The 72089-nt window shown below is 41.5% G+C and overlaps 4 protein-coding genes across 9 annotated transcripts in view; 2 read left to right on the top strand and 2 right to left on the bottom strand.

The window, feature by feature from the left end:
- LOC111221553 (ataxin-7-like protein 2) overlaps positions 1-23359 on the bottom strand; it is a 23386-nt gene extending 27 nt beyond the window's left edge. Inside the window, exons 1-10 of one of the 2 annotated variants that reach the window (XR_002665096.1) lie at positions 23230-23359; positions 22113-22181; positions 20576-20915; positions 18564-18823; positions 17024-17106; positions 12373-12584; positions 11497-11677; positions 9816-9937; positions 2204-3482; positions 1-385 (exon numbers count right to left, since the gene is read on the bottom strand). The exon at positions 1-385 is cut by the window's left edge and continues 27 nt beyond it. Coding sequence is in view for 1 of the 2 variants with exons in the window: in XM_022744998.1 (XP_022600719.1) it covers positions 368-385; positions 2528-3482; positions 9816-9937; positions 11497-11677; positions 12373-12584; positions 17024-17106; positions 18564-18823; positions 20576-20915; positions 22113-22181; positions 23230-23359 (2370 nt within the window). In the remaining variant the exon portion in view is untranslated. The remainder of the gene's footprint in view (positions 386-2203; positions 3483-9815; positions 9938-11496; positions 11678-12372; positions 12585-17023; positions 17107-18563; positions 18824-20575; positions 20916-22112; positions 22182-23229) is intronic. The other variant, XM_022744998.1, reaches the window with a different exon arrangement.
- Positions 23360-34472: 11113 nt separating this feature from the next.
- Positions 34473-49879, bottom strand: LOC111221556 (synaptophysin-like protein 2). The gene is made up of 6 exons (XM_022745000.1): positions 49675-49879; positions 49384-49458; positions 42218-42339; positions 38887-39085; positions 37686-37859; positions 34473-36380 (listed from the first exon to the last, which is right to left on the bottom strand). Exons 1-6 carry the CDS (start codon positions 49687-49689, stop codon positions 36255-36257), a joined length of 711 nt encoding a protein of 236 aa, XP_022600721.1. The 5' UTR covers positions 49690-49879; the 3' UTR covers positions 34473-36254.
- Positions 49880-50683: 804 nt separating this feature from the next.
- LOC111221551 (zinc finger CCCH domain-containing protein 11A-like) lies at positions 50684-60871 on the top strand. 5 transcript variants are annotated; one of them, XM_022744995.1, is made up of 17 exons: positions 50684-50763; positions 52369-52440; positions 53185-53332; positions 53442-53561; positions 54217-54340; positions 54440-54622; positions 54723-54788; positions 54918-55091; positions 56251-56328; positions 56440-56532; positions 56671-56733; positions 56818-57357; positions 57513-57559; positions 57643-58189; positions 58522-58694; positions 58982-59184; positions 59629-60871. In XM_022744995.1, the coding sequence occupies exons 3-17, from the start codon at positions 53279-53281 to the stop codon at positions 59846-59848; spliced, it is 2685 nt and encodes an 894-aa protein (XP_022600716.1). In that variant the 5' UTR covers positions 50684-50763; positions 52369-52440; positions 53185-53278; the 3' UTR covers positions 59849-60871. The 5 variants fall into 5 exon arrangements, with proteins under 5 accessions (XP_022600716.1, XP_022600715.1, XP_022600714.1 ...); XM_022744994.1 differs by having other exon boundaries at positions 50691-51173; XM_022744993.1 differs by having other exon boundaries at positions 50691-51173; positions 52358-52440.
- Positions 60872-68356: 7485 nt separating this feature from the next.
- On the top strand, positions 68357-71611 carry LOC111221555 (zinc finger protein 45-like). The gene is made up of 2 exons (XM_022744999.1): positions 68357-68556; positions 70691-71611. Exons 1-2 carry the CDS (start codon positions 68370-68372, stop codon positions 71482-71484), a joined length of 981 nt encoding a protein of 326 aa, XP_022600720.1. The 5' UTR covers positions 68357-68369; the 3' UTR covers positions 71485-71611.
- The last annotated feature ends 478 nt before the right edge of the window (positions 71612-72089 follow it).

Genomic DNA, 72089 nt, shown 5'->3' with positions numbered 1-72089 from the left:
GTCTTGAGGTATTTCTAAATCCATACTCTGAATTTCATCCCACCCTCCTACTCCAAGTTCTCCCTCAGACATTCATCCAGACAACAGCAAACACACAGACCCACACACCCAGCAGCGATTCACACCAACAGATCCATACTGCACTAAATCTGCACATACAAACAACCTGACACACTCACACTTCAGCATATGCTCAATAGACAAAAGACAGGCGCGCTATCGCTCTCTCACACACACACACACACACACACACACACACACACACACACACACACACACACACACACACACACACACACACTTGAGTCCTGTTGCCTCAGAGGCTGCAGAGCTGGCTCCCTCATAGTGGCTTGTAAGGCAGGCACACTTAATGGTGCAGTTTTGGCTGTGGGACAAAAGAAACATTTGAAATTAGTACTGTGATTTTGTTGACTGATTTGTATATTCACTTCAAAACTGTGCAAACAAACAGAAAAAAATGGACATTCGAAAAAGCCAGAATCAGAAGACAACATTAAAGAAGAATCAAATGGCTAGAAAAGACACTTCCTTAATGTTGATCTTATTTCTAAACTCAGTAGAGTCCAGTTTTTGGGATTTGGGGGCATTGCTGGGAACGGTACAAAAACACGAGTGTACCTTTAAATATGACTGTCATTCTATATTCTGGGTAGTTTATTTAAAATACGTAGCTGATTATCTTCAACTTCAAGCTGCTAAACTCTGTTCACTCCAACAATCTTTTTACATCATCTCTAGCTATCATGTCTGTCAGATTTTGCAGGTTGTTGCCATAGATACGGAGCTCTTAGCTGAGATAGCTTGGGGATAGAGCAACTTCTTAGACCCAAATTTAAATTAGTTTTTGATGTTTTACAACACTTTCTCAATAGTGACTGACATACTGTTTATATGATTCAGACACTTTGTAAACATGATGTAGATTACAGATAATATAGGTGTCTTTATCACATAAATATAACAGTCCACAGAAAATCTGTGTCTTCAGCCACCTTATTATGTCACTTGAAGTGATGGTAAGAAAACAAGACTAGGTCAGAACATAGTATGGCTAGACCGCATCGTGTTTACATTCAGTCTAGTGTCAGCTGGTTTCAGTCTAGTGTCAGCTGGTTTCAGTCTAGTGTCAGCTGGTTTCAGTTTAGTGTCAGCTGGTCTCAGTCTAGTATCAGCTGGTTTCAGTTCAGTGTCGGTTGCTTTCAGTCTCATATCAGCTGGTCTCAATCTCGTTAACAGCTGGTCTCATTCTAATGTCAGCTGCTTTCAGTCCAGTGTCAGCTGGTTTATCAGCTACAATCAGCAGTGATGTAAACCCAGGTGAACACTAATTTTCGCCTCTTTTCTGACCTGTGATGTCTTTAAGAGCACACACACTGTAAATACACCTGTCCAGCATGGTGCTGTTAAACCAGAAACACCACTGTTACACCTTCCTCTCAGAGTAAACACAGCCCCAAAATAAGTTTAACACTCAATGACCAATCAAAGCGTCTCAAATGAGGAACACTTACAGGAGCACCAACCCAGGGATGAGACGTGACAGATCTGTTTTACTAGTCTGCATTGCAGCTAACAGCTCACAGTTCCACCTTTACATGTGTATATGTGATGACGTTGCTCTCTGCAGTTTTGTGTGTCCTCTCAGGCAAACTCCGCTGGCAGTGTAAAAGGAGTCAATCGCCTTTTAGTGGGTTTACATAAAAAAAAAATGCTTATACACACTGATTTTATTGTAATAAGGAGTATAAAATCTTGCTAGATCTGTTGCTATGTTTTTGTTTATTTTGAAAAAAAGACGCTAAAGGGTTAGGGTTGGTTTGAAAAACACACAATCACCAATCGAAGTGGCTACAGCTCACTCTTTCTCTCCTGTGTCTGTGTGACATCGCTCCGAACAGAAAGGCATACTCATATGTCAGTGAAAATGGAGTCAATCTTCTTTTTAGCGGGTTTGTTCGCTTTAAAAAAAAAAAACGAAAAAAAAAACACTAACTTTGGTGTAAAAGGGTTTTAGTGGGCTGAAAAATCTCTGGATTTGTGTGTCATACTTTTGACTCACACATTAACAAACCCACGTTGTTTGCTGTTCAGAACCTAACGTGAGTCAAATGAACCACAGTAATTAACCACGGTAAACAACCACGGTTATAGTGATAATTCAAATTTAAACGGTAATACTAACCGTCTGGCATTTTTACCGTGAACCGGTAACCGTTTCATCTCTAGTCCAGCCAAAAAACAGTCAGATTAGTCAGGTTAGCAGTGTTCACTGTCTGCTTCTTCAGGGCGTGATGACACCTCGCACTGCCTGTTACATCAGCTCTACGACTGATCACAAATCTTCAAGATGAGTGTTGGACCAGGAACATCTTACCACTGATGCACAAAGGCACGGTGCCTCAGCCTCCAGGAGAAAAGCTGCATATTGTAACTTTAACTTCCAAATCATTTTCCCTGTCATCGTATGTGCTGCTCAGTTCGCTGCTTCTCTCTCGTCCAAACTCACCTTCTGTGTGCCAAGTTTCTTCTCCACGCCCCCGGCCAGCCCCCCGCCTTTACTGTCCTTCCAAGGGTAGAAATTAGAGCGCGGAGAGGAGGTGGTGGCAGAGCTGGAAGAGGAGGAGGAGGGCAGGCGGTGTGCTGAGGGTTTGGAGGAGGGCGAGTGCTCCTCCATGCTCCCCCCCTTCCGTTTCTTCACCAGTCCCTGGTGCTCAAGGCCCCTCCCACTGCCCTGCCCATGCAGTCCTGAGTCCCCCACTCCAGCCCGGCTGTGGGAATTGTTGGTGGCAGAGGAGAGGTCTGGGGGTGATGAATGGCCCAGAGGGGCGTTTGTCCGTCGGTAGGTCCAGACTGCCTTGGCGGCTGGCGAGTGTGACTCTGAGGGGGAGGGCTGGGGGCGGGGTTTGCTGCTTGGGGAAAGCGTGCCATTGGTCTGTCCGTGTGGGAGAGGCGAGGGAATGGGGGCTTTGGAAGAGGAGGATGAGGCGGCAGAGGGTGGGCGGCCCCGGTCCTGGAGGATGATGCAGTTCCTGTCAGGGCCTGAGTGCTCCCCTTCCTGCGACGGGGCTTTGCGTTTCCGGAGGGCGGCAGCGGCAGCAGCCTCCTCGCGCAGCTTCAGCATCTGCTTGCTTGGACGCCCCACCGGGTTCTTGGGTCGGCCGGGACCCCCCTGACGCACCGCCACAGGCTTACCTGGAGAAACCAGATGACCGCCACCCAGGCTGCTGCCACCACCCCCGGAGTTCTCTGATTGTATGGCTGTCGGGGGTCTCCCTGGAACACGACTGGAAGAAGAGGAACAAGAGGATGCAGTTTTGAGGGAGGAGCTGATGTGACTTCCTGTGCGGACCTTAGAATGTAATGAAGAGGAGGACATGGCGGCTATAGAGGAGGGAGACGAGGAAGTGATGGTCTTGGCCGAGGGAGTTGGAGCTTGAAGGTCTGTGGCTTGAGGTATTTTCCTGGATTGAGAGAAAAGAAATCCATAAATTAATATATCTGACAGATAACAGATACCTTGATCAGAAAAAATAGATGTCCGTTTGATGCCAAAAATGTTCTATAGGATTCTATTAGCTCAAATTTAGTTCAGCATTAGAACATCTGCTTCATGCGACCAGATAACTGTCACTGGTTTAACTGACTGAACCATTTGTTTAACTGACTGAAACGTTTAAAAATAGTTGATGATTTGAACACAGCTTCTATTTTTGCACTCGGACAATAACGGACCATGGACACGCGGGGTACACTGATACAGTATTGGTCTCATTTATCTACATAAAATAAGTAATAATATGAACTTCAAAATACAACATGGTTTATTATACTTTAGTGTTTCATTGATTCGGTTGTGTAGCTGCCTCTCCTGTGGCTAGTTTGAGATCATGGGTATACCATCTATGCTTCTTCTTCCTCTTGTCATGTTTTTGTTAAGTACACAATATTACTCTTTTATTTGTTTTAAAAAGTTCAAAATGAGTTAAAAGCATTGCAACTTCTACACTATTTACCAGACATGTCTGATAATCTTAGTACAATTCAGATATGACAATATGTCAGTCTTGGTTCAAAGATGTAAAAGCAGATAGGGGAAAAATCTATTTAGTAACCAGGTTATTGCAAGACTCATGATAGGGCTGAACCGAAATCTTCCTTTGAGCTTTTTTTCTTATGTGCATGTAAACATAGTCAATATCAGCCAATATTCAGTCACCGTCTTACTGCCAACATCACAGACTCTTCACCGCTGCTATTCTGGGCAGCAAAAGACGCCATCTGCTTCATCTATTAGAGACTAAACAGTGCGTTAGTCTCAAGTTTATCTGCTAGTGTAACCAACACACAGGATCTGAGGTAACTGTCCCTCATCCTTTTACTGAGGGGGAGAATCTACAGAGAAACATATGTTTGATCTGGTTTGACCCTAGATGGTTTCACATCCCAGATTCCAAAATCATAATCAAAGGAGATTTGAACATAGTTCTTAACCCAGAAATAGATTTACTGACAACAACTAACATGAAATGGAAATCTACAATTTACACTGTATTGTTCAGTGCTACATCGCTCACTTTACTGCATTGACTACTTCACAATTATACATAGATACCCCCAGGAGATCCCGAGAGGGGAGGAGAATGAGATCTCCAATCGGACGGACACAAGGCTAACGACCCATGCAGACGGATTGACGATGAGAACATGCATTTGCGGAAAGCTGTGCAAGAACCAACATGGCCTAAGAATCCATCAGGCCAGAATGAAATGTCTCGGGCAGGGAAGTGAGGTACAACGCACAGGTCCTGCACCTGGTGAGACGCAGGAGGAGCCCGGCCAGGAGGCAACCCACAGAGCCCAGTCCCTCCACAGACCAGAGCCTCCCAATCCAGGCAGAGTAGTTCAACAGCAGCGGATTAAGTGGCCCCCAGCCAGCAGTAGGAGCGAGTGGCAGCAGTTCGATCAGGACGTGTCTAACATCATCCAGCAAACAGCCAAAGGAGAGGTCGACAGTCGACTCAGGACACTGACCACCATGATCATCAGCTATGCCTCGGAGAGATTCGGCCAGACTGAGAAGGGAAACACCACAACTACCCCATACTCCAGGAACCGCAGGGCCAAAAAAATATACCAACTGCGCCAGGAACTTCGTACCCTAAAAAACGGTACAAGAAGGCAACTGAGGAGGAGAAGCAGTCATTGGCAGAACTGCAGAGCATCCTGAGGAAGAAGCTTATGATCCTCCGCAGAGCAGAGGGGCATAGAAGGCGGGGAAGAGAGAGAGCCAGGAAGCGAGTAGCCTTCATTGCCAACCCCTTCGGCTTTACAAAACAACTACTTGGGGACAGGCACAGTGGACGTTTGGCGAGCTCGACAGAGAAGGTGAACTGCTTCCTCCAGGAGACCCTGAGCGATCCTTTTAGAGAGCAAGACCTTGGCACCAACACGGCCCTGATCAACCTCCCACCCCCAGCAACAGAGTTTGGGCTGAAGGAACTAAGCCTGAAGGAAGTGGAGGAGGTCATCAAAGCGGCCCGATCAGCATTGACTCCAGGCCCAAGTGGTGTACCCTACCTTGTTTATAAGCACTGCCCAGAGCTTCCCCGCCACCTGAGGAAGATTTTGAAGGTAATCTGGCGAAGAGGGAGAGTTGCTGACCAGTGGAGGCGGGCTGAGGGAGTTTGGATCCCCAAGGAGGAGAACTCAAGTAACATCAACCAGTTCTGGACTATTTCATTATTGAGTGTGGAAGGGAAGGTGTTTTTCAGCATCATCTCCCGGAGGCTGACAGAGTTTCTCCTCAAGAACAGTTACATCGACCCCTCGGTTCAGAAGGGTGGGATTCCTGGAGTTCCAGGGTGCCTGGAGCACACAGGCGCAGTTATGCAGCTAATAAGAGAAGTTCACGAGAACAGAGGTGACCTGGCTGTAGTGTGGTTGGACTTGGCCAATGCTTATGGCTCAATACCACACAAGCTGGTCGAGCTAGCACTGCACCGCCACCACGTTCCCAGAAAGATCAAGGATCTGATCCTGAACTATTATAACGATTTCAGGCTGAGGGTCACTTCTGGGTCAGAAACATCTGACTGGCACCGGCTTGGCAAAGGAATAATAACAGGCTGCACCATCTCTGTTATCCTTTTCGCCCTTGCCATGAACATGGTAGTCAATTCAGCTGAGGTGGAATGTAGAGGGCCCTTGAGCAAGTCAGGAGTATGACAGCCACCGATAAGAGCCTTCATGGATGACCTCACCATCACTACAACATCAGTCCCAGGCTGCAGGTGGATCTTACAAGGCCTTGAAAAGCTCATCAGTTGGGCAAGGATGAGCTTCAAGCCCGCCAAGTCAAGGTCCATGGTCTTGAAGAGGGGGAGGATGACTGACAAATTCCGTTTTGCCATCTCAGGAACAGTCATCCCATCCATCACAGATCAGCCAGTCAAGAGCTTAGGGAAGACCTTTGATGCAAGCCTGAAAGACACCTCCGCCATCCAGAAGTTCGTGGAAGAGCTTGGCACATGGCTCACCAAAGTTGACAGGTCAGGTCTTCCTGGTCGATTCAAAGCCTGGATTTACCAGCATTCCATCCTGCCCAGAGTCTTGTGGCCCCTGCTGGTCTACGCAGTCCCAATGACGACAGTTGAGTCCCTGGAGAGGAAAATAAGCGGCTTTCTGCGAAGTGGCTGGGCTTTCCACGCAGCCTAACAAGTGCAGCCCTGTATGGAACGAGCAACGCCTTGCCGCTACCATTCAGTGGCCTTAAGGAGGAGTTCATTGTGGCTCGCACGCGGGAAGCTCTCCAGTATAGGGACTCCAGGGATGCTAAAGTGTCAGCGGCCGGCATTGAGGTGAGGACAGGAAGGAAATGGAGAGCAGAGAAGGAAGTGGAGGTGGCGGAGTCACGCCTGAGACAGAAGGCGCTGGTGGGCAACATTGCGACCGGCAGAGCAGGCTTGGGCTACTTCCAAAGGACCCGGTTCAGCAATGCCTAGGGAAAGGAGAGACACCATCTTCTCCAGGAAGAGGTCCGAGCAGGGGTGGAAGAAGAGCGCGTAAGCAAGGCAGTAGGGCTCCGGCAGCAGGGAGCATGGACCAGGTGGGAGAGCACCCTGCAGTGTAGGATCACTTGGTCTAACATCTTGCAGGCGGATTTCGGTCGCGTCCGGTTCCTGGTGCAGGCAGTTTATGATGCCCTGCCAAGCCCAGCAAACCTCCATGTCTGGGGAAAGAGTGATACACCCTCATGCCCGCTTTGCTCTGGAAGTGGCTCACTGGAACATCTCCTCAGCGGCTGCCCAAAGGCCCTGGCAGATGGCCGCTATCGTTGGCGACACGACCAGGTGCTCAGGGCAGTTGCAGAGAGTGTAGCTTCAGCCATTAACACCAGCAAACATCACCGCCCACCAAAAAACGCAGTCACCTTAATCAAAGCTGGGGAGAAACCACAGGCTCGGTCAAGACAAACAACAGGCCTTCTCCATACAGCCCGTGATTGGCAGTTGCAGGCTGACTTGGGAAAGCAGCTGATATTCCCACAAAATATTGCAACAACCTTGCTCCGTCCGGACATAATCATCACCTCTGAGGCTACGAAACACCTGATCATGCTGGAATTAACAGTGCCCTGGGAAGAGCGCATAGATGAAGCCAACGAGAGAAAACGTGCTAAGTACCAGGAACTAGTGGAGCAGTCAAGGGGGAGAGGCTGGAAAACTTTCTATGAGCCCATAGAGGTCGGCTGCAGAGGATTCGCAGGGCACTCATTCTGCAAGGTCCTCACTCGGCTAGGCATCACAGGAGCAGAAAAGAAGAGGGCTATAAATTCCGCCAGCGAAGCCGCAGAGGAAGCCACTAGGTGGCTTTGGTTGAAAAGGGCTGATCCGTGGGTAGCTGCTGGGACGCAAGTCGGGGTCTGATCAGCCCCGGCTGGGTCGCCTGGGCGAGGGCGTATGTTGTAAGACCCGAAACGCCTGATGACCCCGGGTTCACAACACTGATGATGTGTCCCAGAGTGATATAACAGGATATAACAGATACATTCATTCATTCCATCGTAATAAGCGATCATGCCCCGATCTTAATTTTTCGCTTCTTCAGGATTTCATTGGCATCCTTCAGACTCTCTGAACACCTCACTAATATTACTGTGGGAAACCACAAAAGCAGAGCTTTGGAGAAAAATAAACCTCATGAAAATAACCTCAAACTGAAAATCAAACATTTTAAAAATTGATGTGCAAAAGCTCACACAGAGAAAAACCTCAACAAATGGGGAAATATACATTAGATTCAATTAACATATAAATATATATATTTTACTTCAGCAATTATAAAACAATAACTCTGAATATAGTAATTAATTGGGTAAATGTCTTGCGTTATTATAGCAGCTATTACAAACTTAGCGGGAGACCCTCACCTCACCAAGAGATAACACCTTTCAAAGTCTCTACTATAAACTACACACCCATAACACAGTGAACCAGATCTTAATGATAGCAACTATAGCAATAGACCAAGTTCAATCACTAGATAAACCATTTATACTTGACAAAGTCCACAGAGCCCAAATACCCTCTTATAAAGCACCATGACCAGTTTTTCTGAATGACACTGAGGGATCAGCAGAACTCCACCTCATACAAACACAGCAAATACTATAGTGATACTGAAACGCCATAATGACACCGCCCTTCCTCCCAGCTACCGCCATTTATCTTTAGCCAGTACAGACATTAACAATTATCAGTAAAGCACCATCAACTAGAATGGCAAGTTACCCTATCAATAGTACATATAGATCAAACAGGATTAAAAGGTCTGCTTGCATCCAATAACAAGTATTACTTAACATAATCCACCAGGTTGCTGTAAGGTGGTACTTTCCTTTTTGGAGCTTACAAAAATTAGGATTTAGAGAGTAAAGGGGTCAAAGCAGAATCAGTCAATATGCAGACAACATCTTACTTTACATACAGAACTTAAAAGCTCCTTTACAAGAAATCTTTTTCTAAAATCTCAAACTATAAGGTCAGTTGTCCAAATCAACAGTATTATCACCTTCCACAACGAGGTAGCAGTCCTATCATCTCCTGTACCTCTTTCTCTATGCACACTAAGATACCCCAGTGTCAAGAGCTAGGTTTAAACCTCTACCCAGATATCAAAACAACAGAGGACAACACCAACAGATGCACAAAACTGTATCATTAAATGGAACAGCTGTAGTTGACACAAAGTTGACAATTCTACCTAAAGTCAGGCTGTCACAAAAATAGAGCTGAACAAGACACAAAAAAATCATATTGTGATTATTTTGGCAGATATTATGATATGAAATACGATTTCAGTAGGAGTGGTCATTAATTAATTAACTTTTCACTGAAAAAATATGAAAATGATGATGATGATGTGATTTTTACTGAGGTCTGTACTAAACAATCATGTTCCTTTATGTCTGGAGAATATGATTTATAGGCTGGGGTGTCTCTGTAGCATTGCAATGCTTCCTTCATGGTCTGTTGTGACACAACAAAGAAATTGCAGCTTCTGCGATTTGGATATTGCATTTGTCCATATTGTGATTTCAATAAGATTTGATTAATTGTTGAGCCCTAATTCATATTTAGCAGAGGAAGGCAGGAAAAAATACCCAGTTAAGGCATCAGTAATAACCCTCAAGTGAAACCAAGTTGTATGTGTCCTTACAAAAATAATCTGAAGGATTAGTACTACAAAAGCACAGTCAAGCCAAAAATGCAGGTATGTGAGCTCAGGTTTCTTACTTCCAAAGATGGGCACTGATGTGCTGTTCCAGCATACTGCTGAGCGCCGACCGCAGGTGGTGAAGTCTCCTGTCAAACGTGTAGATGCCGTGACCCAGCGTATGGCTGCCGAATGAGCACACCTAAAGAAAGAAGATGTTCTTGTAAATCTGTTACAAATTAGTGTTTCCTTTGCTTATCTGTGTCAGCAGTGGTTCTAGAAACAACTCTCACATGTGGTTTGTAAAATCTATACTCCTTTGTAGTTTAATATAAACCCACAACTGAAAATGAAGATACATGGAAACAGACTACTGTAAAAAATAAATAAATAGTTGATTGATTTGTTTCTATTGTCCACACCTTCACTGCAATTATGGAGTAATGAAGAAATATTAAAGAGGAAGATAAATTTGTGATATATCCATCAGTGATAATCAGGTATGAAGAGTTAACTGGAACAGCAGTGCGTCAGTCCACTGAGCAGCGCTGCATGCACTAACATGATTTGCCACGATCAGTCCTCACAAGGAAAAGTTCTCTGATCTCATCACAAGAGTGTCTTCAGTGTGTAAACATAACACTTATAAACCAGAGGTGTTTTGGAACAAAGGTGCTGTAGACTGATGACGTAATTCGGGTTTGCAGTGGAGAATGTGGAACATCACATAAACCATGTTTCGACCAAAAAGTACCTGGAACTTTAAGTTCTTTAAGTTCTTCAGGAACTAAAAGGTTCCTGAGGCCCATTATTGTCTGCATTTCCACTGCGGCCTAAAGTCCCAGGAAGATTATGCAAAATTATTACTTGACATTACATCATTCACAGCACTTTGAGGACATAACATGAATGTAAATACGGGACAAATATAAGCAGTAGTATAGTAAATATTCAATACAGGACGCAGCATTTTATTTTCAAATACGGGACGATCCCGTATTATATGTTACGGGTGACAACCTCAGCCACTCCGGTTGTTGTGGTCCTTTATTTTTTGGAAGTCCTGTTTCAGTTTTTTTTACCTTCTCCTGGACCTGTTTTGCAGTGTAGAAAATGTGTTTGCTCGCTTGGTGCTCGCTCACTGCGGACTTTTAAACATGGCGGATGAAATGAAATGCAGCAAGTACTAGACCAGTCAGAAATGTTCCGCACTGCAGACCACACCCCCCAAGTTCCTAAACCTTTGGAAAGTACTACCCCCTGACCAGGGACTTTTTGGGCATCGATCAGTTACCCCGGAACTAATTTCCTGGTTCCTGGGGAAAGTTCCTGCGGTGGAAACACAGCTAAAAACACAGGGTGGATCTAGTATGATTTGAATTTGTCTTGTATTAATGGATGTTAATAACTGATTTAAAAATGTTTCTTTTGGACATGAAAAGTGATAAAATCTGCTGACCATAGCTCAGACTGTGAAGTGTGTTCTTGTGTATCAAAAACAAGTTTAGTGGGAAGTGCTCATTACTGGCATCTTCTGTTTGGGGAAAGCAATTGTTTTCCTACTTGATAAGGTCATAGGATGTCCGGGCCATATTTATGAGTCTGATTTCAAGACTTTCTGCCCCTTTTGAAAAGACTTAATGCCGTTTTACACAGTCCAAAGAAGCTTTCCAACTTACTGTCTGTACATGTGAATAAATAGTTTTGGTAGGAATTCCCTGGCGCTATTTTCTTCATTAAACCCAAGAACAAATGGCTCACCGCTAATGGTCTAGGATGTGCAGAAGAAGATGACAACTCTAGTGGCTCCTCTGGTCCCTCTGTCTCACTTTCATCACTTGAGATTCGCCCATGGACGAGAGGTGAAGGAGCTCTGACACTTCCCTCATCCTGCCGCTGCTTCTCCTCTTCCGCAGTGCAATCTGACACACCGGTGGATCGACTGAAACAAAACAAATTCAAATGTTGATATACAATAATATACTGACGCTGACTGTTTCACAACATGAACAGCTGTCCACAGTGTCTGGCTGTGTCAGACCACCAACACTAACTTGCTCCAACACTGAATCCCTGTTTCTATCTGAATTTTCTAGGTCCTTCTGTTGTCTTTACTTTGTTGTGTAGCTGCAGGGTTTTGGAATGAACCATCTGTAATTATGAGATTAGTCTTGAAGTATAAACCAGTGCAATTACTCAGATTCAATCTGGTAATATTATACCCAATTTAGGCAAAGCAGGCTAATCCTGGTTTGCTATTTTATCTAAATGGGTCAAACTGTGGTCAGCCACTGCCATGACATGGGCTGATGAACTTTTGGTTAACAGACGTCTCTACTATGAGTGGGATTTATCTTTTGCTGTGTGGCAGGTGTAGACTAGTTGGTGTTTTAACAATGATATTTCACCCTCTGCACAATACAAGGCAGAGAGAAAGAAGAGGAGCAGGACAGAAGCAAATCTCAGGATCATATGAGTTAGTGTGTGAGAACAGGAGAACTGAAACTGATAGCAGCTATATTTGGTGATTATGTAATGTTATTCCTTGTAAATATGTGGTTTAAAAGTGAAGTGATTGGAACTGCAGACTAGATAAGCACACTTGTAAATGCCTAAGCTTCAGTAAAACTCACTGACCTGAACGCAGGGAGGCTGGCCAGAGGTCTTCTGCAGTGCGGAGTCCCCGCCTGTTCCCTGGGGGGCTCTGGGCTGGGGGATCGTCCACTGGAGGAGCCTCCCTCCAGCGACTGGGTTCCTTTCTCCCGAACCTTGGTCTTGAGCTCTACCACCAGCTGGTCAAAGTTCTTGCTTCGGCCCACCACCTTCCTCCTCTGGTGGATGGAGTGGATCTGAGGACCGGGCCACAGCATACAGGCAGTCAGAGAGGATTTATAGACAATGTAAGGGCTTAATGAGACTCCTGCTGTAGATAGCTGCTGCAAAGGTTTTGAGTTAGATGATCATGTTTTCATTCTTTCATTTACTTTGTGAAACAGAGCAGCGTAGATAGAACTGGAGAGACATCTAGATAACTTATGACCTTATGACTCCCTACTGAACAAAGAGACTAATTTGATCACTGTTTATGTTCATTCATAAAGAACGGTGAGCAGAAGGTTTGCAGTGTGATGGTTTTGTTAGGTGTCTGTTATTGAAAAGGAAAAGACTGAGAGTCTTTAACTTCCTTCCTGTTGTCTTCCCTCTCAACAAACTCGACTGGCATCAGACATCCGTAGGAGAAAACACGTGGTGTCTCTGTTGATGTAGTTTGGTTGGTACATTTTTGATGAGGCGCACGTCAGATAGCTGTCAGCAGCCACCCACTAATGACCTGCATCATCACATGGCCAAGTTTAGCAGGTTGTAGCAACCTTAGCTTAGCAATGTGACAATTAAATTTGCATGTTTTGCTATTTAGCCTCATAAACACACTCTATTGGTCCAGACTGAATGTTAAATCTCTGAGGTTGATGTTGCTCTAAATCTGCTTCTCTTTATTCATCTCTTTGCTCTATGCTGGTGAATAGGTGTGTAATAATTCAGGGAACTCAGACACCAGTAAAATCTGCTGGTATCTGAGTTCTGACTTGCGGTTGCCATGCTCCCAACAATGAGGTGCAACAACAAGATTAAAGATCTTGGGAGCTATTGAAAAGTGTTAATCTTTTATCCTCAACAAACGTTATTTCTAAACTAGTCTAAGCGTGGGAGACCTACGTTTTTGTTTAAATTAAAGACCATTCATCTCAACGGTTAGGGCTCAAACCACATGGGTGCAGAGGCTCTAAGCAGCGAGTCCCTGGTTCAGTTCCTGTCTGGTTATACTAAATGTCATTACCCTACTCCCTTTCTCCACATGCAAAACACAGACAAAAAAAAAAGTTCCTGTTCCACTTTGATGGGGAAAGTTGTCCCACCAGTTGTGATTAGAGTTCTATATTGGAGCTTTGTTCCATGTTACAGCTTGGCAGTGCAAACCAAGCCCCTCATGGTGGTGACACTTTCACGTTATTGGAGTAAATCCATTCATTTTTAAGGTCCTATATTTTTAAAGTATATTTTTTTGGGCTTTTTATGCCTTTATGATAGCACAGTAGAGAGAGACAGGAAATGGGAAGGCAGAGAGAGGGGGAATGACATGCAGTAAAGGGCCGTCCGATGCAGGATTCAAACCGGGGCTGACTGCAGCGAGGACTGTAGAATCTACATATGGGGCGCCTGCTCAACCCACTGCACCACTCGACGCCCCGAGGTCCTATATTTTTGTCATGAAGTTTTTTTTTAATTTGAGTTTAACGGTAATCTCTCCAACTAGACCACTGCTCTTCCCAAGGAATGGAAATTGTGCTGAGTTCATCATAATCATTTGTACAATTTCTATTTGATTTTTGTAAGATGTTTTCCTTTAGTCAATTGGCTGCTTTATTCAGTCACAGGTCACATCTGTGTTACCAGATGTCCCAATGTTTTCACAGAGCAAGCAAAGGGTCAGAAATAAATCATAATGTATTATACTGATCCTGTGCCATCAAAAAAAACCTAAATCATTAATGAACGTATAATTTTTTTTTTCAAATAACTGAGAAGATTTATTCTATTATATGAGAATAGGAATGAAGTATGTCCATCACACTTCACCAGTTCAGTGAACATGTCCTCATGTTCCCTATTTTCCAAAACCATTTCATTTGCAGTGAAATCAAAAAGAAGAGAAATGAGAATGTGGAACCAGCATGTGTTTCTTATTGTCAGATAACAAATATTTAATTTTCTGTCTGAAAACAAATTGAATTGTTGTAATTAATTGTTTTGGCTTTTACGGCATAATTATTTCATTAAACAGGAGCGCATTCAAGAGGCTTCAAGTAAAAGTACTGCTGTTGTCAGTTCAATTATGCACCAGTGTTTTTTTATTTACAAATTTAATCATTTCTAAATTTAATTTAAAATGACTAAATTTCATTTTTCCTTCCCTCGCAGCAGGTGGAAGAGAGAACACATCCTTCTACCAGGAATCTGTTTACCTACTACAGGTATGAGATGCAGCCTGCCTTCCTGCGTGTTTCTCCCATCACTCCTGTCATTTCCTGTTAATCAGGTCATCCTGTCTACTGCCGCTAGATGTGGTCTCACACACACCACACACACACACTTCCTCTTTCATAGACACCAGCCACCATATAAGGACTCTTCCTGTGCTAGGAGTCATTTTGCCTGCTCAGTATCAGTCAGTGGTGATCAGTACCAAGGAACTGTGACTGCAGTTTTATTCATCTATTCTGATCTCAAATTGAGATCAACCTTTTGCCTACTTCGTGCTTTAAATAATGATTAGATGATTCTTTCCAATGTACAACTGTAATCTTATCCCATCTTATGATTTTAAACATTTTAGTGAGATAGTCTGAAGAATCTAAAGACATTGCAATAGCATCAAACTGCGTTATGTGCAGACTGGTGCACAAGGTAACCAACCATCAGGTCATCACTGCAACGTTTCAATACACTGATGACATGTGGAAGGTGTCATAAATCCAACTCCACACAATACAAAGCATATGTAATGAAATACAACTTTACACATAACAAGGAACAAACAACTTCTACCTCATAGAAACATACTTAGTGCTTTAACTTCTGCCTGACAGCAAATCTGTCTCACCAGATTTTGAAATTTAAAAGCCTGTGAATTTCTAGCACTGACTTTTTTTTGCATGAAATTATGGATCTGAATTTTTTTTTTTACTCTGAATTCAACTCTTGAAATTTGAAACTCATTTCACTGTTGGTTCCACAAATTCAGAATGAAAAATTCTGATGTCAAAATTCGAGTTAAAAGTTCAGATTCAACATCCATCCATCTGTCTGTCTCAAATTGAACCAACATCCAGCCAATCAAGTTACTCTCCATTGGTCATGTGACATATATTGAAATTCCAAGAGTTTGATTTTAAATTTTTTACATTTCAAAGTCTTATGAAACAGATTTGCCACATGAAATCATCACATTAATGCAACGTTCCTTTTTGAAAGTAAAAAAATTGAGCAAAAGCCACTTTAGCCTCAGATTTTTCTGTGAATAAGTGAAATTGTGGAAATATTTGTGTTGGGATGTTCTACTGTCATACTACAGGTATCTGCCAATCACACATTTAAAAACAGTAATAAAAAAAGTCAGCGTTAGTTGAAATGACATTTTGGTGATCATTTCTATCTGTAAATACAGGCAGGTGAAAAAATTCATGAATGGAAACACATAACGCATGTTTGATGAGTCTGAAAATGATGTTAAATCGTACAGACAACTATGGGAGGGAAGCCAAGGAGCTGTGAAGCTGTTCTAGTGGAACGACACCTTACTTAACACAATTTATATTGTTTTTCTTATAATTTCTTCTCATTTGTCACACATTTGTAAACACCCTGATATAACCATGCAATTACTAACAGACTAAAGATGTGTTTTTGAGTTAGGGCTGGGCGATCTTGCCAAAAGATTTTGTCACAATCTTTTTGGGTAGCATCATGATCCATAATCTGAATTGTGAGTCTCACCACAGATGTAGTTGAACTTGTGATCACATGACTAGTTATGCATATAGCTACCTGTCACTTCAAAACAAGGCAAAAGGCTGAGGCTGCAGAGCAGAACAAGGATTGCTGTCTCCAGCTGCAGTGAGCAGGCTAGCTGTTTAACAGCTAACATGGGCTGGTTAACAGAGACTGAACTTTTGAAATTAAATATCTAAATATAGAAACTTTTATGGGTAGATAATATGTGATGAAAATGAGACCTGGGAGGAATCAAATATAAATGCCAGATCATAGGACTGGCGTCATCAATAAATTCTGACACTGCTATCCGTCTACTTTGTCATTGGAGTATTCCACTGTTAGCCATGTAGCATGTGTTTTAAAAAAGCAAAGGTGTCACTTCGTTGTTCGGTGCCTCCATCACATGTTAACATTTCTCTACCAAAGCTATTTCCTGTCAATTATCTGATAAAGGCACAATGCCAAAATTATTACCCAACTTGTTGGCTGTTGTCACAGAGATGAAGAAACCACAAACTCACAACCTACTTTCCTGGCCTGATGTGCACTAATTGGGTCAAAAGCAAAAAATGACAGGACTAGATTCTGAAATTAACCTCTCAATGCTTCACTGAACTCCGCAGAGAAAAACCACAAACTGAAAAACAAGATAAAGACATGAGAAGCATGAGAATCTGAAAAAAAAAACAAGCAGGGTGTTAGTGTGGTGAGACTCAGTGTGCGTGGAGCTTACATTACACGTCAGGAGGCGAGTGCAGACTTTCTTCCTGTCAGGGTCGAGGACTCCGCAGTGCTTGTCCAGGTCACACTCCCTCTCTATGGACACAATAATAACGTCAACATCACACAATCAACAGACAATTAAAAACACGTCAGCATCTCTATACCCACACACAGTGTTGTCAATGATGCTGACAAACACCTATCTTGTTAAATAATAAACTAGAATTCCCTCCTCGTGGTTGTTGCCTCCATCAACAGGAGTTAAAGGAAATATGGTCAACCTCGTGTCCTGAGTTGAATAATGGCCAGAAGTGTTAAAAAACTTAATGATGTCAGCATCAACCAAAAGTTGACCTTTGGGATATAAAAATGTCATCACTTCATCATTTTATCCTGTTAGACATTTGTGTTAAACTGTCATAAGAAGCAAATGAATTTATAGCCAAAAACATTTTTTGTGAGGTCAGAGTGAGATTTGCCTTTGACCACCAAATTCTTGTCAGAATGGGGTGGTCAGACTGATAGACAACCTGAAAACATAAAGCCTCTAGCCAAAACAATTTTCATATAATTTCACCAAAATGTGTTTAACAAAAAAAAAAAAAAAAAAAAAAAAAAAAAAAAGAATTCCTGCCGTCTGGGTGTTTTTGACCAGTTGACTGTCATTTAAGACACATTTAGTCATCCGTTTCATACACACTGACAGGACAGATGCTTGTTTTAACTGATACAGCTGGCTGCATTTCAGTCACGCTTCACTTATACAACCACAACCCAAAGCATTTTAGGTTCAAGTCTATTTTCTTCAGTTTCAAGCTCATAACTACAATTATTGTGTTTTGGGTTCTGAGACCTGCCAAAGGTCAAAGGTCTGCCACGACTACACAGCAGTGCTGTCCCTAAACACATCCAGAAGACTGAGGCTGCTGCAGCCTGAGTAACCTGTCAGTTGAACCCAATTCTACTTTTGTCCTCGTTAAATATGTGCACATGCCAATTCCTGGAAGATTAACTTTTAAACGTGAACAGCTTAATCCCACCTGGTGATTGCAGAGACAGCAGAAAATAAGACTGTCACCATGATAACTTTTCAGAATTGTTCAATCCTGTCTCAAAATATTATAAAACCTCATGTGCAGGGTTCTGGTATAATTCTTCAGACTCATGGATATAAAACTCTTGGCTAGGTGGCACTCAGGCTCACATGTGATCAAAGTAAACAAAACCTTGTCATGTGCTGTGGATCTTGGTCTCATACTGAACCACCTGACTCAGTATGAAGTGTAAACATCTCAGTAAACAGAGGAAACCAGTTAAGTACCGTCTCTGTTAACAGAATTTCAACTGCTGCACATATTATCCCATATTCTTATAATATTATGAAGTTTTACATAATTTCAGCTTCCTCTTCAAGACTTTAACTGTGGATCTAAAAATTATGACCATGTTTATTAAACAGGTAAGCATGATTAGCATAACAGAGTATGTGTTATCTATCCATCCTTCAACCTCTTACTCCATATTACCCTCATCTCTCCATCTGTACTCACTGGAGGCCACTTTGTTGTAGGGTCTGGGAATTCGGTGGCCTGGCACCGCAGAGGCCAGAGAGGAGTCCTTCCTCTGGCTCTGGGTGGGGGACCTGTCACTGGGTGAAGGTCTACCAGGTGGGGTGCTTCCATGTGGCCACGGGGGATCTCTGAGTGACGGAGGTGGAGAGCTCATTGGAGGCTCCAAAGGCGGCGGCTGCTTGAATACCGATGACTCTGTGTGGCTGCTGTAGGTGGACGACTTCTCCAGTGGAGAATGTCTGAATGAGAGAGAAAAGGTACATCATCAAGGATCATCATCCCAGACCAAACTTGGTCTGTTTGGATCTAAGCTTTCTCTCTAGTACACTTTTCACTCCGTTTACAGTTTACTCTACATCTGTTGTCCTCATTTCCTGTCATCATTCTCATTCTTCTATTCCATAGTAACACATCTTGACAGTTGTAATTGTACACCATGCTGAAATGCAGACACATGGCAGTAAATTTTGCCATGCCAGTTAGGCTGCCTGATATCAGCATTTTGATACTGTGATTTGGAAATTAAAAATTCATGACACACACTGTAATGGTCCTTATGTGTCTACAGGTATTAAAGACAACAAGTTGCAATTTTAGGCCTCATCCACACAAATACAATTTCATTTTCAAATAACGTTTTAAAATGAAAACGAACTCCATTCAGATAACTGTTTTAGCTCTGTATCATAAATAATCGTCATCAATCATCACGACCATTAATGTACATTGGAAATGTGTGTGCTGGTGAAAACAGGAAGCAGATTGTCAGCAACGCTTGTAATTTGTTATGCATGTTGTTTTCACCACAGGTAGTCATGACTGATAAGATCCAATCAGAAGGCAAGTATGGTGTCAGCATCAACGTTTCCAACAGTTTGTTTCTTTCCCTCCAGACTATAACACAACCCCAGAGTTTTTATACTATAACAGAGTCAGCAGCATCTCAGTTATAGGGCCTTGGAAACTCCAGAGCAGTGTGGAAGCCATGAGTTAACGTAGAAAGGGATGTATTTTAAAAACTAAAATGTGTTAGTGTGGATTTGGCCTTACAGAGGGCTGTGTGTTTAACTATTTCTTGTATGGTGCAGTTCTCTAACAACCTCACAGTGATGAGATAACTTCAGGAAGTTACTGTTCCCAGGCAAGAAACAGTAAAGCACATAAACTCACTGTAAAACCACCAAAAAGTGGTATTGATCTTCTCATCTAACTCTGCTCAACCCAGCAGACAGTTGTAACCAGTAGTCTACCATGCACTGGTAACAACTGTCTACATCCTGGTGGTAGGGATGGGTATCGTTAAGATTATAACGGTACTACAACTCTTACCGATACTGATTACCGATTCGGTGCTTTAACGGTACTCTTATCGATAATTTTTGAGGAAGAAAAAAAAAAAAAAAAAAAAAAAAAAACGTAAATAAAACATTTGTCACACTTGTGACAACGGGCTGTGTTTGCATCAACTCTAGTAAAGTAGGGCCACACTTTGGACCATTTGGTTCTCCCTGCCATCGTTATCTATCTAAAGGTAGGCTACGAGCTTGAGTTGGTATGTGCACTGCACTGTCTGGTGTGTGTGTGCGTGTCACTGGAACAACAGCCCCGCCCCCCTGCCCTCCACTCACACAAACAGCAGGCAGGCAGAGAAAGAGAGAGACAGATCTCTCATCTTCTGTGATAGTAGCGAAAATATATCATACATAGACGGACATTTGACGGAGTTGGTGAAATAAATGTGCAAGATAACGTTTATCTTGCGGAGAAAAAAAAACAAAAACTGTACAGCTCCAGTACCGATAGCAGAACTGTTAAGGTCGGAGCTTATTGATACTGCGGTCTTGAATAATGTAGCCCCAGGGCCCGTTCAGTACCGGGGCTCGGTACCCATCGCTACCTGGTGGTAGCAGACAGTTATACCCTGAACTCAGTCTCTGACCTGTGGGCTCTGGTCAGAGCTTTCGCTCCAGGTTGCCCCACTCTATTCTTACCGTACTCCATCCTTGGAGTTCTTGGAGTGTCTGTACTGGGGTGGGGTGGAAGGCGAAGGTGGGGCTACCCGTAGCTGCCCAACCCCCTGGCCTCTACCCTCCCAGGTTGAAGTAGAAGCAGAATTGGTCCCATGGGAAGGAGAGAGGCCGTGGTGGGGCCTCTGCTGGGGCTGGGGTGCAGGGGTGGGAGAGCGCAGTCTGGCGTACAACTTAGCCACGGGCCCATGTCTCCGCTCACAGTGCTTTTCAAAAGCCTGTGGCTTCACCACTTGGCCACAATGGCTGCACACCACCAGGTAGAAGTCATCGTGGCCGGGGTAGAGGCCAAAGATGGACATGTCTAGGGGGAGAGGGGAGGTGTGATGAGGAGAGGAAATACAATGGATACACAGATATCAGCCTGCAGAAAAAGAAACATGGCAATGTCACTTTGTGAGGCATCCGTGGATAACGCTGCATTATGGAAAGATGATACATCTTCTAACTTAAAAAGTCCCATCGGAGCTGGGCACCATTGGTAGAAAATACAGCTGAAATCAGTTTTCAACTGGCAAATGCCAATTGTTAACTGGCAGTGTCATTCTGATTACATTAAGAAATACATTTTGTTATGCACCGACAGCTTGGTGTGTCTTGGAGTTCAGATGTTGTCGTGCTGTTTAAGTGGGTATCCTTTGGGTGCTTTGGTTTCCTCCCACAGGTGAAAGAGCTGCAGGCTAGGTGAACTGTGCCGAACTGTGAAAGATTTCATGTCTATAGGCATTATATATAGATCAGCCTGTGACAGACTGGCAGCCTATTATGGTTTGTACCTGACTTCTTACCAAGCTTGAGCTCAGACAGACTTCAGCCCCTGAACAGAATAAACGGGTGTAAATAGATTAATCTGAGACATGAACTGAAACAAATCCCCTAAGTCGATGCAAACTAAGTGAGAAAAGGCAGAATTTTTTAATTAAAACAAATGCACAGACCTCAGCTCGTTTTTCTTAATCATTACCTTGTTGTGGCTGTTTTCCCATGTGATGGAGATGCAGCTTGAGTGTGAGACAGTGGACATACTTACAAACAAATACTACGCAGGTATTCGTTTTGATATATCAAGTCATAACATGTACACACAAAGGGGGAGCGTCTGTAGGACAGCTGCAGTTACAGAAGCTAGGTGTCAGGAGCTGCGTAAGCTCAACACCACCTGGCTTTAATACTGGCCCTGGTCTCTAGTAGTAGGTCTCGAGTAGCTCCATTTACTCACTGTCTCTGGGCAAGGCTGGAGACCACAGAGAAGCTAAGACACTACTCACTTTACATGTCAGTGTACATGCACAGTAATACACGCACACCTTATGCTTTCTCGTTCACAGATGTCAAGTCAAATTTTATTTATACATAGCCTATTATCACAGTTCACAAATTTGCCTCAAGGTGGTTATTAATCTTTACGGTGTATGACACCCTCTGTCCCGAGATCTGGGAATCAGATAAGGAAAAAGGATGGCCTTGACTATGTGTTGTAGATGATGGTGTGAAGACTTACCCTCTTTACTGAGAGACATAGCCTCTGCAGCCTTTTTGCCATTCTTGCTGCAGTCGTCCACATCAGGCCCTGAAACATCACATTTTACATACATGTTTGATAAGCCATGCATGGGAAGGAAGGGGGAGTCAGATGTTTTCCAAAAGTTGTATGTCAGGTTCATTAGTAAGACAAAGAACAACCTTAAATAGCAGAATGATCATTTTCTTCAGCTGTTATATAAAGGACTGATTTACAGGTCAACTGCCTCTCAACAGAGTGCTGCTCATGTTTTTCACTTGTCTTTCTGTCATAGTTTGCTAACAGTAAGCAGCTAATGGTGTTGAGAGGTGGACATGGACTTTATATGATAGTTATGGTCAGAGTAGCACTTGGAGTGATGCCAGACAATGAGTGAGCGCACACACTTAAAGCTGGGAAGGGCAAGACCACTTTTAGGGCAGAAGTCACACACATGTGAGATTTCCTGTCGAAATCAAAAACGTTAACGGTTAAATGGAGGTGCCGACGATGGCAGTCAGAGGGACACATGAAGATGAAGCGAAAATAACAGAGTAACGTTTGCTAACATCAAAGGCTGGGCCAGCATTTACATGGTGGCAACAGCATCAGACTCCTCCTCCGTCACCGGTGTCTACTCTGAATCCTCCTGCTGTTGCTAGCATTAGCATGCTAACGCTAACCGCCTCGTCGTCAGCGACTAGTCTGGCTTTCTTGCTAGCTAGCTAGCAAGCTAGTCTAGCTTTCCACGGCGAGAAGTTGCTCGCCCAACCATCCACACTAGCCTCCTTCCGCTCTGATGCCACCGCTGCCCGGCTGGTTTCACCAAATTGAAACGCATCCTTTAAACGCTGCCAGCTTGTTTCATGAATATAGCCGTAAAACACACGCCGTAATGGCTATATCTTAATAACTATCACTTATTTTTTCTTGAAGAGAGCATATGCAGTGGGACTTGGGAGAGAGCAACATGTTACCCACCCAGCACTAGGACCCGGCAGGGTCTTTGTTTGGGTAACATGGTTAGCTCTGTCCTCCGTTTCCACGAATATAAACCCCGGTGCTTTGGTTAAACGGCTTCCTAGCTGCCGGCGTTTGCGTCAAGGTGTTTTCTTACCATCCGCCGCTGTCACACCAGCCCACTCGGCCCAGGCAGTCCAGCTTTGACCCACGAAATCATCGAGGCTAGGCACCCGCCGATCCAGAGCAGCCATTACTTTTACTGCGCGTTCACGCGACGCCATCATCACTGCGCGGCAAGCAACTTACGTCATATCTCGCGCTCTCGACAGGATAGGAACTTCCTGCGAGCGCGTTCTTGGGACACCCACACACAGAGAGAGGCAGGAGACTGGAACAGAAAGTCCCCAAGTGATGTCATTGTTTGCCTTTATAACCACTTCAAAACATTAATACAGTGAGGGTGCTGAGTCTACAGTCGCAAAGACGCGAAGAAGAAAAGACAGGAAGTCAGGAAAAGCCAATGTTGTTATTTGAATATTTAAAAAAACAGACTTGAGTTAATTAATAGTCACATGACCACTTAATTTTTAAGATACACAAATATATGTAATATTTATGAGGCCAAGGCTCGTTCAGCTGTACAGCACATGTTTTGCATTAGGTGGAGAAATAAATCAGGACAACAATTAAAAACACATCAACAGCAGATGCAAACAACGTGCAAACCAAAAACAGAGAGGATCATGGGCCACAGAAGGCAGCATCCATTGCAACAAGGATTTTAGATCCTGTATAACCAATGCAAATAATCCAAGGAAATTAACCCATTGGCTCCTATTGACCCTGGACCCCATACCTCCTGCCTACTGTGCATATGTATTTTTGCATTGGTTCCAAGTTCCCCTAAGCACAGTGCACTCCACAGACCAGACAGTGTATAGCCTATGCCCAGGGACCTAGAAACCAAGCAGTACTTCTGGCTCCAGGTTTGCTGTGTTTCAGTTTTAATAATTGCATTAAACCCAACTTTATTTATGATTATACACCACGTGAGCGCAATATGAAATAAAATAGTTAAGGTCTTAAAACAAAATTGTGACTCAGGGCCTTATCATCAAATTAAAAATGAACTGAAAAACACTAAAACCTTGTGGTCTCTGGGAGGTTGCCTCATATGGAGCCTCCAGAAGTCTTCAGAGCTGCTGGCTCTTTTTTCCAGTTGTAGTGCTCTGCTGGCTTGCATTAAAATGAAAGATGTTACTAATACATGTCTATTAATGGGGCTAAAAAAACACTATACCTCTTTAATGCAACCAAATACAACGCTCATACATTGTACATACTGTGAGCACGAGAGAGGTCCTGGCTCTGAGACCACACTTAACCACAGTGTAAGTAGATCATTCATATCTAAATATTCCTGTGTGACACTTCCTTGCTGTCCAGTCCTGCACACAGCAGGTGTGAGTCAATGCACTGACATTTACCTTTGTTTGACTCATGTCATTCATCATCAGTGACACAACTCAGAAGTGGGACATTCAGTGTGCTTCAGCCTGTATTTGTAAATTTGTATAGATAAACACTGCACTGTTCACAGGGGGAATGTGTTGTCATGTAAGAACGTGTGTGCACCTGTGACTTATGATCACCACTATCTTAAGTGGTGATCAGAAGTCACAGGTGCACACGCGTGAGCACACCTTTTCCCTCTCCTAATCCCTGTAATTGGTTAAGCCTCAGAGTCAGAGCTGTGCGGAACCAGACATGAGACCAGATAAAATGAAAACTTCACATTTTCCTCCACCTATTTAGCATTTATTAACTGTATATAAAGATTTAATGACCCACTATAATGTAGTTCAAAGCAGATGTGTTTATAAATGTACAGTATGTATTCCTATAAAGACGTTATATTGTTACAGCTGTGTTTTACTATATATTTTGTTCATTATCTGTATATATAGCAGCATCCATAAGTGGTATGAGAGCAGAGGTGAGTCCACAGCTCCATCACTGGACTTAAAGTACTGGAGTACTTCATTTTAAAAATACAGAGGTATTCAAAAGTACATTTTTTATGTCAACACATTGTTGTATTGTTCCACATTTACAGAACCTAATGACTCTGAAACAACTTACGGACTGACTGACTGTAGAACCTGTAGAATAACCAGACTGTAGAATAGATAGATAGATAGATAGATAGATAGATAGATAGATAGATAGATAGATAGATAGATAGATAGATAGATAGATAGATACTTTATTTATCCCCAAGGGGAAATTAATGTGTCCATTAGCTCATTGTTGATAATAATAATAATAATAATAATAATAATAATAATAATAATAATAACAATAATAATAATAAAAACAGTTAATAATAAATAAACAATAATAATTATATTAGTACACTTCCTTTGGCTGAGGTGTTGTATCGCCTGATGGCAGTGGGAGCAAAGGATCTCCTGAACCTCTCTGTTCTGCAGCGCAGTGAGATGAGATGTTTGCTGCAGCTGTAGCTGCTTCTCTGTCCTGCCAGAATGTTGTGGAGAAGATAGTTGGTATTGTCCTAGATTGGCCTCCATCTTACATTTTATGTGTCTCTCCACAACAGTCCTGAGTGAGTCCAGACCCCAGCCAAGCACAGACCCAACCTTTTTTACCAGCTTATCTAGTCTCTGTCAGACATGTTGCTGCCCCAGCAGACTGCATTATAAAAGGGTATGCTGGCCACCACTGACTGATAAAACGTGCAGCACTCACTGCAGATGTCAAAGGACCTGAGCTTCCTGAATATGATACAAAGCCATAAAAACACAGATGAATCAATCAAAGGAGTTACTGTTGTTTTCATATTTCTTTTTTTAGCCAGTGATGAAGTCTGGCTGTGGTAAACACAGCAAACATTTCAAACTAAATGAATCTTTCTTTATTTCTAAACCTTCAAACACAGACCTCAGATCAGACCATGGTCTCTGGTGAAGAATCTTCTGCCTCATCTTTATCTAATGTCGCCATCAGTAGGACACTGACAGGTGATGACTGACAGTAGAGGAGTTGATTGTGATTGGTTTTTCTCCTGTGATGAACACAGTGTATGGTCTATCACATTTTCAAAATAAAAAAAATTCATTCCACTGACTAAAAGCTCTGCTTCAGAGTACTTCATAGAAAAATGAAGTGGAGTCAAAAGGACAATATTTGTCTTTTAAGTGTAGTGGAGTGAATATCAGAAATTTCTCAAAAACAAAAAAAACAATACTCAAGTAAAGTACAGATACTGAAAATATACTGAACCACAGTACTGAAGTAAATGTACTTCATTACTCTCCACCACTGTGTGAGAGTATAACTATATGACATATGAAAGCTAAGAAAGGGCACTTAAAATAAAAAGTTACAGATTTTAAAAGATTTAAATGTTAGGATTTACAGCCTTTTCTTTTTCATTTCTGCTGGCGACCATTTCAATATGTTTGCTTTTGGTTTATTGTAGCATCTGAATGAGTCTTCATGGGATCATAAATCATGATCCTATCTAATAATCATTTTAACATAGGAATAAACTCCAATTCATCAAATTGGTAATAAGCTCTTACATGTGTGCTCTTTACCAATCGTCAGGCCTCCAAACAAAAGCAGTCAGGAACAAAGATGAACCTTTTTAAACATGCACTATAAACTCCTAAAACAGTGTGAGTGACACCTCTTATTGCTCTCTGTAGAGCTTCATCATCATCACTCTTGAGTTGTGTCTGAGCAACCCTTATGCTGTGTTCCAGTCAAATTTGACCGATTTAAAAGTTTTATCTCTGAAAATTGTAGTTAATTTGTTCAGATTGACCTAAGATTCCATGACTTTGTCCACAAAGAGGATTTGAACACACAAAATAAATTGTATTGATTTGCATACAATTTTTTGAGTTTTATTCAACTTTTGTACACTCTTAATGTTCCAGGTCAAAAATGACCAGTCATTAGAAATGAATGGGGGAGACAACAATTAGTGTAAAAACTGAGCTCAGGTACATCCTCATTTGTCAGATGGACACAGACACGCACGCACGCACGCACGCACGCACGCACGCACGCACGCAAGCAAGCACACATGCACACACGCGTGCGCACACACACACACACACACACACACACACACACACACACACACACACACCCTGGGTCCCCCGGCAACCACTGGCGGGAACCTTTGCCCAGTAGAGTCTCTCTGCCACGGGAACAACACCTGTGTTGACAGTTCTCACAGAAAATTGCAAGATTGTTTCAATAACACTGAACTTTTCCCGTATCTTAGGTATATAATACTTTTTGAGGCTTTGCTCACAGTTCATTGTGTGGCAGCACCATGGCAGGTCGATGTACCGTAAGTGGGGTTCTTGATTACATATTTGATGGTCACCACACTGATGAGGAGGGGAGAGGCCAGGAAAATGACAGTGAGGATGGATTTGAGGAGGAAGTGTCAGAAACTGAAGATGACACGGAATATAATCCAGACCAAGAAATAACTGATGAGGAGGAATCCAGTGATGAAGAGGACGGCCATGCTGAGGTTGCTGTCACATTCAAGTCAAAGAATGGGAGCTTATCCTGGTCTTCATCCCCACCTGAGAATCATGGTAGGCTTTCAGCTGAAAATGTAATCAGGATGACCCCAGGACCTACAAAATATGCCGTATCCCGGACTGATGACATCAAATCCTGCTTTGAACTGTTCCTGACTGAGTCCATTGTAACCACTGTGGTAAACATGACCAACTTGGAGGGGAAACGAATTTACAAAGACAATTGGAAGTTGCTAACCCAGACAGACATCAACGCATACATGGGTCTTTTGATTTTGGCTGGTGTGTACAGATCCAGAAACGAATCCACCAGCAGTTTATGGGATGCAGAGTCTGGTTGGACAATTTTTTGGGCCACCATGTCACTCCAAAAATTCCACATGTTGTCATGGGTGATTCGCTTTGACAACCGGAATGCAAGACCAGGCCGTCGTCAACAAGACAAACTGGCAGCGATCAGAGAAGTTTGGGACAAGTGGGTGGAGCGTCTGCCACTCACCGCCAACACCTTCCCCGAACGCCGGCCTCGGCCGCATCGGTAACAGAGATCCAGGAGCAAGAAGCAAGATCACTTGCTACAAGAAGGAGAGGTGATAAGAGGAAGAGGTGCAGTCTGTGTGCACCAAGAGATGTCAAAACAAGCATAACATGCCATAAATGCAATGCATATATTTGCAAGAGACAACAACCTGAGCATATTGTCCAACATGTGCATGAGAAAAAAACACCACTGAAGTTTGAGTCAACACACTCCACCACATTTAGAAGCCTGATTTTGTTATCGGTTGACTGTTTTTTTCTGTTATCAGGCAAAAACACATCTGATAGACTGGTTAACATGTTATTGTTCTTGTTATGTTATTGTTCTTGTTAGTTGTTCGTTAATGTACGAAGACATTGATCTTGGAATATTGTGAAAATGTCAAGTGCAGTTTTGGGATAATTTCCTTTGTACACAATTAAAATATTCATGGTCACTTTTGACCGGGAACACAACAGGTGTTACTTTTTGCGACTGTATAAAAAATTCAAATAGTTTCAAAGTAAATGTCCTTGATAGGGGCGTCGTGTGGCGTAGTGGTCTAAGCAGGCGCCCCATGTGTAGAGGCTACAGTCCTCGCTGCAGTCGGCCCCAGTTCGAGTTCCGCATCGGACGGCCTTTGCTGCATGTCATTCCCCCTCTCTGCCTCCCCATTTCCTGTCTCTCTCTACTGCACTATCAATAAAGGCATAAAAAGCCCCAAAAAATATACTTTAAATGTCCTTGATAACTTTGACCCAAAGTACTCTGTAACAAACAGTATACCATGTGTCATCTGATTATTTCTTATACTCAAAATAATCCAGAAATTATGTTTTTTAGAACTTGCTTTCAAGTGTATAAGATCAGATCAATGAGGCACACAGGCCACTAAAAACATAGAAGTTCAAAACTTGTAATATTCACTAGAACTTAAGTTTATTAAAAAATCTAACACAACAAGTGGTGAAAATGTGTATCAATACAGTTTTTTATGGTGAGTATTGGTGGAATGTTCATTTCTGACCAGGAACACAAAATTGTTTAACACAAAATGAACACAACATGAGGGTTAAACTGAAGGGTCAGAGCGCCCTCTAGTGATCACAGTGTGGAAAATCCATGTAACTGGGATTATATACAGAAACTGATTTTCATAGCAAAGCGGGACAGAAGTCTGTCAGTATGAAATGAGGAAGTCTTTTTTTTTTTTAAACTAAAATTGAACATAAATCCAGTGACTGTTTGGAACCCAAAGATACAACAACAGGAAGCCAAATAAATATAAAGTTTGGAATCATTATGAGCTAACCTAAGAAAACTGAAATTACCACACATAAAAATACATTCATATGACAAAAAAATTTGACTGTAGTATTCAAAGTAAAAAGTAAAGTAAAGCCCTTCCTCAGGTTCTGGTCTAGAACATAGACCACTAGACCACCGACATGTTGGCTGCTATGATTCAGAGTGTGTTGTTTCCTCCTGATGTGCAGTGTGAATGTGTGTTGTGTTAGTTTTAGTTTAATTTATTTTTGCACAATTTAAAATACACAGAAAATGACAAAGAAAAATAGCAAATTGAAATATCACAAAATTATAAAAATACAAAATGAGAAAAATTTACCTTACAACAACAACCACCACCTATCTGTTATTAGTTCTCAGCCTCCTCAGTTTCACCTCAATGCATGAAACTGTGTTGAAGGTGGATTAATCACATCTGGTCTCACCTGATCCTCCCATCCTGATCTATGTCAAGGTCAGTCACTACACAGGTAAGGCTGGACCCAAAATGCAGCCAACACAGGGGGATGAGGTGCAAACAGGTTTATTAACTTAACAAAGAGCTTACACAACACTGGTGTAGCACAGGGAGACACAAGAACTTAAACAACTGGCAACATGAACAGGTCAAGGACAAACCAGACATGAACAGGCAACGCGACCAGATGATGACAAACCCAGAGATAAACAGACAAACCAACACAGACAAAGGGGAGCACAGAGACTAAATAGACACAAGGGAGGCAAGGGTGATTGAACACAGGTGAGACACATTAGGGCGGGGCAGACAATCAACACACAGAAACAGGACCAAGACAGGAAGCAAAACACTGACACACACAAGGAAACAAATTACAAAATAAAACAGGAAGTGACAAAAGTCCAAACAAACTAACAAAAGGTGTCTGCCATAGCAAACCATGTCAATCTATACTGGATACATTTCTCTCATGAAAACATGTTAAAAATAAGAGTGATTATGTGTTTATGCCCTGTGTCCAAAACATGATTCAAACATTCACAGTGCAGCTGAAACAGTGTCAGGAATCAGGAGTCATCAGACCTGGAGTCAGTGGTGTTATCAGACCTGGAGTCAGGAGTTATCAGATCTAGAGTCAGTGTTGGAGGTTATGGGTTAGAGACACTTTGACTTATAAACAACACTCAGACATTCAGAGAAATTAGCTGATGTGAACCAGGCCTCACAACAAAGATCTCAGAGACTGAGGATGAAGAAGAGTTGATGAAGCTGAAAGGGTCACAGAGTTCAGATCTTCATCAGTCCACAGTCAGACAAACTGTCTACAGATGTAGATGATTCAGTGATGTGATGTCCAGCTGAGACTCCAACAGCCAGCTCAACAGAGATGATCAGTAACAAAAGGAGCTCAGAGTCACAGCTGAAGGCGTAAAGGAATCATTGAAGCTGGTTCACATCTCTGTTCATGAGTCCACCACACACACATCATGGAACAGGTACTGTGTCCATGGTAGTTTGTTGAAGAGCAGTTTAACTCTCCACAACACTACTGGAACATGATTGATGGACTGATGAGACTGAAGTTGAACTGTGTGAAGAACATCAGCCGGTGTGAACAACAGGAAAACATCATCCCACAGGTGGAGCAGGGTGGAGGCAGCATCAGGATCTGGAACTTAACAGCTCCACATCATGGTTTATCAAGATCTCTTCCAGGATCATGTCACGGTGGCTGTCCACCTGCTGAAGCTCAGGAGGAGCTGCTGATGCAGCAGCTCTATAAGAAGAATGGTCCAAACTTCCTCAACCCACTGAGTAGCTCTGATCAGCAGCTACTGAAGAGCTGGTTTCAGACCAGTTCAACCAGTTATTAAACCCACATTTCACTTCCTGTTTCCACCAGCACTGTAAGAGTTTAATGACTGTGTTCAATAAAGACACAACAGATTCTAACTGTGTGATAATTGCTTGTTTGTCTACACTCGTGACTTAGATATAGTTCAGATCACAACGTCTCATCGTATATTCCTTTGAGTAATGATGGCACATGATCATGACCACTCAGTTGTCAAGTGCAGTTGGTGGATCCAGTCAGGGATCCACACACACACACACACACACACACACACACACACACACACACACACACACACACACACACACACACACACACACACACACACACACACACATTTATACCAAAAATGCTGATTAGTTTCGAACTGACTTTTTAACAACCAGCACCACAAGTTAGTCTGAGATTTTTCAGAAGCCAGCAATTATTCCAGTGCAATTTCCACTAGTTATTATGGCAGTAACTTCCATAACGTCTCCATGCTTGCAGCTTGTGGGAGAGATGAGAGGTGATGGGCAGGGGAGGAAAAGCGGAGGATGAATCTGCCATAGAAGAATGACAGTGACTCGTTGTTTAATGCTGATCAGTAGACAGGTGACAGATGATGCCATTTACCTCTGCACACATCTGGTTGAGTAAAACTTCAATCAGGAAATTTATATCATGGAGTACAGAAGTGGAGAATGTCTGAATCTTGGTACTGTCCAGTGTCAGTATAAAAAGAGATGATGTGACCCTGATTGGATGGTCTGAACACACACTATATGTAGAGACAGTGTAGCTGTATGAAGATAAATCTACTCTCCGTTCCACACACCTGTTTAAAGATTTGTAGTGATCTCTACCTGTACCTGGTTTGCTGATTCTGTGAAGTCATTTAAAACGCAGCTAAAGACAAACTTGGAGAGTAACTCACCAAATCACATGGGGCAGGCCCTTCCTTCGCTAAAAATCAACATTTTAATATAACAAACGATTTAAGGTGGGCAAAAAAACTTTGTATTGGAAAACATGGGAAGAGGCAGGAATTATCATTATGTTTTCATCCTCATTACATGCTTGAGTATGAAAACTTTATGTCATCTGGACAGATAATGGCTAAATATAAAATCCCTAAAAATATTTTTGGAAATATCTTCAATTGAGAAACTGTATAATGTCTGCACAAAGAAAACTCGATTAAGGGCGGCACATCTAAATTTTATATTCTCACCCACCAAAACTCAGTGGTCTCAAGGGAGCTAGGGAGGAAGATCTAAACGGGGAGATAACTAATGAGGTGTGGGAGGAAATTGTTAGGTCCTGGTGTAAGACAGCAAGGGAAGTACAGACTTGGTTATACTTACAGGATCATAAGAGACACTGGACTCTCTGTTAAATGGTGAGACTAAAATGATAAGATTCAGATATATTGCTGGAGATATGAAAGGAGCAGAGGCACTCTGTACACATGCTGTATGAATGTCAAATGACTGGGAACTTATTGGAAAATGTTGACTAAGAAAGAAAGAGAGTCCACATTACATCAACTTTTAAAGTCTCTGGCTCATTGTCTGCTTCAGAATTGATTTTAAGATCCTTATATTGGTTTTTAAAACTCCTAATGGTCTTAGTGCTACTTATTTATCAGATATGTTTTTATCATATGAACCTTCTAAGACCCTCAGGTCTTCTGGTAGTGGCCTTTTAATTAATCCCGAAGTCAGAACGAAAACCCACGGCGAGGTGTCTTTTTAATACTACTGTGGTTTTTCTTTTCATGCCCTACTTTTATTTCTGGTCATTTATGTCATTTCTATTTTTATATCTGGTTATTTATTTAATTTCTACTTTTATTCATGGTTTCACTCACTTCGAAACATCTCCGCTGTTTCAGTATTTTATTATTTGATGTTTATAACTCTATCGTTATCTTTGCTCTCCAGTCTTCAGCGATTCCTCAGTTCCTATCATTATTGTCTTAACTCTATTGTTTTTATTTATGACTTGGTCATTTATTGTTCTTTGCTTGTGTGTGTGTGAGTGAGGGGGTGGGGGTTGTTTTTTTTATAGATAGATAGATAGATAGATAGATAGATAGATAGATAGATAGATAGATAGATAGATAGATAGATAGATAGATAGATAGATACTTTATTTATCCCAGAGGGGAAATTCATGTGTCCATTAGCTCATTGTTGATGATAATAATAATAATAATGAAAACAGCTGATAATAAATAAACAATAATAATTAGATTAGTCCATTTCCTCTGGTTTGCTGCAGCTGTAGCTGCTGCTCTGTCCTGCCAGAATGTTGTGGAGAGTGAGTCCAGACTCCTGCCAAGCACAGACCCCTTTATTCTGTAACACACTGTGTGTCAGATTGTCTGTGATGTGCAAACAAAGTCTGATTGATTGATTGAACACATGCCTCACCAAAGTTCTTGGTACAGTGATGCCACAGAGCCCTGCCCTCTGCATATTAGGCAGCATACCTGAGGGGATTTGACTGACGGTACAGCAGACTCTATGGTGTGACTGGCTCTGACCACAGGTTGTAGGATTGTGCTCAGACTCTGGAGAACAAAAAAATTCATCCCTTTCAACAAGTGGTCAGGAGAAATGACCAAAATAGCCAACTATGAACAATTAATTTTTTAAATGGACAACAGGCAGGAAGTATTTTTGGAAAATATAGGACCCCTACGTGAATACAATATTCTATGACTAACCAGGTGATACCAATGCTTACCATGTTTTCTTTCTTTGTCTTCAGTGTTCTTATTATTAGTTTATTATTATCATTATTATTACTATTGTTACTGTTTTGTTTTTTTTTTGTTTGGAAAAGAAATAAAAAGTGAATAACAAAAAAAGCAGCTAGAGACTTTCAGGTAGACTGCGTACCAGGCCTGTTCTTTATGTGTTTTACTGGATACTGTGTTGTATTCTTCTGTTATGTGTCTTCTATGCTTTGACTCATGTCTGTAAAAAGTGTCATATAAATAAACTTAATAGACTTCATGAATTTCAAACAGGATTATAATGTGCTATTAGACTAATGTGAAAGACGCTATAATCATAGTGGCTTTAAATGTCTGTCAACATTGTGTGTGGATGCTCAACTACAGATGCTCTAACTAATGAACTCACTCTGCAGTGTAATGAAGAAAGGAGCCAAGATCAGCAGTTGCAGCTCTCGTGTTTTTACACATCAGTACAGATAAACCACTGTTTTCCTTTAGCACAAAGAAGGCATAAAATACATGAAGTCAATAAACCATAAACATCCACATATCACTGTGCTTTACTTCAACTAAGATTTATCTTTTAAAACTGATAAAGTAACTTACTATATAATAAACTTTATGTCTAATCTCAATATGATGTGGAAAATATATTACTTTACTTACAGATACTCAAACAGTCCCTCATACATTCGCTGGGCTGTGAAATAAACAGCTGCACTATTGTTAAGATTTGAGTCATTGGGCAAATATATAGGTTCGTATTAGAGATAATTCAATCCCTCTGAGTGCAAAGTAACTGTTCAACATGTCGACAACAAGTTATCAACAGTGACTCAGAACAACTACAGGGCTTCAGTAAAGCCTTCTAATGTCCGGTTACATGAAGAGCAGAAGTATGGGCAGGATCATAAAGAAATACAGCAGGATTACATCACTTATGTTGAGAATAGAACCATTTATGATCAATGGACCTAATGCTATTCAGTGGATGACCAAATAAATCAAAGAGAAGCTGCACACTGACACTTTTCCATTAGGAAATACAAACAGAAACCCAACATTGGTTTAAAAATATCCAACAGACCAATTAATGTAGATAAAAATACATAAATAATGTCACTGCAAGGCACCTTTTCAAAAGAGAGTTCAAACAAGGATGAGTCTTAGTGTTATCGAACAGGCTAAATGTAACATCTGGATCAAACAGGAGCTGAATGAGGTTTGGCCTGACATCAGTCACTGTGAGCTACTGGAGTAAACCTGGAGAGAGCCTGCCTAGGTCTGGACACAGGCTGGAAATATAAACAGGTGTCTCACAACCTGAAAGTGTCTGCCTCAACAAGTTTACAGTAGATTGTAGTGTGAATTTCCTTTTACTTAGTGTGTGCTGTTTGCTGTAAACAATTAAACACTAGAAAATCAAAGTGTGTTGAAACTGTAACAACCATGTGGTTCTGTAATATATTTCATGTGGCGGTTAATTTAAGTGTTAGATGGTTTAACACACACCATGGTCTGATTATTTACCAGGTCTGCGCAATCAGCTGTTTTAAACTGGAGGAAAAGGATCACTCAACATATTTTGACCTAGAGCTTTTGACTCATCCAGTGAAGTTGAAGTGACATGTTCAGTCTGTACTGTAGCACTTCCTCTTACAGATTACTTCATGAAAGAAGAGCAGGGCCCACGTGTGCATTTCCTCCCACTTTAAATGTTTAAATACTATATGATTTGAACCTCTGTTGGTCCTTTGCCTTTTTCCCAGACCATGGACCAGCAGAGGTTCAGGTTCAGGTTGATCTCCCTGAAGGGCAGACCTCAGGGGTGGACGATGTGCTGCTGTGGAAGCAAATGCACTGTAGGTCTGCTGCTCTGAGCACCACATCAGACAGTTTCAGGTTTCAACACAGGAGCTCCTTTGTACTTAGTGTTTCAGTATTTTAGTTTGTGTTCACACTTAGTGTTTTCAAGGAATATGGGAACTGGGAGCTGATGACAGATTAAAAAAAATAGAGAACAGAAAGTTTTTCAGTCACTGGGGACAAGTTTAACTTCAGCTAAAGACCTGTAACTGAAAAACAGTTCTGACAAGTGTTGGGAGGTGTTCATTCATTCTTTGTTTCCATTTCTGCAAGATGACATAAGAGACCAGTGTTGGGCACAAAGCACTTCTGCTGTGGGTACAGGCTGATGCTTGAAGATCGTCAGTGATGTGGTTAAGGCCCCGGGGCCCCTCCTTCCTCCATGGTGGCCGGTGGGTTGGGGTCCTTGTGGAAAGGGGTCTCCTTGTAAATGAACCAGCAGTTACCTGCCCACAGGATCAAGTTCAAAAAGCCAAAGATCTGTAGAAAGACAGGAAAACACATGATGATGGTTAATTGTCAGTCATGTAAATAATGTAAACTGCTCATTTCTGAGGTGGAGCTGCACTAGACTGCATTACACTCATGATACTGTATTCTTCCTCTGTGATCCACTGTGTGATAAATTGCCTACATGACTACATGTCATCTGTAGCTGTAAAACACTGCTCACCACCACCACCATTCATGCTAACACTAGAAAACACATTAGAATGTTTTGTAGACAAAAGTTTGACCTGAACATCAACAGGATACTAAAATTCAAATAATTATTACATTTACACATTAATTTTCAAACAGTGTGTATAGAGATGGGAAATAAAAATGCTATTATGAGACCACATTTTCATTTTACAATGTGCATTCAAATTTTATTATACATAGTAACTCCACACTGCTGCAGCAAATAGTGATGCAGTCCCATGCGCAGTTCTCTGCCACTACAGCACTCGTACAACAATAACTAGTCAGCCTCCCTCCTGTGCTGTGAGGAGTACAGTGTTGAAAATGGAAACCATGGTGGAACTGAGGCAGGTAGTTTATACCTGTGACACTCCTGAAACAGAGTTACAGTCAGAGTCAGGATGAAACATGTTGGTTGAAAGATGAAGATCAGTGAAGTTCACAGGAGCAGTTACGTTATGTGCTGAATAAGATAATATGGCAACATTTATCCTGAATTTCCCCTAGGGGATTAAAAATAAATAAATAAAAAATAAAAAATAAAAAATAAAAAATAAAAAAATGTGTATATATATATATTATATTTTAATCCCCTAGGGATATATAGGTCCAAGTGAATGTTGTTCCAAATTTGAAAAAGTTCCTTCAAGGCGTTACTGAGATATTGTGTCCATGAGAATGGAACGGACAGACAACCTGAAAACAATATGCCTCCGGCTCTGACTGTGGCCAGCACGGAGACATAATAATGTGAATGTGACCTAGTAACAAAAATAAATTAGGTGATGTTTTGGCAGCACTGTCATGTTCTGTGTGTCTGTGTAGAAGAACAACACCTCACGACCATTTATTCATAAACAACTTTGTATGTTGTAATTAGCAATGACAGAAAATGACTAAATATGTGACAAGTTGTAAGGGAAGCTAAAGAAATCCCTGCTGTAGCTCATTTTCCTTAAACACAGTTGTGTGAATGGAGTGGATTCATCCAGGAGAAAAATGGCCCCAAGATCTCTACAATACTCTTTCATCTACAAGAACCATATGATCACAGAGAAGTAACGAGGTCTGCTGCTAGTGCACTGCTTTAACATGACTCACCACGGAGGCGTTGAGGCGGCCCATGGAGGGAAACTCTCCTGCCTGACAGACTTCCTTGCATGACTCCACCAGGTGCTCAGGGTTCGTGGCCCATTTGACATCAGTGAGGCCTTTGCCCCAAGCTGAGGAGCACACGAGCCACAGGAAGGCAAAGGCAGCGGTCACCAGGAGGTCCTGAGGGAGGACACAGTAAACATGGAGCATGCTTACATACATGTCAATATCACATCAACACTCAGAGTTCTTAGTTCCAAGTTGTAAATATTATCTACTATAAAAACACGAGTATGTTGCCATCTGTATGTTGTTCCTGAGTGTAGGTTACGTTCATAATTCATAAGTGGTCATATTTTTCATATTCATAATTTTACAATCAAACTGTATTGGACAATCTTTGTATGATTTTTGATTTTACCATCTGACCATTCTCTGTACTGATCCTAAAGCTGGGCTCACACTACAGGAGATTTAAAATCTTAACTCAGGTGGCATCACACACATAAGGAGCAACTTCCCTGCATCTTCTCTCTAATCTCAAGCATGTTCACACTACAAGATTTTAAAATAATGGTGCATCACTGACTACAGGACTTTATTAAGATTATCATGATTATTATCAGGGAGCAGAGACCACCTCAAATGATCTCATGGGGAAGCAGATGTAAACAAAATGGAGACTGAGTGAAATTTTGCAATGAGAACAATCAAAAGCAGGTCAAAGAGTCTGGATGAGAAACTGTTTGGGTAAACACAGTCAACACAGTTGAGAGCTGGAGGTGAGAGGGGAGTCCTATAAAATATGAACCAAATGTGTGAAAGCCTTGAGTAATGGCTAAAAAGTGTTTTCTGAGGTCCCTGTGACCTTGACCTTTGACCACCAAAATCTAATCAGTTCATCCTCGAGTCCCGGTGAATGTTTGTGCAAAATGTGAAGAAGTTCCCTCAAGGTGTTACTGAGATATCATGTCCACGAGAATGGGATGGACGGACAACCCGAAAACAATGTCTCCGGCTTTGACTGTCGCCTAAAAAATGAGCTTCCCCTGCTTTCAGATCATTATCATTAAAATATGGATATGGGCCACCAACATTTTTGAGCTTTTTAAGTGGGCCATGAGGCGGAAAAGGTTGGGAACCACTGGTGTATGGGAAACACTGCCCAGGGTTGGTGTTAGTAGGTATAAAGAGAGGATGTACTCACGATGATGGGACCACGGGTGGTCTGGCGGTAGACATTCTGGTAGCCCAGGTAGAGGATCAGTGTGGCGGTGCAATAAAGAAACCCAAATACGCCGACACACACAAAGAACTCTGCCGAGGAGGAGAAGTCGCCCTGCAGGTAGGTGACGTTGGATGGAGTGCTGTTACATGATGGTATCTTATAGGGGTACGCTGACAACCTGAGGAGACGTACAGAGGGAGAAGTCGGTGTCAACAGCTGCTCTCATGTTTTTATACTCTGTGTGATTTCAGAGAAAACAAGTCCTCACCTCACTCACTCTTTAATCCATGGAAGGCAAGAGGAGAGAATGACAGGATTAAGTGAGACTTCAGACTTTATACAAACTAAACAGAACCTTCAGTTGATTTGTCTGACTGCAGATCAGCTCCATCATGAAGACATTTTACAGACTGATTTCACATCTTCATCCAATCATTTCTTAAAACAATTAACGATGATGATAAATAGAAGACCCTGTTTCTGACACCAGAGCATCACACTGTGATGATAGTAACAAGGAAAACTCTTTGGCTTAAAACTGTTTAGTTGTAGAATATTGGTTTTGGATATATGTAATTGAAGGAGTTATAAAAAAAACAATGTAGGTTGTTTTTGGTTAAATCTTTATACCTGTTTGACAGATGCAAAACACAGCCAACTTAAGTTTACCGGCTGCTTTCATCAAACTACACAACACTCCACCACAGGGTGGAGGGGCTGGGAGCCAAGTTGCCGTTGACATTTGCTCAGCTTTTTTCTCTCATCGCTGTCTGGTTAAGATGTGTAGTTAAAAATGACCAAGAGAGACTAGAAAAGTGGGTTGGGTTCTCAGGCAGAGTGCTAAAGTGGTTCAAGTCACATCTTCAGTACAGGAACTATTTTATCTCAGCTGCATTTTTGTATTTGAGTGAACCAACATGATATGTGGGGTTCCACAAGGCTCAATCCTTGGACCTCAGCTACTTAACATTACATGCTCCCATCAGGCCACATTATACAAAGCAATTACATCAACTATCATAATTATGCATGACAAACAAATCTACCTTTTATCGTCACCATTTACTATAAATTAAATTGAACTCAAACCTTCCTCCTGGTCCACATGGACTTTGGGTGTTCTCTTAATCAAACACATTAGGAGATCTGCGGAGGTAACTGTAATTACATTTTGTGTAAGTGTGAGTATAATTGGCCACAATGGTCTAATCTGTCAAAAGCTTTTTCTTCAAGCAGATTAGATTTCTGTAACAGACTTTTCTTACTTCAAACAGCTGCAGCTCATTCAGAATAAGCTGTTAGAATCCTAACAAAGATCAAAACAATGAACACATCATACCAGTTCTCAGGTCTCTGTCAGAGAATAGAATTTATAGAACTTCTACTTGTGTATAAATGTCCTTGTGGCTTAGGACCAAGATACATCTCTGACTGTGTTGAACCCTCTCAACCTCTCAGGTCATCAGGTAGTGGGCTGTTACTGTTACTGTTACTGTTGAGTGCAAACTCAAAATGGAGAAGCAGCATTTAGTTACTGTGCACCACAGAACTGTAACAAACATTAGACTTTGAACACCTTTAAATCCAGGTTAAAAACTTTTATGTTCCTGCCTTTGACTGAACCATAACTACTCATCATGAACCAGCTTCCCTCCTTTCCTGTATTTATATCGCTGTTCTTTATTTTTAAATTTTCTTTAAAAAGTCTTCTATTCTTTCAATTTGCATTTTAATGTTTTATCCTCTTCTTGTTTTTATGCCGTTTTCTTTTTTATGTATGAAATGGGCAATAAAAATACATTTGTCCTGTCTTTTATTAAATTCTCACTCCCAGAGTCTATGTGGGCTTTTAACAGACATTACATTTTCTATTTTACCTGTATAAAACAGTCCTGTCAGTGCAGTCCTTTATTAAATAAGAACAAATATGATTTCACTGTTAACTCCTGAAAAAAGAGCAGGAAATCCTGTAAATATCTCCCCTAGTCTAATCTAAAAATGACCAAACTGCAAATGTAAGTGTAATGGAAAAAGAGAAGGTCACAGGCCACTTTATTTCTGCTATTTGTCAAAGTCCTGTAGAATGCCACTAAAATTAACTACTAATAAATTTAACACTGTTGCTCTTTCCTCTACCACTGTCAAGTGTGATAAAACCTATCAAGAGAGACTGAAATTGTTTTTTTTGTCTGATTAAGATTTGTCTGATTTAATTTTATAATACTGGAGAACAGTTCTTTACACCAAACAACAGTTACATGGTTGTGCATACATTTGTCATATCATAGTATCATGTTTATTGCTAATTGAAAGTAGTGGTAATTTGCATCTGATAAAATACAACAATTTGATAATATTAACAAATTATACAAAATAAGAGTGAACTTTCATTTAATTGTAATTATTTTATTATTTGGCATTGTAATTATTTAACACTAATGTATTATTAACAAAAGTATTACACGTGAATTGTATTTTTTTTGGCCTTTTTTGCCTTTATTTAGACAACCACAGTGAGAGAGACAGGATAGTCAGGGTAAGAGAGAGAGAGGGTTATGACATGCAAGCAAAGGGTAATGGGTAGAACTTGAAGCCATTGTGGTTAGGGTTAAGCCTATGTGGTATGTGCTCTACCAGGTGAGCAGAATGAAAGAATGTGTATTGTCTCTGCTTAAGTAGATCTCCACTCTACTTATTATTTTAGATTAAAAAATGTCCAATAGTAATCAAAAACCAACAATCTTTATTTAAATGTCAAACAGGTGTGAGTTCAACCATATGGCCCAGTCCTATTTGACAGTGGATTTAAATGCAACCACTCAGCAAATACTGGTTGGACTGGTTACCTGGAAGCATTCAGACCCACAATCAAACCTTCAGTTATTTTCTGTCCCTGCAGACATCTGACAGCATTAACATAAAGCTAAAGAGCATTCACAAAGTTTTCAGACCCTTCAGTTATTTCTTATTTTGTTCTGTTGTCGCCTCATGATAAAACAAAAAAAAAATCCTTCATTAGTCTACACTTAATACCCCATAATGTCTAAGTTAAAACAAATTTATTAAAAAGGAAAAACTGAAATATCACATTGACCTAAGTACACTTTTCAGACACTTTGTCAGACAGGGGACAGAAGATGGCCAGATGGTGGCAGTATTCCACAGTTGTTTTGTTTGCCAACTGACAGAAGAACAAGATCCAAAAGGTTTGGCTCCTGGCATTTTAGTGTGGGTAGTGAACTTTAAGTAAAGTGGGCATGGCTCCAATGAGAGATAAGGAACAACTGAGCACTCCATTGTTCTATAGTACCTGAATGGGTAGCCAAACACAGGCTCTACAGGTTGCACGTCCTGCGCTCCTGGACATTTGACAGTGAAGTGGGTGCTCCCAGAGTAACCTCCAGTGGTAGCAAAGGCAAAGATGGTGAAGACCTGTAGTGGCAGAGAAAATTGGAGGGTAAGAATTTATTTTTTTTTTTTAAAAAGAGGCATGTTTGTTTGACTGACAGGTGCTCAAGCTATCGGGCTTCTGATTTTAAATAAAATGAAACCTGACTCAGCTGCTGAAATTCTGCCCCAAAATAAAATTTACAAAATCTGAATAAAAGTTTGTATTGAAATTAAATTAAACCCTATATTTCCAAAAAAACTACATTAAGACACTTGAATTGCGATGCATTTTAGGATCAGAGGTCAGCTTCTAAATTACAGCCAATATATAACTGATACTATGATGCCTTTTCCTTTCTCATAAGTAAGAGATGTGATATTTTTCAGTCTGAACTAAATTCCCCACTTTACCATCACCATCTTCCCTGCAGTTGTTCCTATGTGTGATTACTGAATCACAGGTTTTTTGCTCTAAGTGTAATGTACTGTTCGTGTAACACAGCACTGATAAGACAACGCTAACCTTCTGTACATTTACTGTGAATGCTGTGCACAAAAATTTAACTATGTAGAAGTTGTTTTCAGAGAAGAATGAATGTCAGCAAAATGTTCCATCTCAGGGGAGAAAAATAAGCTGAAATCTTCAACTATGCTGACAAAGAACAGACACCAGCAGGAAGAATGGAAAGCAGAGGGAAACCTGGACCATTTCCTGTAACCTTTAACTTGAACTGACTGTGCAGAAAAACAAGGTTTCCACTCCAGGATCTCCAGAGTCCACTCCAGTACAGCAGAAACTGCAAGGGTTCAAATATGTCTAGTTTGCATCTAAATCAACCAAATTTCTCAGGTGATCCATGAATTAAGCAGCAAAGTTTGAACAGCGTCTCTTCATCTGCAGCATGACCACATCTACACTGACATTCAGGTCAGGCTGAAAGCATGTTGTTAGTTATAGGACCTGGACTGGGCTCAGACCTGCAGTACTCTACTGGACACTTTCAATTCTGTGCAATCCGCATTGTACAAAAACATTTAGAAGCCTAACCCCTGAACACAATCCGGAAGGTAGCCCTCCCAAAAACCTCTTACACCTTGGGGTAACACCAGAGGTCCATTTGAAGCCAGGAAAAACCTTGTTAAAATGCTATATCTGTAAGCAGAGTACATCCAACTTACTCCACTACAATGTTGTTGATCCTGTCTGCTGCTGTTTCATCCTATTTTTAAAAGGTAACACATTAAGTGCTAAAATAGAAACACGAACTAGGAACAGAGCAGAGTGCGATTTCATACTGCAGCATTCTGTCATACAGCCAGCACTGGGACACATTATAGACATACCACCCCTGTAACTGATGTGGAAATATAGGGCTAAGATATGTCAAGTGTTTCATTACAGCTGGTACTCACTCATGACAACTTTTTGGAGAAAGATGATAGTGATAGAAACTGAGCTTTCTCAACATTGTTACTCTGCTTACATAAAGTTACTCAGTTCAGAGCAGTGTGTTGGCCACATGTGGCTGTAAGATGAATTATAAAGGCTGTGTTACATTTGTTCAAGCAAGGCTTGAAGAAAGAAAATAGATTTTTCGATTAATTTATTTGAATGGTCATTTCTTAAAATCCCACAGTGTTCCCTTGAATTTGCACCTTCTCTCATTTAACATGTACATCTGCACCAAATGTTTGTGTGTGCAGTGGTTACTTGCTGATTCAGCGTGATGTGTAAAATATCTACTTTGTGGAGATCAAGTTATTACAATTTGAGTTTAAAAGTAAAATAAATGATGATTGACGATGATTCCTACAATGGCACATAACCAAAGTCTCATATTTTTACATAAACCTGGAGAAACCTTTTCAGAAAGTTTGAGGATTCAGAACCATTTAAAAACATAAGAAGTCATGTCATGTAAATGAAACCATTCTGCAGCCCTCTGACTCACAAAGCCAGTAAAGTTGATTTCAGACTCCCTAACAGTCACACCTCTGCAACTCTCTGACCACTATTTCATTTGCTTCACTGTTTGCCTCCCAGAACTGATATCCATCCACTACCTCTGCTTTCATTCCTCCATCTCCCTCCTACTTTTCCTTAATGGTTATCTCTACTCTACCTCGTCACATTTTCTTCAATGGAGATCAATGCTGCCACAGAGTGTCTCTGCTCTACAGGAACCTTATGTCTGGATAGCCTGTGTCCTCTATCCACCACACCCGCTCACTCCAACGTTGCCTTCTCTTTGCAGTATACACCACCTCTTTGGGTCCAATTGGCTGCTCGCAGGTCTCCTCATATCCCTGCTATGTAGACGACACCCAACTGCACCTGTCATTATACCTGTCGTTCCCAACAGACGACCCCACTGTCTCTGCACTGATCTCAGCTTGGCTCTCTGACATATCCACATGCATGAACAAACGCCACCTTCAACTAAACCTCTCTAAGACTGAACTCCTAGTCATCTTGGCCAATCAGTCTTTCCATCATGATATCAATATCAAAATCACCTTTTCATCCCTGACCCCAACCAAGGTCATGAGAAACCTGGGTGTCATGTGTTACGGCCGCTACTCTGGCCACTTTTGTTGTGTTTAATTTTTCTGTTTGCCAGGCTGCCTGCCGAGCGGCCTGCTCCTGTCCCCACGGATGCTCCACCCTCTCTTGCCTAATTGGTGCGGTTTGTTTGCAACTGGCCAATCCCTGCCGCCCAATCAGGAACACCCAGCTATAAAGCTCCGGCCCGTCTGTCAGTCGGGGCAGCTGACTGTTAGTGGCAGCTCGCCTCTTTGTGGAAAGAATATTTGTCTTGTGTGTGAACAGTGAGATAGCAGAGAGTGGTCGCTTGTTTTGCGACAGTTTTGTTTGTGGGTTTACTGATGGTAATCTTGGAAGCCTGGAAGTGGGGTCAGGTTTAGATTTTATACTTAAACTGATTTTACTGGTTCCTCCACTTGTAGCAATTTGTTTTGTTACACACACTAGGTGCAGGGGTGCTGTTCCTGGTGTGTTTTTGTTCTTTAGTCGGCCTTGGTAGCCAGTTTTGTTTTTCCTTTTACTTTCAATTGGGTAACTGGTTTTACTGATTAGCTCATAGAGAGTCCTCCTTTTGTTATATTCTGTTTTTGATTTGGACAGCACCCACCGGCCCCATTCCTTGGTTTGTGTTTTGTGTCCATATAAACCATTCTTTTTGCAATCTATGTTACAATAAACAACCTTATACCTAATACCAACTGGGTTTTGTGTTGCTTCCCTTTTCCCCTGTGAGCCGGGTTGTAACACATGTTTGATGACCAGCTCTGCTTCTCTGACCATGTTAGAGATCTGGTTGTGCCACTTTGCTTTATACAACATAAGAAACCCAATAATCCACCCAGCTCTTCGATCCAGGCCATGGTTAATGTCTTGCCCTGACTACTGGAATGCTCTTCTGGTGGATCTCCATTCATGCAGTGAAACCCTTACAGATGGTCCAGAATATGGTGATGCGTCTGGTCTTCAATCAGCCTCAAAGGTCACATGTCACTCTGCTGCTCATCCACCTCGACTGTCTACCCATCAGATTCAGTCTCTAATGCTGCCTTCAGAGTGACTTCTGGGTCTGCTCCATCTACTTGAGCTCAATCATTCAGCCTGTTGCTCCTTCTCAGCCACTGAGTCCCTCCAATGAACGTGGTCTGTCATCACCATCCAAGACAGTCTCAGTCCAGACTGTTCTGGTCTGTGGTTCTATCAGAGCAGGGGTCCCTCTGTATCTTCAAGAATCTGTTGAAGACTCATCTCTTTCTGAGAGTACCTCTTCTCCTAACACCTCTAACTAACTCTTACTGTGGACTTTCATGTCATTATCGTTTACTGATAAATATGGCAATTATTTTCTCAATTAATTGATTTATTGTTCTAGTCTATAAAATAAATGCCATTTACCATTTTTACAAGCCCACAATGTTGTCTTCTATTGTTTGTTTTGTCTGACCAACAGTCCAAAACCTAAAGATATTCAAGTCACTGTTGTATGGGACAAAGAAAAGCTGACTGAGACGATTATTGATTACCCAAATACCTGCTGATTGACTAATTGATTAATCCTTGCAACATTTTACAGTTGGAAAAATACTAATTACTTCAAACATATCTTGTATTGCAACTTCCCAAAAGTTACCAGCCAACACATATGTCTATACAGTATGTCTATGATAAAAGTGCCAAAAGACTTGCTGCTGGGTGACAGTGAATGTTTATGATCACCCAATGGGGCTAGCCGATGACCTTCACTCACTTCTTTAACTTAATCAGAAGCAATCATATGCTTTTCATATGACAGGGACAACATGGTGGTCACAAGAAAACTGCTCTTTTCTAACCAAATGGCAGTGTTGCAGTAATAATCTTGTAAAGGGGAGACAAAGGGGAGACACACACATACACCGACACATACACACCTCACCCCCTCCCAGTACATCCTTCCTACAATGAAGTTTCCGATTAGGGCATGTGATTCTTGCTTCCGTACTTTCTCTCGAGAATAATGTCAGTTGTTCACTTACACCCACATCTACCAAAGCACATTCCAAAATCATCAAGACCCTTTTCAACTACTTTACAGTTGCATTTAATGGGCCAAAGCACAGGGCGAAGCAGGCTTTAGTATTGTAAAGGCAGAAAGATAAACAACAGAAACACTAAGAACTAGAGGTCAGTATTTAGCAAGCTTCAGGCCCACTGAGGATTTTCGGGAATGGGTTTCATCTTTCAGGTATCTCTGGATCTCCACAACGTTTCTCAGCTTTCATCTCAGCTCTGTTTGACCCACCCAGGCCAATCTGACCACACGCCAAACAAACCCTCCAGACAGGGTGTGGGTTCCCTGTCCAGAATCCAGAATCCAATATCCACCCAGCTTCCCACAGACTGACTGAAGCATTCGTCACTACCACTCCTGGTCAGGGAGCAGCAGGAGAGATATGAAACAGCAGCAAGTCACAAGGTTCTAAATCTTGCAACTCAATATTTTATACAACAACCTTTATGTGTATATAACATCACATGAAAATATGGTGATAATGAACCAAAAACAGACCCTGCAGGTCATGATTGCATAAATAGCCAGACCACTGCCCTACCTTAGTAATGACAACCCTCCATCTGACACTGTGAAAAACTACTGTTACTGGCTAATGTCCATGTTTACAGGCTGCGGCATTCAGACCAGTTTGACATTCAGTTATATTAATTATAAACATCTCTTTGAGTATGTAGAGCAGGGAGGGAAACTGTTTGGCCCAGTGCTAGAGTGCCTCACGCTGGAAGATGTCTGTTTATTTCAGCCTTAAGGCTGAGAAATTGGAAATAGCAGTTTAAAAATCAGAACAACAATTAATGCAGCTGTGAAAATCAGATTTGAAAGCTGAGTGACTATTATGAAGGAGCAAAAATCCTCAAACTCAAAAAGCCGAGCAACCAAACAACAGTCATACAAATTGTAGCAACACAGTTCAAATGTGCTAGTAGTGAGAGTTTTGATCTGTTTTTTACAGTGGGATTACTTTTTTCATTGAGCTACTTTTTTTGAATGCCATCATTTAGCAACACCCCTGCGCATCAACTCCAACAGTTGCATTGTTTACATCAAGGACCAGCTGACTGTGCTGAAACCGGCCGACATGGCAACCATAACTACAGACATCCCCACAGATATCAGGAAGGACACACAGAGGGTGAGGAGAAATGAGGTGACAAGCAAAGAGAGCCAAGTCCAGACAACAGAGACTGATGGAGAAGAGTATCTTCCTTTCTATCATCATGGGAAGCGTGAGACCACTGGACAATAAGATGGACCAGCTCACGGCCTTAGTGAGGAATCAGCGTAGAGTTGTGTGTTTCATGGAGAAATGGCTACAGGAACATGCTCTGGATACCATTGCTATCACATGGTTTTCAGACGGTTCAGACGGACAGGATAACCCTGATTCTGAACTAAGAAAAATTAATACTTTCTAAACTACTTCAGTTCCAGGATTCTTTCTCCATTATAAAATTCAAGACACAGGTTTTCCACTCCAACAGTGAACACATGTTCAGTAAAAGCAAATGCAGGATAATTCCACTGATTTTGGCAACTATTTTACTCATAATAACATTGTAATCATCAGGTTAACTGACGTTTTTCATGGTAGACATTTGGACATAAAGCAGGAAAAGCACAGGTGTATTTTATGACTATAATGATAGCTACATCACTGGCATGCTTCCGTGTGTTTAAGTCTATAGTACAGCAACAGATAATCCTTGCTGTATATGTTAACAGGATGTGGCTGCTCCACAAGCTGCTTAAATACACACAGCACTACCTACTGTAATGCAGCAGTAGCCACATAAGGAGTTTTCTTTTTTTAGTATACAGTCCAATCAGATTACTCATTACAAGTCAATCACACAGACTCACACCGTAGTGATATTTTAGAGCATGTTCTACTGAGGAGCAGCACATACAGTATATCCAACCTATTTGTTTCACGGTATCAACATCAGGCCTGTTCAGTGGCACTGCTTCACTCTCTGAATTATACAACAACTATTATCTTAGCTGGACTACTTCAATACAAGAAATGTCTGGAAATTTCATGGGAATTGTTTCATCTTCCAGTTTGGACCACTGTGAACAAAATGGGGTGTAGTATACGTTTTTACAGCAGAAACCTACCTAGGTTAACATTTCACTTGGGAAATCAATAGCTATATGTAAATCCAAAAGACATGACATAATTTATTTAATTCAAGTCTAAAGGTAGTCAAAAGTTAAAAAAGAACAGATCAGAAACAGAGAAGCAGTTGCACCTCAATCTGTGTACCATGTTTACCTAAGGTTAGTCAACAACACTGCAAACAATTGCATTGTGTCTAGTAGACGGGATTTGTGAAATGGACTGAAGGAAATATTGAGATCATGAGGATCAAGTGACAGAAATATCGAGAAGATATGGTGGCTGAACACAGGTATATGAAAACTATCACTAACGTTAGCGTGGTTTGTATCTAATTTTGAGAAATGTTCAATAAAAAAAAACTTTACTCACCCATTCCAGGACACGAATGAATCCAAGAGGTTCTTTCAGTGGTCCCAGATCCAGGGAAAAGCCAGACATCAATTTCTGAGTAGAACAAACAAGTGTAAAAGACGAACAGAGATACACAAATACAAAGTTAGCCAGGTATAAACGAATTAACGTTCATAATAGCACCCACACAACTATCGTTACCTGTTTGTCACCTTGCGGCTAACTGGCCCTGCCCTTGTTAGCCAACTCCTGTTAGCGATATGCTAACGCTAACTCATGTAAACCCAGAGATCTAGCTAACTCACCTACCTGAACAGTATCCATTGGGACTCGAAGCAACTGAAAAGTAGTTTGTGTTCACTCCTGAAGTTGTCAGTTTGGTTGTAGAGCTAACTTAAAGACACTCCGTTTGAACAGTGGCATGCGATACAGTAGCTAGTAACTGTCAACAGGCGACAGACCAACAGTCAGAGGAGTAACTTACAAACGCACTGTCAGAGCCTGTACAACTAAACTACTGTCAAACCCACCAAAATAAAATACACCTCACTTCCGGTTACTTTTCAAAATAACCGGAAGTGTGTACACATTAAATATTTATTATATAGATGGCAGCATCAAAATTATGAAATGAATATAAAGGACGTCACCTTCAAATTTTCGCAATTCTTATCCCAGTAATTTTCTGAAACATTTAAGATGAAGATGAAGATTGTTGGCACAATCTAGGTCATACTTTTTGAATTTTAATTGACAGATTATACAAATAAGTTCAACTATTGAGGCTTACGTACGAATAAACTAAACATCCACTTAACAGCATAATTATGAAATGTGGCATTCAGGCATATCATTCACAAAAAATAGAGCTCACGCTGCTGCCTTTCGGAATATTAAGATTTAAGGACACCGTCTAGCTCTCATAGTTCATAGTTTGTTTACTGAATTGAACCAACAAACACTAACAACACAACAAAAACAGTAGTATTCATAAACTCTTGCACCCAGCCTCTCACTTTTGTGAACGTATAAATTGTATCAACCACATGTACTTAAAGTAGCCTATCAAAAGTAAAGGTGCTCAGCAAGCAGAAACAGGACGCCAATAATATGTAAGTATCATTTTGTAGTTGTTCGAGGTAAATTTAAAAAGTACAATATTACATCTGAATTGTAGCATCGTTGAGCATGTCATCATGGGGCCTCCCTGTTTTAGTTCACAGTAGAGTGTTTGAATTTACAATTTTCCCAGTCGACCGGAACGCAGCACACCCTCGTTCTTTTTATCCTGCGGCCGCCATTTTGCTTTAGTCTGAGTCCGGCTGCAGCAGACAACGAAGAGGGACGGGGTTTTTCCTACATTACACAACTTTTATAATCTTTTAAAACCTGAAACTGGTAATTAACACCACATACTTTGCTTACATAACACATTTAGCGGTTACATTGTAGTGTTATAATATAAAAGTATAAATAAACAGCCGTCTTAACATTGAGCTAACGCTAACGATAAGGTCGCGAGAAATTGGTGGTTCAAGCAGGCCTCTGTTCTTTTAGCATAAGCTAAAATAACCTGAAACTGTACGAGCATAGTATGATAATAAAACGTCATATATAGTGTTACAGCTTACGGATAACAGAAACAAAATAGCCATCTTAACTAAAAATCCAAAGTCACTTTATCGCTCAACATTATTTAGCTATTATTTAGCTAATGTTTGCCGAGTATTAGCTTTCCATCACTGCTGGCAGTCGCTCGTAGGTCGTCCCAGCTAGCTTTGGGCTACTTTTTTTTTTATTAATCAACAGTAAGTATATGATTGTTTTCTTGACCTTCTTGGTTTTTAATCCTTGACCATCCGTATCTTGAACCGACACAGAAATTGTAACTTGTGTTATTTGGACGTTAAGAACCGTCTATTGTAGTTTATAATATATTTTACCCGAAACATACGGTAATACTATCTACAATAGAGGTTGTGGCCCCAGGAAAGTAGACTATTTGTTTTACTTGTAATGAGTTAGTGAGTTTGTGAGTCATTGTTTTTCTTTTTTATTTCAGTGTAAGTCTATTTTCTAACTTTAGAGTGATTTTTCCCTGTTACTTAAGATGGACGGCAGACTTGGTCCTCAAGCTGATCGTCATTGTCGAGCAAGGGCCTCTGTGTCTGGAGTAAATGAACAATCCAACCGGCGTAAAGTCCGGAAAAATGCAAATTTAGTTGTTTTTTTCCCTGGATTAGATACGTGAAACAGATAAACATGCGTTGATAATGAAGCCTAGTGACAGTGAGTCCAGCCACTGACATGAATCCCTACTATAACCAAAGTCCAGTTTGCCCTGGAGTCAGTATTGGAAGCATATTTGTGTCGTGATGCTGTACCTCTGTGTGGAATGTCCAATTGTCTCATTTGTACTTGTGCACAAATGTCTGTGTCTTAATAACCCCCTTTTCAGTTCCCTGGGCAGTGTTTTTGATTGGTTTGTAGGTTTAAAATCATCCTCTTGGCCCTTTGTGGGGATCCCTGGATATGGATAGCCCCCCCATGAGAATACATTGGCAGAAGATTTTTTTTTCTCTTCAGCATTGGTAATCAACAGCTCAAAATCTCTCGAAGCTTGAGTTTCCTGCCCATTTTTTCTACTGCCATCACCCTAGTGTCACCAAGTGTGCAAAATACCACCAAGCCCAAGAAGAAGCTGAGGATTTTTTCCCCACCCACCCACAATTCTCCTCTTTTTGCCACATCAGTTTAAGCATTTTTGGATCTATTTTTTCTTTTCTGGCTTTTTATGTTCCCCTGTTTATTTCTTTCATTAGTTACATCAGTTAATAAAAAAAAAAATCCCCAAAGGACTTTATTGCACACACCATCAGTTGTATTTAGCTGTCTGGCGGAGATAAAGATGTCTCAGAGAAGGAGAATGTCGTAGGAAGACAAGTGTCTCTGGGCGACCCACCCCCCTTTTCCTCTTATCTCACGGATCAAGTGTTCCTTCAGGACTCCATACCACCAAGGAGACACCCTACCAGCACTGCTCTCCAGAGGGAGACAACTTCTCAGCCACCTCAGGTAAAGGTGGCACCAAACTAAACACTGCTTAACAGCCTGGAAGCACAGACTAAATTTCTAGTGTATTTAGTTCAAAGAAAAACCATCACTGATTCATCAATGGGTGGCATAATTATTTGTATTACACATTTTCTTGTTTTATTTCTTTGTTTACATTTCATTCCAGACATTATTTCTCATTCACTGGCCATTTCTCAGTTGAGTCTTATGTAGTCAAATCATCCTCTATCAAAGTTTTTACTATCTACAGCATATCTAAAGCATAATATTGTAAAGCTGCACTGGTGCTGTGTGTGATCAAACAAATAGACCTTAGGTCACATTGAGTACATGGACATTTGTCCACAGCATCATGGTTGACTAGCATTAAAATTTACACAAGATCAGTTTCACCCGAAGTACACTGCTGCCTTAAAATGAAAGCACTCCCTATTGTTTAATCATTGTTTATATATGAGACTTTTGCACTGATGATTGTATTCAAAGCACAGAAATATCTCATTCTTTTTATTAGATTACTACAAGACACATTAATAAAACAGGTACAGCAGGTTCTCTTATCCTTATGTAAAATGATACAGTTTGTACTTAATTTGAGTATTAATCCCAAATGTTCGAGCAGGAGCATGTTGTCATATCAGCCTCTTCTGCTAATAGCTGTATGTGTGCAGACATGTTCATAGTGAACATGTTTATAAAACACAGTTTCTCTTTCTGATGTTTTGCTCTGCTCTGTGTTGTCAGGGAGAGTCCTGTTGATCCTGAAGAGAACCATCTGCTGGGTTTAAAGTTCATAGCCTCATCACCTCCGCCACTCAAGACGCCTACCAGCATTACCATGACCAACCATGGAGACGACTGCTACTTCTTTTACTATTCCACGTGCACTAAAGTAAGAAAAGTCCGAGCACAAAGCTCACACATACATGTATAATTTTACTGGATGGAAAGTGACTGGTGACCTGAGGGAAGAGTATTAATGGTTCTCATTTATCCTGCAGGGAGACAGCTGCCCATTCAGACACTGTGAGGCAGCCATGGGCAATGAAACAGTCTGCAACCTGTGGCAGGAAGGACGCTGCTTTCGAACTATTTGCAAGTTTCGCCACATGGAGATCACAGTAAGCAGAAGTTAAACATTAGTTTTAAACTGCACGAAGCTCAGAAACCTCCTTCAGGCTGTGTGTATATTGAATGGCCATTATCAAAGGGTCGAAAAAGTCCCCCTGTAAACCTGGTCCTGAAGCTCCACTCCTGCCTCTGGAGCTGTCGGGAGGAACGCTTAACATACTGTAAAGGCAATTGAACAACAAGTCTGTCAGTACACATTACAGTTCATAAGAGACTTACATTATGTTGATTTGGAGTACAGTATAATCACGTCAAGCTCCTTTTGTTTAACTAGCTTTATAAAATGTAGATGCATGGCATGAAGAAAAGGCTTTTCCTCCAGACGGTCAGAGATAATAACTCTATCATTTCAGTGGAAAGTCAGGACTGTACCATGTGTTTAGGCCACAGTCTTCACTCTGTTCAGTCATCATACCATGTTTTGCTAATAGACATTAAAATGATCAATGTGCAAGAGTGAAAATAGAAATTTAGATCGTGAAAAATACTGAGAATTTAATTTTTTTGGCCCTCCTTTGAATTCAGTTGTGCTGGTGCCTGCGTGTATTAGGGAAAATATTATGGACATAGATGTGATTGATGTGTGATCAGCCCATCTCCACCATGCATGATTTTACATTTTGTTTATCATTTGCATCAAAACAGAAAAACCGAAAGGAGATTCCTTGTTACTGGGAGAACCAGCCGGCCGGCTGCCAAAAGCCACACTGTGCCTTCCTCCATGAAAAGGCCCGCTACATCGATGGCATCTTCTTCCCCCCTGATAAAGGTGAGTGGGCTTCCTTCACACAAAACATTAAAAATGTAGAGTTTAAGACCATTTTCTTCCACCTGTGAAAGGCTGTAACGATAATCGTAATTCTTCCAGGTCTGAACAAGAATGAGGATCAGCCACTTGAGGAGCCCGCCCCCCCACCAGCTGCCCCTCTCCCCACTGCAGCTAATCCTCAGCTCAGAGGAGTCATTAAGACGGAGACCCAGGAGCCAGTACCAAGCCCCACCCACCCACCAGTGGTGATCAATCCAGCAGATGATGATGAGGATGAAGATGGTGAGCTGGACTTTCTCTCTTTTCATAGTTTGAAGATTTTTACCTCAGATTGACAGATTTTTCCCTGTGGTCTTTACCACTTTTGTCTTTCTGTGTCCAGACCAGTTCTCAGAGGAGGGAGAGGATGGCAAGGTCGGCCCTTCTCCTAGAAAGCTGCCTAAATTAGGTGAGACTGGAGACAGACACAAAAACACAATTTGTCATAATTTATGGCCAAAGCTTTAATACTCCAAATTCTGGGCGACCTTTATGGATCGACTGTGTTGTTTGATGGGATGTTAATGTTGTGTGGCAGATAATTCACTGAATTTCGGAGTGAGCACCCTGGAGGAGATCCGGCTAAGGAAGGCCCTGAAGGCCAGCATGAAGAGAGCTGGTTACCCCATCCAGAGTGCTGACACCTCGGCCAATGGAGAAAAAGAAAACATCCAGTCCTTTTTCCGGCCAGCCACCTATGAGGCCAGAGAGGGTAAAAAAATCAAGAACTTCTGAGGGGCTGAATTTCAGGGAGTTGGATAAAGAAGTCTTTGTCTTTCCTACCAGATTCTGCTTATTGACTCATTTCATATTATGTTTTTGGCCTGATGATAGTCTGGTTTTGTGTCAATTGGTGAATTTGCCCAAAAATGATACTTCTACCCACAGTATGTATGACATTTCTAAATAAATGTCAGTGCCTGAAAGTTTCCATGCTAGATAAACTGCTGTTGCTGTTTATATCAATAGAATTCCATTGTTTGGGAAACACAATAAGTGGAATATAGATATAGTAGGGGTGGGCGATATGGCAAAAATATCATATCACGATTTTTTAAAAATAAAATCACGATTACGATTTTATCACGATCTTAAATTGGAAAAAGGAAAACAGACAATTTAGACCAAAGAACCTTTCTTAACAGATTTTATTTCAAATAGTCGCAGTTTTGCCTGCATGTGCAAACAACGTAAAGTTTAAGGTAAACAACAACAACATTCTGGTTCGTTGTGTTACCAACCGACGTGCGAACGATTTCTGTGCAAACTTTGCAAATTACATTTGCTTGCGCTTGATCAGTTGCGGAAAATCCAAACCAATCCCATATAATGGAGGTGGAATTTTTTTATCGACCAACTCCGTTTGGCTTTCAGCCATCGCTCTCCATGTGCTACCGCTACACACACAAACAAGGAGGCGGGTACGAAAGCGCGTCACTGCCCGTAATTCGCTATGATTGGTCGGTCAGGTTGACGACGTCAATACGTCTGGTGCGTCGGTGCATCAGCATAGAACTGCAATTTATAGAATGTGCTCTAGACGATCCCACGATCTCTGCAGTTTGAAAGATCGTCTTCACGTTGTAATCCTTCACGATCTAATATCGTCATATCGCCCACCCCTAAGATATAGATAAATTGGACATAATAATTGGCACTGAAATGTCTCGCTCATGGTGGTTTGCTCTGACGAAACATCAAGATATCTGGGCTGTATTTTCCCCGCCTGAAAACAGAAAATGAATGTTAATGTCAAACTGATATTTGAAAAATTTCAAATACGGATTCTAACCATTGTTTTCACTCTTAAGAGAGCAGTAAAATCATCATTGTCCTGTTCTAACCCGTATGTGGTTTGTGTTTTAACCCAGGCTCACTTGTCTTTGAAGAAACTGGGAGACCAAGAGGCAGTGTGGCTGAAAGGCTCGGGAGGAAGATGCCCGTCACTGGTAAATTTGCACTACTGTTACACCTCAACGTTACTTAAAATATTTTGAGCTTATCAACAGATTCCAGCTGCCACTGCTAGTGTTAAAGATGGTGACTTATTATCGCTGCAGATGAAAAAAGTGGAGAAGGTGTCATGCTGAAAAGGAGCCTGGCTGAGCGTCTGGGCAGAGTTGTGGATGAGGAAGAGCCCCCCTGTCAGAAAAGTGAGTACTGTGAAATATCAAAACCATTCAGAGGAATTCACTGTGCATTACCTGCAGCCCTGTACTGTGCTTGTGTATTACTCATTACTAGAATGAATTTTTTTATATTTTAACTGTTTCTCTCTTCTGCTTTTTTAGCTTTGAAACCTGTTAAGGATAGACTTGGATTGCCTGCTGCTCTAGTTGCTCCCACTAACCCAGGTAAGAAGTCTGAAGAAGACCTTGACTTTGTCTGGAAAGAATAATCATGCACATTGAGTAAAACTTACCCAACTTTCCCAACAGCTGAGAGCAACATGGAGTCCAAGAAAGCAGCAGAGCAGATCCACATCAAAACACTGGAGGAGATCAGACAGGAGAAGGCAGCAAAGTCTCAGTCCCGAAGCCAGAACGATGGCCCTTCAGAGGTGCATCCAGAAAGCACCAAAACCATCACTACCAAAGCCACAAGGGGTGCTAAGCGAGCCATCAAAGTCAGAGATGACTCGGTTGGCCACGTCAAAACATTCTCTGAGATCCTTCGAGCCAAGAAGAAAAGGGAGGAGGAGCAGCAGGAGCAGAAGCCCAGCCCTAAGAAGGCACAGCACTCTGTCGAGAAAGCTACAGACAAGAGCCAAGCAGAGCCAAACACAATGGGACCTGATCCTGAGGTCACTAATGCAGGGGAGGTTAGAGTAAAGACCCTGGAGGAGATCCGTAGGGAGAAGGCAGCACGGATACAGGCTCAACAGGCCCTGGAGTCTGAAAACAAGAAGAGCTCCGATACTGAGGAGAATGGTGCTAAGAAGCCCCGCCTACTGCGCATCAACAAGCTGGCTTTCCAAAGTAAGACAGCAGCATTATTGATGCAATTCCTGTGTTTTAACACAGCAGAGTTGTTGTTAGGTCGACTGTAAATGTCTGTCAGAATAAATTAGATTTTGAATTTGCTAATCATCATTTTCAATCCATGTAGAGTTTAAAACATGAGTTTCTGTCAGCAGGTAACGTCACGACAGAGAAGAAAACTCAACCTGCTGCTCCCGGGGTAAGGAACTGCAGTATTGGCTGCTGTTGCTTGTTCTCCTGTTGACAGTACATAATCGTAACTTCATGTCTGTGTCTGTCTAGCCTGGCCCAGCCACTAATAACAACGTCAAGGTCAAGACCTTCGAGGAGATCATGCGTGAGAAACGCCTTCGCAAACAGGAAATGGAGGAGCAGGATAAAACCTCCGCTGAAGCAGAGCCGCCTCAGAGGGGGGTCATGAAGAGAAAGGCTCCTGCTAAAGACGGTTTCACATCATCAGGCTCTTCATCACCTTCCTCCACCACTCCGACCCCTGACACTACCCCTTCCACCCAAAAGCTCCCTCTTCGTAAACTGGTTAAATCCAAGGCTGCGTCACCTCTGAACAACGCTGCTCCTGCTGGTACAACAGTTGCTGCTGTTCCAGCTGTGACCTCAGTACCTGTGAAGCAGAGCTCTTCTCCACAGGGAGGTGAGACTGAGTCCAACTCACAGAGCCCCAGCAGCTCCAGGGAGGCCTCTGACAAAACCACAAGAAACTCTGCACTGTCACCAGCCAAGCAGTCCAGAGCAGCTCCTCAGGGTTCCACCGCAGATAAAACACTGAACAATCAGAAGAAGTCCCCAGAACACACTACAGACACCAAAGGTACCCCCCCTCTAATGCTGTCATACAGTCTCATTCTGAAACTCACATTAGGTAGTCAGGTCAGCAGGGAATACTTCAGACTCGATTCATACCGTACCAGTATGTGGACATGCACTTGAGTGACTTTATTATCGGCATCATGCAGCTGGCTGTCATGTACATTAGAAACCTAGTTTTTATTTTTTGTGTTATGGGATTAATAAAGACCTGTAGCTGCATGTCTATGATTCAAACAGGGTTTCTTTGAAAGTGTGTATCAAGTCCTTAGCATGGAAAACATCAAGTGCTCATTCTTTTCATTCCAGAGCCTCAAAACTTTGCTTCCTTTACAGTGAGGCCCAAACTGAATGTGAAGCCATCTGTCATGAAGCCTGCGGTTCAGGTGAAACCAGGTCAGAAGAGGAGGGGGGCGGAGCGATCTGCCGTGGCTGCTGTGAAACCTCTGAACAGCTCCTCCACAGACCGGGAGGAGCAACTGCAGGAGAGAGTGTGCAGAGACGGACAGGTAGGCCGGACACACTGGTGGTGACCTTCACTCCTTTGTGTATGTTGCATGTATCATCACATTTTATTTATACATTTCATATTGATATTTTGTGTTAAATAATTTAATACACTCTTCATTCTGTTTGTACTCCTGTGTTTTTACCCTGCTCTCTGATGTCTCTGATCCCTTTTATAATCTACCTGCAGTTAATTATTTTATCCTAGATACAACGAAAAGAACAGCAAAGCATGATGGGGAATCTGAACAGTCTAGTGCTGTTAATAATCAGTGGCTTTTGTTGTCAGGTGTTCCTGTCCGCCAGTGCAGAGGCTCAGCTGAGCTCTGCTGTTCCCCACAGTCCCAGCCCCCTGCTGGACTCAGGCACCAGCTCCAGTCCACTGAGAGAGGAGCTTCAGACTGTCCCCGTCTTCAAACAGAGTTTGAGCCAGGAACCCAACCCGTCCATCATTGCTGCCACTTCCAGAGAGGCCTGTGCAGTTCCCCAAAGGTGAAGGTCCACAGAGTTTATAACATGAACACTGACTTTACAAAGGAGATATCTGAAAGCCAGTGTGGAGAGTGATGTATGAACTTGTGGCAAACTTAAAACATTTTAATTGTGTTATATATATATATATATATATATATATAATTCTGTGGAGAAAGACAAACAGGATATCACAAAAATATCGTATTGTTTGGTTGACTACAGTGTAAACTTAAATTTTGTGAGGAGGGTGAATTTGAGTCCAAATATCGTTTCTTAAACAGAACGTACTGATGTAGGTCATTGTTTAATGGTTTCATAAGACTTCAGAAACATACAAGAACTTCATCTCTCATTAGTCCATTAATATTGTATTTATTGTGTTTTCACAGCTATTTAATATCTATAAATACTCTTAACTTTGTCCATCACTAAGTAAACAACAAGCCTCTTTGTTTGTGTCAGCCCCGTCCTGAAGAGCCCCACCCAGCCAAAGACACGGAGGCAGAGTACAGGCGTGTCCCGCACCACCTCCAGCTCCAGTGCTGCTGCTTCCACCTCAGCTGTGGACGACTTCGAGGAGCTGATGAATGAGTTCACCGATGACCATTTGGAGGAGGATGTGGACCCTGGCATCGGAGAGGACGACCTGCTGCAGGAACTATCAGAGATGATTGACAGCTGAGGGCTCCATCGAGCACAATCAAAACCCTGCCCCATTTCTCACCCACAACCTTGTCCTGTCATTGTGTATTTAGGAGAAGTGAAGACCATCATCCAGTACCTAACATGGAGTGTTTCAAAGACATTTCTTCTTTAAAGTTGAACTTGTTTTAAGCTTTTTGTTCTTTCTCTTATAGACAATCCTTTTTCATTTTCCTGCCCATATGATCATCTTATGGCCCAGGGGTTACTCTGCAGGGCTTTGATTTTCTTCATCATGTCTGTGCTTCATCAGTTTCCAAAATGTCCACACCCTGAGAAAAAATGAAAAAGGCTCTCTGTCTGGTCAAGAGTTCCTGGATAATGTTAAATGCTGGGAATGATGAAAGCCTCATTTTAGAGAGAAGTTGTATTTGTATACTGAGTATGCAAAGGGAATAGCAAGCTGAATATAGAAATAATGAATACTGCTGCACTCAACAGTAGCCTGCCTCCAATACTTGTGTTCTGGTTTTTAAATTCACGAGTGAAGGAGATGAGTTCCCAGATTATGTAATTTAAATGTTTTACTTTAATGATGGAAAATTCCAAAATCCATCCATCACGTTAATGTGAGGATCATCTTCTCCATCAGGGACATGTGGTTCATAGAGTTTAAACTCAGATCTTCAGAGTGCACCTTCTGCCTGTGACTGTCCCACCCTGAGTCGTTTTTATAATGTTTGACTGAAATGTGTATTTTTTAACCAGTTCTTTTATTCAGTGGACAAACTTTAAGACACCTAGTCTGGGACAAATGTTACATCACTCTCTGGTCTTTGTTAATGAACACCTCAGGGACTGTTTCTGATATTTGTACTACGATTATCAACACTGTATTCATTTCAACAATGCTGTCTTTGGTTGTTTCTTTTTGTGTATGTTCACATCAATGTGGTGAGAAAAATTTGTTTTCTCATCTTACTGTGTTTGCTCTGTCCTAACCTTTTCCCTGTTTCAAGACGCTTGTACAAAATGCTGTGTAAATAAAAAATGCTTTTAATGACCTGCTGGATCAATCTTTGACTGATAATTTAAAAAATGTCTTCAACATTAGGCATGTACATACAAGAAATTAGTAAGTGGTAGTTTCTGTTTCAACAGCTTTTAATGAACATCACACTTTGTTTTCCTTTATTCAGTGCAAAAAAGACTGATATGAAGGTATGTTAATAAAATTAAATGGGATTTTAACATGGTACAAATCCAGTGGACAGCATATACAGTTTATTCAAACAAACTTAAACAGCTCAAACTGCGGAATCCAGAATGAACATAAAGTTTAATCAACACCTAAAACAGTTCCAACAAAAATTGAGAATTCTAACATTCATGAATCAGGAATTATTGCAGGACTGTTGAATTTGACTGCTTTAGTCTTAGGCAAGACAAAGCAGCCATTCAATGTACTTCACAGGATTAAAAACATTCAGTACAGGCAAGCAAAAAAATTAACTAGTACCATTTAAATCAAGTGAAAATAAAAAGATAAACTGAATACTCCCACATTTAGATGCACAATTAAAACAATTTGAAAGACAATTAAAATGAAGCTTATTTTAAAGCTAAACTACAAGATTTTATCTTTAAGAGTTTTTCTTACTGGGGGGTGTAGGCTGTGTAAAATAAAGTTATTTAGCTTTGACTTTAGGGTGGTTAGAGTCGGGCTTGTCTGATATCTACTGGGGTTATTCCAGGGGTGAATTCCAGACAGCAGGCCTATTTAAGTGTGCTAATCCTGAGTTTAGGAAAACTTCTAAGTTTGTTGTTCCAGAAAATAGTAGTTACTGGATATAACTCTTTACCCTTGAGGCTCCGCTTCAGTACCCTGGATCAGACCTTTGGACTCACTGTCTAATCAGGAGGTAGCGACCCCCCACTGCTGTCCCCTATAAAACCCACTGCTTGTCTCCCTTGGGAATTCAGTAATTTATCCCAAAAAGGGAATCAGCTGTGTCTGCAGCTAGAGGGCTATGCACAAACTCATAGAACTGGAGTTACATCCACATACATACTCCACCCTCTAATGAGTTAACACTAAAGGCGAAGGCCATTAGGGATTGAAGTTCTCCCTGCCGTGACTCCTAAAGGGCAGCAACTGACTGGATGAGAGAAAAAAAACCTCCTGGTTGTTGTCTGCCTCCTCCACTCAGACTAGTTTCAGGTCACCTCCCTGTTTATCCAGAGTCATAGAAAATATCAACCATTTGTGTGAAATTTTGTGAAGTCTTGAGTAATGGCTAAAAAATGTTTTGTGAGGTCACACTAACCTTGACCTTTGACCTTTGGACCACCAAAGTCTAATCAGTTCATCCTTGAGACATAGTGAACGTTTGTGCCAAATTTGAAGAAGTTCCGTCAAGGCGTTACAGAGATATTGTGTCCATGAGAATGAGCAAGACAGACAACCTAAAAACAATATGTCTGCTGCTGTGTCACCAGCGTGGAGGAATAAAAACCAGGCCAAGTCCCAAAGCTCAGGTACCACTCACCTAAGGATCCTGAAGACACATATCTGCATTATGGGAGCACTATGGTCTCATAGGCCCTGCTGACTGCATCTCAAACACTGAGAAGACTGTGAAGCTCCTTGCTATAGCAAACACACAGCTGACTGATATTCCTTGGCTTATCCACAGAGCAGTAGAGTACCCACACGGGGCAGGAAACTTGAAGGAGGAAATGAAGACCTTGGTCTTAAAGGATGAGTTATGTTGCACTCCTCTAAGGCCCTTGACCAGTGGATGGCTCCTAGCCATGAACCAGCAACAACCACTGTGGCCAGTCGTAACTGCTGCCATGAACATCTCCAAGGATGTGGTGCAACCTTGCTCCCGCAGAAACTCGAGGACAGCCTGCCGCAGGCTTGGATGTGGGTCGAGTTCCCTGCTCTCTCATCACTTACCAAACACATGTCAGTATGTCCCCTAAGCCCTGGATGTGGAGGGCTCATATGCTGATGGTCCCCAGCATATGATGGGCTCTCAACAAGCAGAGGTGGCAAGCTCTGTCAGGACTTTGTGCCCCCCTGCCTGGTAGCCACCACTGTGGTGGTGTCCAACCTCACCATCACATGATGCAACACTGATGCACCACTCTCAGATAGACAGACAGATTGGTTCCTGCCATGTACCATCGATCACAGCCCTTTCCAGGTGTTTTACAGTTTTTGCCCGTTGCTTGAACACTATAGACCCATGCTTAGACTAAAGTAACACAACTTGAAGCTTTTGTTACCATACCTCAAACACATGTACCCATACCTTAAACAAAAACGCTGCTTTGTACTCTAGTTGCAATTCTGCAACACACTTACTCCTTTATGCAACACACTTAGTCCTGCATACTACACACTATTTCATACATAAGACACTTCGTTCAAAAATGAAATCTCAGGGTGCCATTTGGAAAACACATGTATCCAAAATACAAAACACATCGGGTAATTGCAACCACTCAAATACACACCTGAAGGCACTTACTTGCAAAACTGAACACCAATCAGCCAGCTGCAAAAAGCCCTCAGTTTAGCCATTTCAAGAACTTTGCAAGCATGGATGGAGGGAGAGCGAGAGGCAGAGGTAGAGCAAGAGGACAAGCATGAGGAAGAGGAAGAGGAAGAGGAAGAGGAGGAGGAGGAGGACAAGGTCAAGGTCAAAGAGGCCATGCACGGACCCCTATTTCTGATGATATAAGAGCAACTTTGGTGGACCATGTCATCAACCATGGCCTGACTATGAGGGAAGCTGGGCAGAGAGTCCACCCACATCTAAGCCGCTTCACAGTGGCATCTGTAATAAGAACATTCCGACTGGAAAACAGGTATGTCTTCACCTCTCTACCTTCTACTCTACTCAGATGGTATTTACAGTACTGTACTACAGTATATCACATTACCACATCACGTGTACAGGGTATTGCAGGGTGCTAATGCTCCTTTTGCAGCCAAAATGGTAGTTTTTGTGAAAAATACCTGATTACTTATATTGAGAGTTTCAGTACAGTAGATGATACAGTATATACAGTAAAGTACAGTATATATAGTACTGTAAGAAAAAGAAGCAAACCAATGACAATTTGTGGTTGTATTTCTCTAGAATGACTAGAAGACCTTCTGGAGGAGGACGCCAACGCCTGTTACACAACAGCAAGGAACTTGCCGTTGTGGACCTAGTGAGGGCAGACATTGCATCGTCCTCCACGCTACGACAGAAAGTACTTGCAGACAGGCAAGTGTTAAACATAAACCATGTGAGCATCACACCATCAGACGATTTGGGAAAACAACATCACTGACAGCTACAGGTCCATTGAGAAGGAACAGTGTCAGGGTCAAAGGACTTCGAGTGAATAGTACGGGTAAGTGAACTGTCCTTTACATTTACATACAGTATTGGTGAAATCCAGTAGCAGCATATATGTACATATCAGTACCACATGGATCCATTCGGAGAGCTACACAGGTACCTGTGTGATGGGGTGGGGTTCTGTATGTGTAGCACTGTAGTAATATGTTTTGTTTTTTTTGTTACAGAGAATCTTGGCCATGGATGAGCTGCACAGCCTCATGAATTCGTTTTCATTGATGAAGCTGGATTCGACCTGAGCAAAATAAGACGACGGGGTCGTAATGTAATGGCCAAAGGGCAATTGTGCACGTCCGGGCGAGCACGGGGGAAATCACATTGTGTGCCGCCATAAGCCTTCGAGGGCTTCTGCATCATCATGCAAAAACTAGGTCCACACAATACCCAACTATACTCACATTTCTAGATGCTCTCCATAATAATAGTTGTACAGAACGAACCCAGATCAACCAGGCTTTGTGGTGGTATGGGATAATGTCAGTTTCCATCGGGCTGCTCTGGTCCAGGCCTGGTTCACCAACCACAATCAATTTGAAGTGGTATACTTGCCCCCTTACTCACCATTTTTAAACCCTATAGAGGAATTCTTTTCGGCTTGGAGATGGCGTGTATATGACCGCCAACCACATGCCCGCATGCCTCTTCTGCAGACAATGGATCAGGCCTGTGGCGACATTCAGGTGACAGCAAACCATGGATGGTTTCGACATGCAAGGGGATATTTTCCCCGGTGCCTAGCGGGAGAAGACATTGCTTGCTATGTCAATGAGGTCCTGTGGCCAGACCCCAACAGACAGCAGGATCCATGAGCCCACGTATGCACAATTGCCATGATTTTCTGTGTTTACAGTATAGTGTTTTTTTCTTTTTTTTTTGCTTTATCTGAATTCATGTTACTGCAATGTACAGTGCTGCAATGTACAATACTGAGTAGGCCTATTTACTTTTTTGGTTGTTTGAAAATGTGCCTCCTGAAAATGTGCCTTCTGAATAAACAGTGAAAATCAAAGACTGCAGTGTTTTATATAAAGTAGACTAGTGTGTTCCCCCTGATCTGAAAGTGTATGCATATGATGCAAGTGTGTGTCATTTTGTCATCAGAGTTACATTTTGACAAAGGATTGTTAGGTTTTGATAGCAGAGTTTAGGTTTTGATAGCAGAGTTTCAATTTGACACAGATGTGAATGGTATATTTCCCAGTGTTGTGTCATGTTTACTTGTGTGTAGAGTTTTGGCACAATGAGCGAAGTTTTGCAAAATGTGTTCAAGCAACGGGCAAAAACTGTAACTCATGACACCTGGTTAAGCAGATAGAGAGTTGTTTTACAGTTCTGGTAAATGAATTTGTTTTTTGTAACCATTTTTTTTTTTTTTAAATCTTAGGTAAATTATGAGGAAATCTGAAATGAATTTGCTCTGTATCTCCCCAGGAGCTGTGTGGTCACAGTGGCTATATACTGTATATATAATATATAGAGGACTATATAGTTTGTAACATGAAAAATCACTTTACTCTGTGCTGTTTTTCTTTCTTTTAGCATGAGTGCAATGCATGATGGTCTATATTGCTTGGTCAGTGACCATCTGTTGTACACTACGTTTCACTACTCACCATACAGTGAACTATACAGGGAGTAGAGAGTGATTTCAGACACTTATAGTGAGTTTTGTTTTCAACCCTCCCCCGTGCATTCGCCCACAGTGAGTGGGAGGATTTACATTTTATGCATATGATTAATTAAATGAATACATTTATGATGAAGGTGTTTCTGAGATACTGAATTCATTGAAATGGGAAGTTCGTCATCATACATCATACATCCATAGAGGCAGTCTGCACAGGTAGCAGCTCCTCCTCCACCTGCCCAGGAAGGAGGGTAGACACATCTCTCTTGTGGCCCTTTCTTTTACAGTATTCTCAAGTGTATGGTTCTCAATAAAACAGAGAGAAAGTGTTGCTCCAGCAGGGGTACCACTTTACAATAAGACTACCCTTATGAAGGATTTATAAATGGTTTATAATTAGTTTATCAATTGAGTTGTTAACACTATTAATCATAAATAAACAATTATAAATAAGTTATAACACATTTTTCACACATTGATGTAGGCTCACTATTTGGCAAGATCAAGTTAATGCTTACTACTCAGTAATCTTACTAATGAGTAACTACCATTTATAACTGGTAAAAGGAGCCTTATAGTGAAGTGTAAAACACATCACCATTTATTAATGAATGACCAGTTATAAATATTTGTAACTCATTAATAAATGATGATGTGTTTTAGTCGTTTACCAGTTATAAATGTTTGTAAGTGATAAATAAATGGTTGTAAAAATGAGAAGAAGAAACATAAAGATGATGGAGGGAGAATCACAGAGATGTGAACAGTGGGACAAAGAATGGGTGAACAGTTCACCAGGTAAACGAAGGTCACCACCTGTGTTCTAGCTGGAATGCTAAAGTGCTAAAGAAGAGAGCAACCAGCAGAAAGCATCTCCATGTTAATCTGCACTGAGCAGAACAATGTGATCAACAGCTGTGATTAGAATGAGGACGGCTGCTGATACATGTCAAGGTAAACAACACTTCCAAGGCCTCAGAGAATGAATCTGCTCATTTGATATGATCATGTGATCTGTTATAATTTCATCTGCCAGAAGAAACTTTCTGAGCATTAAGATGCCAATGGTGGTTCATCGATAGTAACTGAACAAACGTGATGAAGCAGCAGGTACAAATGCTGATGATGGAGAAAACAAAGAAAGCTCAGTAACTAATGAGATATGAGGCTGAACAGCACAGAGAAATGTGGACTCACTATTTGGCAAGTAACAGGTCTATCTAATGTGTTATAACACATATAAATGATTTATAAAGTGTTAACAAGCTAATTAATAAGATATATATGTTATAAACCATTCATAAATCCTTTATAAGGGGCGTCTGATGGTAAAGTGGTACCATAGATTTAATTTCATGTGTCAACAGACTGATGTGAACGTGTGTCTGGCCTGGAAATGCTTTAAAACAACATGTTTCTGTGAGTAAACTGTGTGTAGAGGTAAAAGTCTGACATATTGAAGGTAGCATGTTCATATACAAAGGTACAAATATACACATAGACAATGAAATAATAAAAGAAAAGACCATGACAAACCAAAAAAAGTCACATTTCACATGTTACAAAGCCAGAGTTTGTGTTATATGCAGCATATTATATTCATTCAACAGTTTTAAGGTCTTCTGAGCTTTTTGGTTTTTAACATCAGAACATCATCAAGTTTTGCTATATTGTTTAAGTTAATTAACAAAGAGCAGGGAAGTTGGCTTGGTTCTTGATAATTTTTTCTTATGAATATGGAATTTTCCAAAAAAACAAAAAAACAGATGGGAAATACTCTCTTTTTCTAGGCCACGGAAATCCCAGTTGTAATCAATATCCAGTTTGAATCTTTCTGACACGTGTTAAACCAGATAAATTCTATGTCATATCTTGAAAGACACCTCTTTACATTAATTATTGATACAGTATTTATTACAAATTCTCCATGCTTTTTCCTCTGTATACCACTAAATAGGTAAGACCAAATACATTGAGATGATGGGACGGTAACATAACTAAGAGTAATCCCAATACTTTTCTTAGAGCGCTTAGCTTTCAGGATATTAGTTTAACCAATATAAATACTTCCCACCCAGTTTTCAAAATTAAAAGGTAGGTTTACAGCCACTATCAAGCCATGTGTGACAGAAAACAGTCTTATTTTTATATTGGATCTTTATTGTTCCATATGAGATAGGCTATCTGTGTTTTTAAGCTAGTAAGCTGCTAGTAACCAAGCTGTCAGTGCTTGTTGATGAAAAGCTCTCTGACGCTACAGGAAGTAGACTGTGTCTGAGCTGACGTCATCTTTCTATTCTCCGCCCCTGCAGTCAGCAGCAGGTCACGTTGACCATCAGGTCAGATCACACCAGCTGGTAAAACAACCCACCTCTGTGACTCTGCGGTGCAGTGTAGTCTCCCGCCCAGCAGGTGGCGTCCCTGTGAGACTGACGGGACGCAGACGCCGGCTTCCTTGTGTTTCCAGGTTAGTGGATGTAAACAGGAGGACGTTCCCCTGTGGAGACAACATGAGCAGACTTGAGCTGCTGAACGTGTTTCTCAACGACAGGCTGACGGCGGCCGCTGAGGAGATTTTCCGCGCCGTAAAAGACGCGGTGGTGGAGTACCAGAGTGAGATCCTACGCTCCAAGCAGGAGAACGAGCGGCTCAAGCGGCTCCTCAACGTAGCCGTGCAGCGTCTGCTGCTGCAGCCAGGTGAGGACTGAGCTGCCACATCCCATTCTAATGTGTATATATATACATATTTATATATATATAATATGTGTGTGTGTATATCACATTTATTATCACATTTAAATGGAGCTTTGATCCTGGTGCAGTTAGTGTTGTGTAAGTGACACTCAGCCAGTATCACATATTACACATCATTTCTTCTGAAAGCTGACATCACAGCAGTAAAGCAACACAGCGTCAAAGAGACAACTATTAGAATGGAATTACTAATTATAATAATTATTATGATAAAAATAAAATGAAATGTATATAATGGATCCAGTGGTTCCTCTGATGGTCACATATGGATGAAAATGTTTAGGGCCCAGCTGTGATTCAGTGTAATTTATCTTTGTCCATGTAATTAATGGTGTTGTGAAATTAGAAGCAAATTACAAATACACTCTTCCAACATTATATATAGAATTATTATATATATATCAATCATGTCAAATATCAGTGTTATGTCAATGTTGTGATATTTATTTTGTTCAATCACCCCGTACTTGATTACAGATTTTAAGTGAGTGAGGTCAGATTTGAATTAGGTTCTGAATATAATATTTGGGCAACAGAACACATATATTAACAGGTTAGAATTGCTTCTTATGAATAAATATGCAAATATCTTGCCGTAGTCTGTAGGAATAGAGACCTACTGAGGCTGGGCTTCAAATAAGCAACATTTAGATTTTGGGAATCCAATTGAATTTAAACATTATTTTCTTATATTTCTGATATTATGATCAATTAAATATTTCTTTCCAACATAGACTGACAAATACACAAACATCATGTGATCTTATCAGCAGTAGGAGGGACCTTATGGCTCTGTTAGTGGTGGAGACCAACACATTTTAATGGAGTTTTAACACAACATGTTTCCTTCCTGTCATTCATCTCTCATAAACTAAAAAGAAAAATGAGAAAAGTGAAAAGAGCAGCTGAATCATGTAAAAGCACAAATAGAAAAATAAAAAAAACACAAATACAAAGTAAAGTTGTTTCACCTGAGGAAAAAGAATCAGGTAGTTGGTGGAAACTGAACATTTTTGGTCTGGCGGAATGATGTCAAAACAAAAACAGTTGTAACGGGTTGAAATGGGTTCTTCCCTGGTTCAGGACTCATCCCTGAACCAGGCTCATCGCAGATCGGTTCAGTACTTTTTGTGTAATCCTAATGACAAGCAAACAGAGGAGTGGAAACATGGACTCCTAATTATAGTTTGGTAAAGACTTCCACCCACTGTCAGAATGACATGACTTTAGTCATACAACGTCAACACATCTGAGAGGTTCACACAGTAGAGATGCCCTGATCATATTTTTATATCAATCGATATCAATACCAATCATCAGTGAGTAAGATGAGACAGAGATACTGATCATTTTTTTGTGTTTTGTAGCAGCAGGTATCCTACAGTAAGAACAACTGAATTACACAATGTAATAATTCATTATTTACATGTGTTAATTTATGTGAATTAACACAATTATTAACAGACTGGCAAAAAATATTAAGCCTATTTCATACGATAAACAGTGCAAATAGTCTAATGAATAAGAGGCAATATGTCTCAGAACAGAGACTCAGTTTCATTATGCAAACTGAAGAATAATGGGATTTTTTGGTGTCATGCGTTGCCGGTGGTGTGTGTTCTATCAGTCTCACACTTTGTAAAAGGTCCACACGGCCGACATGTGGCCTGTGAACAAGGTTGGAGGCGGGGCTACACCACAGAGCACACAGAGTAACCCTAACCCACCCGAGTATTAACTAATATCTGTTCTAAGGTGGTCGTGACTAGAATCATTAATTCACATCTACTAATCACGTATTTTTAATGAAAATATCATGATCGTTGTCTGATCAATTGGGGCATCCCTATTACACAGAAATCTTGCAGTATAAATATTAATTCATCAAAGGGTGAGGTTGTCTTGTATGTATGATTCCTGGTCAGCAAGGCAAGATTACATCAGCAGATTTTAGTTGAGACAGAGACAGTTTTGTTGATACTGTAAAGAATAAAAAGTATGTAGATCAGGTCGAGACAACCACTGAAGAGACAGTGTTTTCATTGAGAGCATGACTATGATGTTGGTCACCTTTCAGAGCTTCACTCTGTCCAGCCCAGAGAGGATGGCCAGTCCTGTGAGTCTGAGTGGAGAGGCAGTGTGGAGCTGCTGCCTCAAGTTAAAGAAGAACCAAAACTCACAAACATTCAGACTGAGTGTTCACATGAAGGAAGAGACTCAGAGGAAGGAAACTGTAGTCATGTGGAGCCAGATCAAAGGTCACATCGTCCACCAGCCAAGACTGCTTGCAGCAGACTGAGCGTCTCCCCACCTCCACTCTCATCCCAGGAGATTAAGGCAGAGAGCAGCAGAGAGGACGACAGCTCAGCATCCTCTCTGTATGTTCATTCACACTGTAGAGCAGCTCACAGTGATTCTGGTGCCAGTCCTGCAAAGACTCACAGGACTCAGAAACCAGACCAGCAGATGAAAGGGCTGACCCGCTCAAACGGAAAACCGAGCGCACACATACTGCAGATCAAGAACGTGAGATCCCTGAAGCCTCCACTGCCTCGCTCCACTCACCCGAGCCAGAGCATCCAGAGGTGGCACAGCTGTAAGGAGTGCGGGAAGGGCTTCAGCTTCGCCTGCCAGCTTGAGGTCCACATGCGCTGGCACACCAAGGAGAAGCCGTACAGCTGCACAGTGTGCAGGAAGAGCTTCACCACCGTCAGCATGCTCAAGAGGCACCACCGCATCCACACCGGGGAGAAGCCCTTCCGCTGCCACGTCTGTGGGAAATGTTTCAACCAGTCAGCTCACCTCAACACCCACTTCAGGCTCCACACCAGAGAGAGGGCCGTCTGGAGCCGAGCGCCACACTGCAAGTGAACGACAGCCTTCAGACTAACAGGAAGTTCATCTGTCAACTGTGAAACGCTTGAGATGTCAGGTTCAGACTGTACAATAATGGTGTTTGATTGTGTGTCTTATTGTTGTGCAATAAAGCGCAGTATATGAGTCATTCTGACCTATTGATTGTGTTCGTGCAACATTTCACTCATCAGTTTCAGAGCTAAGCTGCATTGACATGGTGATGTCACAGCTTTAAGAGTCCACAGGAGCAGACATATGATGAACACAGGGTGGAAGTGGTTTGGAAACACACCCAAAACCGTCAACTCCAGGTGGCCCTGACACACCTGGCTCCTGACGTACAACAACCGACTGCAGACCTTTTTGCACAGCACCTTGTCATAGCAGAAAAAGCATAGGTATAATCAATCAGTCAATCACTCAATCAATCAATCAATCATTAGAATCAATAGCTGACAGGAAACCAGTGTTAGGACTTTAAAACAGGTGTGATGTGTTCTCTCCCTCTGGTTGGTTTATATTGTTTTTGGGTTGAACAGAAAGGAGAGTATTGCAGTAAAGTCTGCTGGATATGAAATCATGCATCAGTTTTTCTGTGTTACTCAGAGACCAATATCATT

This window comes from Seriola dumerili, unplaced genomic scaffold (genome assembly GCF_002260705.1).
Source record: "Seriola dumerili isolate Sdu_G_001 unplaced genomic scaffold, Sdu_1.0 BDQW01000088.1, whole genome shotgun sequence".
Classification (NCBI taxonomy): domain Eukaryota; kingdom Metazoa; phylum Chordata; class Actinopteri; order Carangiformes; family Carangidae; genus Seriola; species Seriola dumerili.
Note: the sequence above shows the minus strand (reverse complement) of the source record. Positions and strands in the feature narration are given on the sequence as shown.

What these genes read in the sequence shown, in the direction of transcription:
- LOC111221555 (XM_022744999.1), top strand. Translation starts at nt 68,370, where the DNA reads ATGAGCAGACTTGAGCTGCTGAACGTGTTTCTCAACGACAGGCTGACG. An exon ending in GCGTCTGCTGCTGCAGCCAG is followed by an intron (nt 68,557 to 70,690) that starts GTGAGGACTGAG and finishes GTCACCTTTCAG; the next exon opens with AGCTTCACTCTGTCCAGCCC.
- LOC111221551 (XM_022744995.1), top strand. Translation starts at nt 53,279, where the DNA reads ATGACCAACCATGGAGACGACTGCTACTTCTTTTACTATTCCACGTGC. An exon ending in AGTTGCTCCCACTAACCCAG is followed by an intron (nt 56,734 to 56,817) that starts GTAAGAAGTCTG and finishes CTTTCCCAACAG; the next exon opens with CTGAGAGCAACATGGAGTCC. An exon ending in GAGTGTGCAGAGACGGACAG is followed by an intron (nt 58,695 to 58,981) that starts GTAGGCCGGACA and finishes TTTTGTTGTCAG; the next exon opens with GTGTTCCTGTCCGCCAGTGC.
- LOC111221556 (XM_022745000.1), bottom strand. An exon ending in GTGTTTGGCTACCCATTCAG is followed by an intron (nt 39,086 to 42,217) that starts GTACTATAGAAC and finishes ACGTCTCCTCAG; the next exon opens with GTTGTCAGCGTACCCCTATA. An exon ending in CCACCCGTGGTCCCATCATC is followed by an intron (nt 37,860 to 38,886) that starts GTGAGTACATCC and finishes GTCCTCCCTCAG; the next exon opens with GACCTCCTGGTGACCGCTGC.